At 35.5% G+C, this 72,089-nt stretch overlaps 12 non-coding genes across 12 annotated transcripts; all 12 read left to right on the top strand.

Annotated features, from left to right (window-relative positions):
* Positions 1–30,816: 30,816 nt before the first annotated feature.
* On the top strand, positions 30,817–30,888 carry Trnaw-cca (transfer RNA tryptophan (anticodon CCA)). The gene has a single exon. It is a non-coding gene; the product is annotated as a tRNA-Trp (tRNA).
* A 428-nt stretch (positions 30,889–31,316) lies between these two features.
* Positions 31,317–31,388, top strand: Trnaw-cca (transfer RNA tryptophan (anticodon CCA)). The gene has a single exon. It is a non-coding gene; the product is annotated as a tRNA-Trp (tRNA).
* Positions 31,389–32,286: 898 nt separating this feature from the next.
* On the top strand, positions 32,287–32,358 carry Trnaw-cca (transfer RNA tryptophan (anticodon CCA)). The gene has a single exon. It is a non-coding gene; the product is annotated as a tRNA-Trp (tRNA).
* Positions 32,359–39,053: 6,695 nt separating this feature from the next.
* On the top strand, positions 39,054–39,125 carry Trnaw-cca (transfer RNA tryptophan (anticodon CCA)). The gene has a single exon. It is a non-coding gene; the product is annotated as a tRNA-Trp (tRNA).
* Positions 39,126–40,325: 1,200 nt separating this feature from the next.
* Trnaw-cca (transfer RNA tryptophan (anticodon CCA)) lies at positions 40,326–40,397 on the top strand. Its single transcript has one exon. It is a non-coding gene; the product is annotated as a tRNA-Trp (tRNA).
* A 1,520-nt stretch (positions 40,398–41,917) lies between these two features.
* Positions 41,918–41,989, top strand: Trnaw-cca (transfer RNA tryptophan (anticodon CCA)). Its single transcript has one exon. It is a non-coding gene; the product is annotated as a tRNA-Trp (tRNA).
* Positions 41,990–43,749: 1,760 nt separating this feature from the next.
* Positions 43,750–43,821, top strand: Trnaw-cca (transfer RNA tryptophan (anticodon CCA)). The gene has a single exon. It is a non-coding gene; the product is annotated as a tRNA-Trp (tRNA).
* Positions 43,822–45,310: 1,489 nt separating this feature from the next.
* On the top strand, positions 45,311–45,382 carry Trnaw-cca (transfer RNA tryptophan (anticodon CCA)). Its single transcript has one exon. It is a non-coding gene; the product is annotated as a tRNA-Trp (tRNA).
* Positions 45,383–47,142: 1,760 nt separating this feature from the next.
* Trnaw-cca (transfer RNA tryptophan (anticodon CCA)) lies at positions 47,143–47,214 on the top strand. The gene has a single exon. It is a non-coding gene; the product is annotated as a tRNA-Trp (tRNA).
* Positions 47,215–48,703: 1,489 nt separating this feature from the next.
* On the top strand, positions 48,704–48,775 carry Trnaw-cca (transfer RNA tryptophan (anticodon CCA)). The gene has a single exon. It is a non-coding gene; the product is annotated as a tRNA-Trp (tRNA).
* Positions 48,776–50,537: 1,762 nt separating this feature from the next.
* Trnaw-cca (transfer RNA tryptophan (anticodon CCA)) lies at positions 50,538–50,609 on the top strand. Its single transcript has one exon. It is a non-coding gene; the product is annotated as a tRNA-Trp (tRNA).
* A 1,981-nt stretch (positions 50,610–52,590) lies between these two features.
* Trnaw-cca (transfer RNA tryptophan (anticodon CCA)) lies at positions 52,591–52,662 on the top strand. Its single transcript has one exon. It is a non-coding gene; the product is annotated as a tRNA-Trp (tRNA).
* The last annotated feature ends 19,427 nt before the right edge of the window (positions 52,663–72,089 follow it).

Here is a 72,089-nt window from a genome sequence, read left to right as displayed (position 1 = left end):
ATCGGTATAAATGATCGACAAAAACACTTGATCGGTATAAATGATCGACAATAACACCTGATCGATATAAATTATCGACAATAACACCTGATCGATATAAATGATCGACAACAACACCTGATCAATATAAATTATCGACAAAAACACTTGATCGATATAAATGATCGATAATAACACCTGTTCGATATAAATGATCGATCGTTACATCTTATCTATGTAAGTAATCGATAATAGCACATGACCGGACCATTTAGATAAAACACGCCATCCAGACCCGGTAATGACGGTACACCAATAGGAATGCTTTCAACCCCAATCACAAATCAAATGGGTTAACATGATAATTTATTGAAATTACTTTTCGATTATGCCTGTTACATATGCCTAAACAACATAACACTATTTTTTAAACTCATTATCATTTTGTCTATGTTTCTATTTTTATGTTTTTGATATTATCTGATACATTTAAATCGTCCAATTTGAATTATATGTGTATAAGACAATCACAGTGTTCACAAACGATTTCTATGAGAAACGTAATTGAAATATTTTGATGATAACTATATTGAATGTAAAATGCTTATTTAAATGAAGAAAATTCATTTAAGAAATATTAACTTTGTTATAATTCCATAAAGTAATTACATGCATAAACATTTCAAACATAACATGTTCAGGTTCTAACGATCAAAAGAAAAGACAGCTATTAAATTCTAAAGATGGGACAGAGATGAATAAATATACAGTTTAATGCAAGATGAAAGAATATGGAACAATTAAAGAGTAGGCAGGTGTTAAGTTTGTACATAGGAATAAGATATTCTTATTTTTTTCCCCTTATTTTTGTCATTTACGATAATTTTAACTCCAGGCATGCGTTGTTAACTACGTTTGCGGTGACAGTCGATTCTGACGCGGTAGATGGTCTTTGATAGGTACAAACCCTCAATATGGAAATGGTAGGTTGAACCTTGTTTCACATAAATCCAGCGAGGAAATTGTTCAGTTGCCAACAGACTTCATAAACATTTTTCACTTCTATATTTTCTCGAATTTCATGGGCCACAAACTTATGTCAAATTACCCGTGACTCTAGCCCAGCGATTTGTGTGAGATCTGTAGCGTGACTTTGAAGTACCATTATCCCAATAGTTACATACCTGTTTGTAAACTGCAGATAGTTTTTTGTCAAGATTGTGAAGGCAGATAAGATATGAACCTATGATAATAAAAGATAAAAGGAGACATTTGCATTTTCGCCAATTATGATAATGGTGACCCCTACCCCTTTACCCACAGAACTCCGTGTCTACTGTCAGGTGTGCGCCAAGGTATCGAATAGAGTTCAAATGCACACATAAATTATTCCTTTGGAAAGAAAATATAAATCTCTTTTATAGAGTTGATGCAGATTCCGTAATTTTGAGGTTGAATCTAAACAAACAACACTGGAAACAGATATTGGAACAAAATATAATAAAATTCTGCGACATTATTTTAACTGGCTGTTTTCAAATATATATCTTACGGTTTCAGATGTGAAGTATATCCCGTAATTGTACTGTGTTTGATGAAGAAGATGTGTAAAATTCCTATTTGTGTGTATTGGTGCATGTATATTGAATGAAACTCTAGTACTAACATATCTCTAATGACGAGATGACACCGTGATGGTACCTTGCCGAGAATATCGTCCTGCTCATTACCACGGATTATACATTTCATTAATTGTCAAATGAAAGAGCGTCCATAAATTTATTTAAAAGAAAAAATGACAGGAAGAAAATAAGATGTATTAATATTTCTAACTTATTAACTGCAACATGTCGTGTTAGGCAAGTTCAATGACCTGTTACACACAACTAGGGACATTTCTTTTGTTTATCTAGCTGATTTCGCATATAATTTATATCGACTCGTGTCTATCGATTTCATAATTCGGGAAGTTTTGTGATGAATATGTTTAATATCAAGCTTATTCCTGATAAAACTACGTTTGAGTGTGTTACCTAACTCGATCTGTCTATCGACAATTTATTTAACCACCAATAACACATCACAAATGCATGGTGGTATGCAAATCATAGCATCGCCATGAATTTGTCATTAGTGTATAAATATACTTGATGTCTTTGTTCATCACAAGGTGTCGAGTTTGATGTCTACAACTCTGACTGAATTGTATTTCTTTAATGTGGCATAGGATGACTGATTCATTTTAAGCTGCGAATGTAACATGCAACATCATGTTGAAGTTGCAGACTTATGATGTGTTAAACGATTTAATGGCATACGTAGTATTTGTTTTGTTGGCGAGACCCATAGAATATGAAAAAATATGAGATATATATATATATATAATATACAACATGGAAAAATACCGACAACATAATCTTAATTCAAACTCAAACTCATCGAATCTAAGTGGAATATGAATAAAATAATGACTTACAATGATTAATGAGAATTTGTCAAGGTGTTTCGGAAGGGTTAGCGTTTTGTGCTACATCGACGACATCCGCCATTGATGAAAAAAAGTTAATTGAACATGCCATGATAATAAGTTCCTTCAAAGTCAGACACACACATACTTCTTGTTAAGACAGAAATGTCCTACATGAAGAAGATCTTTATTCTTCATGAAAAACTCATTTATTAAACACGTAGAGCACCCTTATCCAGAACGAAAAACACCTTTATTCTACACGTAGAACACATGTATTCTACATGAAGAGCATCTTTATTCTACACGAAGAACACATTTATTCTACATGAAGAACATCTTTATTCTACGAGAAGAACAAATTTATTCTACATGAAGAACATCTTTATTCTACATGAAGAACACATTTATTCTACAAGTCTCTATCCAGTATATGGTTGACATTTTCACTAAATATTGAACACAAGACTAAGTAACAGTAGAGGCAGACCATGACTTAAACTACGTCATTCTAGAACTCGTCAGTGAGGCTTAGGGCCCATATTTTGAAGCGTAGGAGGTGACTAAGTAAAATTCATAGTGATCTAAAGAAAATTCAAAATCTAGACGGAAAGGTGCATCAGACCCATAATTAAATTCATTCCGTAATTTCCATACATCAGACAATTTTAGAACAGCGTCAAAACATGTGTATATTCTGAGCCATGCCAGTATTGGAATGAATTAAAACGTGGCATGTTCCTATGTCGTCTCTCTTCAATACAGTACATTGTGATCTATCGTGTACAGTGCTCCTAACTTGTCTCTCTACAATACAACAACTGTAGTCTACCATGTACACTGCTGCTAACTCGTCTCTCTACAATACAACAATCTGTAGTCTACCATGCACACTGCTACTAACTCGTCTCTCTACAATACAACAATTTGTAGTCTACCATGCACACTGCTACTAACTCGTCTCTCTACAATACAACAATCTGTAGTCTACCATGTACACTGCTACTAACTCGTCTCTCTACAATACAACAATTGGTAGTCTACCATGTACACTGCTACTAACTCGTCTCTCTACAATACAACAATCTGTAGTCTACCATGTACACTGCTGCTAACTTGTCTCTCTACAATACAACAATTTGTAGTCTACCGTGTACATTGCTGCTAACTCTCGTGTCTCTACAACACAACAATCTGTAGTCTACCATGTACACTGCTACTAACTCGTCTCTCTACAATACAACAATTGGTAGTCTACCATGTACACTGCTACTAACTCGTCTCTCTACAATACAACAATTGGTAGTCTACCATGTACACTGCTACTAACTCGTCTCTCTACAATACAACAATCTGTAGTCTACCATGTACACTGCTACTAACTCGTCTCTCTACAATACAACAATTTGCAGTCTACCATGTACACTGCTACTAACTCGTCTCTCTACAATACAACAATCTGTAGTCTACCATGTACACTGCTGCTAACTTGTCTCTCTACAATACAACAATTTGCAGTCTACCATGTACACTGCTTCTAACTCGTCTCTCTACAATACAACAATCTGTAGTCTACCATGTACATTGCTGCTAACTCTCGTGTCTCTACAACACAACAATCTGTAGTCTACCATGCACACTGCTACTAACTCGTCTCTCTACAATACAACAATCTGTAGTCTACCATGTACACTGCTTCTAACTCGTCTCTCTACAATACAACAATCTGTAGTCTACCATGTACACTGCTGCTAACTCGTCTCTCTACAATACAACAATCTGTAGTCTACCATGTACACTGCTTCTAACTCGTCTCTCTACAATACAACAATCTGTAGTCTACCATGTACACTGCTACTAACTCGTCTCTCTACAATGCAACAATCTGTAGTCTACCATGTACATTGCTGCTAACTCTCGTGTCTCTACAACACAACAATCTGTAGTCTACCATGTACACTGCTACTAACTTGTCTCTCTACAATACAACAATCTGTAGTCTACCATGTACACTGCTACTAACTCGTCTCTCTACAATACAACAATCTGTAGTCTACCATGTACACTGCTACTAACTCTCGTGTCTCTACAATACAACAAACTGTAGTCTACCATGTACACTGCTGCTAACTCGTCTCTCTACAATACAACAATCTGTAGTCTACCATGCACACTGCTACTAACTCGTCTCTCTACAATACAACAATTTGCAGTCTACCATGTACACTGCTTCTAACTCGTCTCTCTACAATACAACAATCTGTAGTCTACCATGTACACTGCTGCTAACTTGTCTCTCTACAATACAACAATCTGTAGTCTACCATGTACACTGCTTCTAACTCGTCTCTCTACAATACAACAATCTGTAGTCTACCATGCACACTGCTACTAACTCGTCTCTCTACAATACAACAATTTGTAGTCTACCATGTACATTGCTGCTAACTCTCGTGTCTCTACAATACAACAATCTGTAGTCTACCATGTACACTGCTACTAACTCGTCTCTCTACAATACAACAATTTGTAGTCTACCATGTACATTGCTGCTAACTCTCGTCTCTCTACAATACAACAATCTGTAGTCTACCATGTACACTGCTTCTAACTCGTCTCTCTACAATACAACAATCTGTAGTCTACCATGTACACTGCTACTAACTCGTCTCTCTACAATACAACAATCTGTAGTCTACCATGTACACTGCTACTAACTCGTCTCTCTACAATACAACAATTTGCAGTCTACCATGTACACTGCTTCTAACTCGTCTCTCTACAATACAACAATTTGCAGTCTACCATGTACACTGCTACTAACTCGTCTCTCTACAATACAACAATCTGTAGTCTACCATGTACACTGCTACTAACTCGTCTCTCTACAATACAACAATTTGTAGTCTACCATGTACACTGCTACTAACTCGTCTCTCTACAATACAACAATCTGTAGTCTACCATGTACACTGCTTCTAACTCGTCTCTCTACAATACAACAATCTGTAGTCTACCATGTACATTGCTGCTAACTCTCGTGTCTCTACAATACAACAATCTGTAGTCTACCATGTACACTGCTACTAACTCGTCTCTCTACAATACAACAATTTGTAGTCTACCATGTACACTGCTTCTAACTCGTCTCTCTACAATACAACAACTGTAGTCTACCATGTACACTGCTACTAACTCATCTCTCTACAATACTTGTGCGGAAGTATGATTATGTTAACACACCTAACAGGTAGAGGTAATTACGAGATAAAAACATCAGCGTGGTTGACAAGGCCTTTGGCTGAAACAGCTAGATATGTGATCTTCTTCCCTAACCACATGTTTGTTGATACGAGGAAACTGAAAGTTAGGGATCTGTCTCTCTTTGTGATATCAATGAGAATTTTCGTTCGTGGTAGTTGACAAACGAAAGTTTTTGTCGCAAGCACGTGTGATATTTCATCCGGCGCGGCGTGTGGAGGGCGGTGCAGATTGTATCAGGGTACAGGGCGGGTATCTAGTGTGAGACGTGTATTCGTAACCAATCAACCGTATCATTTTATTGTCATTCGCCATCCTTTCATCACTAGCTCCTGCAATAACAGCTTAACGTAGATAACACATGTGGAATGATGAAAGGAGTGGTAATATAGGTGTGTGTCGTCCAACGAGTAACAATAGATTACAAATTATCATATTTTTGTCATATTGTCCTATTTTATGCTAAATCTCTTTTATTTGTGTTTTTTTTTGTTTGCGCTTTATTTTCTATGTACACGTTTTTTCCCTCAAAGGATACATATTTGTCACAATGTGTTATCTGTAATTACTTCCTACGTGATATGGTAACATTTATAATCTTTCTGTAATGTTAGTTATTTTCATTTCTCTTCATTAAGTATGTTGATCGTGTTTCATTTGTAGATAGGAATTTAAAGAGCGCATTGGTGAAGACATATTTGGTGTATTGGTGCTGTTTTGCCTAAGCAGTAAAGGAAATGTTTGTATTTAAGGACTTTTTTGTATATAAATCTCGTGTATGTTTGGTGAACGTGTCTAGTTGTGCTGTTTTGTTGGCTGTAGATATTTGGAATTATGTCATAAATATTCATGTTTGTTTAGTATTTACATCCCAGTATTGTTTTCACTGGAGTATTTGTAAATACTTGTGAGTTGGGATTTGGAGTTTTGAAAAGTATACCTATGTTACAGGTATAGTTGTGCATACCTGTGAGCTTAGGTTTGAAGCTCTTTAAGTATATACTTGTGAGATACGGTTCATTCTTTCCACTTTTTTCTGTTTTAGTATACTTGGTGGTTGCAACATTAAGTGCTACTTCAGTGTAGGGGGTATGCAGAACTTTTGAGTTTCGTATTTGGAACGGGGCGCGGGCGTGTGTGCATTATGTTGTGTTTTAACCGCATTGCCTTTATGTTACCTGCTCGATGGATATTAATTTCTTACTTCCGGCAGGTAGTGTTTTGACTTAAATTAGGCGAAATACATATAATAAACCAAAGTGTACCATACAAGGTCAGGAGACACAAAGCGTCACCACACAAGGTCAGGAGACACAAAGCGTCACCACACAAGGTCAGGAGACACAAAGCTTCACCACACAAGGTCAGGAGACACAAAGTGTTACCATACAAGGTCAGGAGACACGAAAGTGTTACCATACAAGGTCAGAAGACACAAAGCGTCACCACACAAGGTCAGGAGACACGAAAGTGTAACCATACAAGGTCAGGAGACACAAAGCGTCACCACACAAGGTCAGGAGACACAAAGTGTTACCATACAAGGTCAGGAGACACAAAGCTTCACCACACAAGGTCAGGAGACACGAAAGTGTAACCATACAAGGTCAGAAGACACAAAGCGTCACCACACGAAGACAAAAGACACGCAAGCTTCACCATTCAAGGACAGAAGACACGAAAGCGTCACCACAGAAGGACAGAAGACACGAAAGCGTCAACACAGAAGGACAGAAGACATGGAAGTGTCACCACACGAAGACAGAAGACACGAAAGCTTCACCACTCAAGGTCAGAAGACACGAAAGCGTCACCACAGAAGGACAGAAGACACGAAAGTGTCACAACACAAGGACAGAAGACGAGAAAGCCTCAACACACAAAGACAGAAGACATGAAAGCGTCACAACACTGTGACAGAAGACACGAAAGTGTCACCACACAGGGACAGAAGACACGAAAGCGTCGCCGCACGAGGACAGAAGACACGAAAGCGTCACCACACAGGGACAGAAGACACGAAAGTGTCACCACACAAGGACAGAAGACACGCAAACTTCACAACACAAGGACAGAAGTCACAAAGCGTCACCACACAAGGACAGAAGACACGAAAGCTTCACCACACAAGGACAGAAGACACGAAAGCTTCACCACACAAGGACAGAAGACACGTAAGTGTCACCACACAAGGATATTAGATAAAAAACGTAACTACAAAAGAACATTTGATAAAAAAGTCTTACCACACAAATGCAACACTACAGAAGGACCTAAAGCGATAGCAATAGTAGATGTCACAGCGGAAACAACAAGCGGATGACGTCATCAACAAAAATGGCAGTGAATCCTGGTTTATCGGTCTTTTATCATATCAAGGGAGAAAGTGAAAAAGTAAATCATAATTATTCCTGTATCCCAGTTTATCGTTTTTGTATCATTTCAAGGGGGAATAGAAAAATCCAATCATAACGGATTAGATTTGATGCCGTGGTGATGAGATTAAACATAAATAGGAAGAGGTCATTTATAATTTTTTTTATTACAATGTTTATATGTTGTTAACTTGGCATTTTAGCCTTAATCCTGTGTAGTTTACATACCTATCTATCTTTGTATGTCACCAATTATACCTGTTTATGTTTTATTCTGAGTTTCAATTGTGTTTTATGTTTCGATCATACTGGGTCATGACAGATAAGGAAATGTGTCATTTTACTAATAAATGCACATGCTCTTTAAGAGACCATTATGATTAAATCACATTGACACCATCCTAACTATACACCTGATTAATATATATATATAATGTACACATATAGCTGTAGATTCATACAAATGCATTGTTAAGATGATGATGAAAGACTTGTCAAGTTGATACCATATAAATATCAATCTACTGCCACACAAACGGACATAAATGATTGATTAATGGCGGTAAATAGTCTCACTCATTGATAAAGTCAGGTGGCTCATAAAACATTAATTTTCACTTCTTTACGAAATGCATATTTACTGTGAATTTGCAGTGTCCGTAACCTGTGTGACAGGCACAAGGTGAAACAATGTATAATGCAGAATTTTAACATGTATAATAAGAAGAATCAAATTTTGCATAATTTTTTTTTTCAAATTTATGTTAAGGTTCCACGTGCACTGTTACATGTATTTATGTACATATTGATGTTTAAGGGAACATCTGATCGAGAATAAGGAATTAATCATACTTCGTGTGAAATCCGGCAGTATAGTTGCCTTTTACTGATCATATCAACAAATCATGTCATAGAGGCAATATCAGAAGAGAGACATAACTTAACAAAGTTAACATTGCAGTATATGTATCATAGCTTGTGTGCTTGTGATTCCTTATCATATCAGTGTAACATTTTCCCTCCTACCTCCATCCAGGCGAGAGTTGGCGCATTATGTAATGTTAACAAGCTCCCCTTCTTCGTCGTGTTTAAATACACTTTTTGTCATGTTATTTTATCTTTACTTCGCCACTCCTAAATTTTGTCATGTATATATAACAAGCCCTTCACAGTGATGTGAATATAACAAGCTCTCCTTCGTTGTCATGTGAATATAACAAGCTCTCCTTCGTTGTCATGTAATTATAACAAGCTCTCCTTCGTTGTCATGTAAATATAACAAGCTCTTCTTTGTTGTCATGTAAATATAACAAGCTCTCCTTCGTTGTCATGTAATTATAACAAGCTCTCCTTCGTTGTCATGTAAATATAACAAGCTCTTCTTTGTTGTCATGTAAATATACCAAGCTCTCTTTCGTTGTCATGTGAATATAACTAGCTCTCCTTCGTTGTCATGTTAATATGACAAGTTTTTTCATTGCTATCATGTTATCATAAAAATGTCCTTTTTGCCATGTAATTAATATAAATTGTCATTCGTTGTCATGTAATTAAGAAAAACTGTCCATTGTTGTCATGTAATTAGAACAAAGTGTCCATTGTTGTCATGTAATTAGAAGAACAAAGTGTCCATTGTTGTCATGTAATTAGAACAAACTGTCCATTGTTGTCATGTAATTAGAGCAAACTGTCCATTGTTGTCATGTAATTAGAACAAACTGTCCATTGTTGTCATGTAATTAGAGCAAACTGTCCATTGTTGTCATGTAATTAGAAGAACAAAGTGTCCATTGTTGTCATGTAATTAGAACAAAGTGTCCATTGTTGTCATGTAATTAGAGCAAACTGTCCATTGTTGTCATGTAATTAGAAGAACAAACTGTCCATTGTTGTCATGTAATAAGAACAAAGTGTCCATTGTTGTCATGTAATTCGAACACACTGTCCATTGTTGTCATGTAATTAGAGCAAACTGTCCATTGTTGTCATGTAATTAAGAAAAAACCTTCCTTTGTTGTCATGTAATTAGAACACATCTTTCTCATTTGTCATGACATTACAACGAGTATCCTTCATTCAACTTTTAACGTTGTTGTCATGTTATCAGAAAAAAACTGTCCATTGTTGTCATGTAATTAGAAAAAAAAGTCCTTTTGTTGTCATGTAATTAGAACAAACTGTCCGTTGTTGTCATGTAATTAAGAAAAACTGTCCATTGTTGTCATGTAATTAGAACAAACTGTCCATTTGTTGCCATGTATTAAGAAAAACATTCCTTTGTTGTCATGTAATTAGAACACATCTTTCTCATTTGTCATGACATTACAACGAGTATCCTTCATTTAACTTCAATTTCCTTGGTGCACTTGTATGCATGTCCTCTTAATAACGAAGAATTCAATGGGAATACTATAATATACCGGAAGCTGTAGGTGGCGCCACTCGGACGTCATTGACTACACCGTGACAATCAACTCGTTCCAAGAGAAAATATTTAAAATATCATAAAAATTGAAAATGTAAGAAAAAGTATATTTGTGTAGATATTGTAATATACGGTCGAAAGGTCATGCCGACACGGAATTCTGACTTATGTTATTTTCTAATTAGCTGATGTCCTTCGACATAATATCAGTACATATTTGTTTTTACCAATCAATATCGCTCCTAGGTTGTTGTCTCCATACATACCCGTCTAGCTTTGTCATGCTGTCTTGTTCTGCTTCGTCATGCCGTGTAGACTTCTTGTTGCAGAATCAAACATTTTTTGAAGTGATCGAAGCTGTATTTTTGACGTAATGACCTATCAGAAAATATTGATTCTTGAAAACAGAACGTTTACGCCACCAAAGACAAATATTTATTTTCCTGATAAAATATTCATTGTTAATGGCGCGCCAATGTGACTTTTAAACTGTTATCGTTGCCTCGCACACTGCTTTTATTCATACATCTGTGTCTATTTGGTGCAGTTGTAAATAAATGATGCTCACAATTTCCATAATTTTTGCACTTTTAAAATATTTCCACCTGTATTTTTTTGTTATTTTTATCTAAATTATCAGTCTGTTATTTATCAAGAGGAACAAAGCAAAACGTTATTCATGTAGATTTTGTGACATTGAGACAGTTCATGTAACAAAACAAAACTGTTGTTTCATTGACTACTGCAACGAGCGCATCATTATACAGGTTAGATATTGGAAAATTGTTGGGAGAAAAGTTCTCAAACTTAAACGATCAAAAGCTTTTATTCCAAAGGATGAGAATGCACCGCATCATCAGGTTGTATTAGTTTACAATTCGCTTGTGTCCACAGTTCACTGTTACACAGCAGTTTGTCTCGGGGCAGATCACATCCAATACACATTCCCGCACCACATTTATATGTAGCCAACCGGACTGTAATTCAGAAACTCGAACTTCTGCCAAGCGTTATCGGGATCGACATCGGGATCCGGTCACGGAGAATGCATATCTATCCTGATCTGTGTCGTTTAAGCTCTTGTAACTTTTCACCCAAGAAAATACAAATTGTTCACCGTTTTAACAGATCGACGCGCTCGCGTGTCAGGGATTGTGGGTAAGACAATCTAGGTATTTTTCCGGGTCAAGTTTCAGGTCAAAACATCAAACGCTATCGGCGTATTTCGATCGAAATGATTACGTGACCCGAGCGTAGTGTTATGTTTATCCATATGGATGAGAAATTCCGAATGTAAACAGCGATCATCTGCGGGCTGATAGCGCGGGAAAGATTATCGGCAGTTTTGATGGACTGGCAGTTAGGCCTTCAACGCTATTGTAGTCACCTTTGTTACATTCATAATAGATCTGCAAATGTGTTCCGCTATACAAATACTAAATACAATCATATAGGTATATCTACAACTGTATAGACAACTCTGAAATCATAACGTTTATCTAAGGAGCCGTTTAGGTTAGCTGGTAAAAAGAAGTTTCAAACCCTGACATTCCTATCGAACGATAGCGCCCATTGAAGTTATTTGCTGACAACATTCGACTGTCAAAAAACACTGAAAAATTGTGGTTGTTTTTTCTGTCTATTCCACGACGGTGGTCAGCTTTTAATCCTCGAGTTCCTCTCTGAGTTATTTCAGTTTGTCCATTGATATTAATTCATTTCCTGTATCAACTAATTGCACTCCCAACCTTGTCACAGAGAAATTATCTTACTAAATTGTATTAATAAAACCCCATGAAATTGGGGAATTACACCTTGTCTTTTTCAGAGAGAAACAATCGGTAATATAACGTTATGGTGACAGAGGGAAATTATTTTAGTATGTAAGATTATGTAGTGGGCAACTTAAAATTATATTGACAGATGAAAATTATTTAACTGGTGGGCAATGTAAGATTATGTTGAGAAATGGAAATTATTTAACAAATAGTCAATGTAACATTATATTGACAGCTGAAAATGATTTAACTGGTGGGCAATGTCACATTATGTTGACAAATGGAAATTATTTAACCAATGGCAATGTCAGATTATGTTGACAAATGGAAATTATTTAACCAATGGGCAATGTAAAATTATGTTGACAAATGGAAATTATTTAACAATAGGCAATGTAACATTATATTGACATACGCAAATTACTTAACCGATGGGCAATGTCACATTATGTTGACAAATGGAAATTATTTAACCAATGGCAATGTAAGATTATGTTGACAAATGGAAATTATTTAACCAATGGCAATGTAAGATTATGTTGACAAATGGACATTATATAAGTAGTTTGCAATGTAAGATTATATGTTTAAATATAAATATTGTTACAGTCATGCGAACAATGACATAAACTTTAAAAATCTATTTACTTTATAACCTAAGCTTATACTTAAGATGTTAAACTGTTTAGTTAAGAACCGAAGAACACATATTTTAAAGCAATATTCATTGGAAACCGCGAATTCCGTTAAGCGATGTATTCCGTCACTGTTGTTCAGGCCAGAGTTAACCGATCGATAGACAGAAGCCCCGCCTCTATATCACCCGTGTAGCTTGGTCTTCGTCGGCAGTGTGATACGGACGGTATCAGAACTGAAACATGACTTTATTCCAGAACCAGATTTAAATCGAGGATATAATTAATTTATATAAAGAATAATTTGTAGAGGTTAATAAATGAATGATTTACAACATGACGTAAGTAAATATATATATATGTATATTTTGTATGCAGGACCGGATCTAGTAGATGTTCTGAAATAAAATGAAATCATATTATATTTTTTATCATAGTGTAATTTTAACAATATTTTGTGTTTCAGTACAATGTATTGATTAGATCACTGTGTGTTACGTGCTAGGTGCCCTACATGACAATCTCTACATCACCTGGAGAGATAACACATTCTTTGTATGTTCCTCTGTTACATTTGTATTACGTTTGTTTGTGATTCTCTTACTGATAAGCCATGGTGCGTTATCTAAACGGTTTATGTATTAATCCGAGCGAGACAGACTATTTATAGACCCGTTAATTAGCACGTGATGAACGCGTTGATGTTTTCGTTGTATACTTCAATATATTCTTTATTAGGTGGTACAATTTAACAATGGTTTTTGCTGACATGCAATATACATTTTATGACAAATATCGCGTATTTGGTGTAATATGAAAACCTGAAAAGTGGGAAACGGGGATTTTATATGGCAATATATATTGTAACACACCAATAACAAGGTAATCACTCCAGGTTTTTTTATTTCCTATACTGCCTGTGAATATTTGATCTGTCAACGTTGAAGTACATGCTACGATTCATAAACACACTTATATCAAACTCTGAAAAATAAACAGAAACGTTTCTTTTTTTTGGGTATAACTTATGTAGGTTATAGCAATTGCGCATGTTGATGTCAACTAAAATCCTTGTCTGAGTGAATAGAAATTTAGAAACAGCTAAATGATGGTCTGAGTGAGTAGATATTTATTTACAACTAATTCATGATTCGAGTGAGTAAATATTTAGTTACAACTAAGTCATGATTTGAGTGAGAACTATTTAGGTACAACTAAGTCATGATGTAAGTGAGTTGAGGCTCAATTTAAATGCTACATTTTTACTATCATTATTTAAGAAAATGTTACTCCGCCATCACATTTTTTTCTGGAAACTTTCTTTTCATTGATGTTGTTATCAAATATCATGATAAAAGATACAGTAGCAATGCTTTACATTGTTACATTTAACTTTTTGTGGTACAAACCGACAGTTTGGCCACATCGAGCTTATACTGGCAGGGACTTTAAATCAGATTCTTTCATCAACATCAGCACAAAACATACAAATGACACCCAAAGTTATTATCAGATTTTAATATAAATTTTGATTTAAATATTGTATGACCAAATAGTGAATCAAATTTCGCCATGCAGCTGTTTCGTTCTAGGACTCGGCTAAGAGCTTAAAGTGTTGAAATACGAGAGGCACGTTAGGACAATCAAAATTAGTCTAAAGAAATTCTTAAATGTAGGTGAAAAGATGTAATAGTTTCATAATTCATTAAACTTGATAATTTCTCTAAATATCTTAGGATTTCCTAAGTGTATATCGTTACGAGAGTCAATTTTATGGATTATTCAGAAATTTAGCGAAACGAGTGAAGCATCATCAGAGAATTTATATTGTACATTTAAAAGGCAGTTGTAAACAGTGAAATGAGGTTGCACGTGTGATGAAGTCTGCGGTTATTATGTGCGTGCGCGTGTAACGTTTACGTAACATCGTCTTTTCTTTCCTAACACGTGTCGGTCGGTGTGACTCTCGTCATTTTTATCGGTACGAGTCCAGAAAGTCAGCCACATTGTTCGCAATTTGAGAACTAACGATACCTGACTTGGACAATATATCTGACTGTAAAGACGTTTGCTACGCGTTAGACAGGGGTTAGATTCATGGGAGGGTTACAACTCCTCCCATATATGCACCCGGCAATTATGCGTACTCCATGGCAAACCGCATGCTACAGTTTGTCACCACTCCATAGGTAGTTCGATGGTTTTCAAGACTCCATCAATGGAGTTTAAATGGTGGAATGGCAAAAAAATGTGTTATATAACACTGTTAAATTACACTCAGATTTACTCTTAGCTAACTTAAGTTGGCTCTTTTAAATGTACACTCATCTCGATTCGGTGTCTGTGTAGCCATTTGTGTAAGCAAGCCGAACCTGAACTCCGTTTGGACTTCAGGTTGTCTGCCCTTCTCCTGTTTTGACGTCAGAATATGATCTGGCGATGAATAGGCTCCCAGAGCGTGATGGAGAAGTTGTAAGGCAAACCACACTGTAGATTTCTGATTTATGACACCAGTTCGCCCAACTGATGCCTCCAATTCAGGACATTAACGCACCCGGAAAATTATGGCTAATATTCCCGACAACCGAGGTTTGCCACGTGAGCATCCTTTAATTACCAAGGTTCAAATACCAGCTTTAAAATCGCACCCGTATCATTTGCTATGCTCTGTGATTGTGACGATGTTCGACTTAAACGATGTACCAGTCAGCCCCAGCCCTCTGGGCTTTTGAAAAGTCACACCGTACCGTTGCCATTGTTACCAAGGCCTCGTTGCACGTGTCGAGAGATGTTAATGACTGGCTAATAGCAGTACATACGATCCGCTACCGTGGCGGAGGACAGTGGTACACAGCCGCAATATAGGGTTGACACTCAATCTACTACACAATGAATGCTACAGTAGCTATCAACATTTTCATATATATTATTGTGATATAAAAGAAAATGTTTGGTTTTCCTAAAGTCTTAAATGTTTGGTAAATGTTTGAAATAGGTTGAAAGAGGTTGAAATATGATTGAAATATTTTCATAAAATTTTCATTCCCCGCGTACTCTTCATCATATATAACTCATCCTGTAACATATGAACATTGATATATGTTATGGAAATTCATAATGAATGGAATAATTCATGTTTATGCCTCTTTTGACAATACTGTCAGATTTCTGATGGTACATGTAGACACTGCTGGTTGTTTGTTGTGTCCCCCAAGTTTACACGCAATATTTTAATTTATTCGAATGTTGGCACGGTTCATGTGCTTCAAGTGCTTTTGAAATCCAGCAAAGAAAATCACGATTTTTTTATTTACACTGTAAGTCCACCTCCCCATCTATGTTTTGACATTTATGTCAATACTTTTCCTTTTGTTCTGCCACCTGCTCGTTTTCATGAAACCTAGAAGGACGAAACAGATGTATGATGCATTTTAATTCATTCTTCTTTCTTTTGTCAAACACTTTAATGTAGTGACAAAATAGTACACAAAACGTGCAATACCGTGTTTATGTATTCAAACATATGTAGAAAATCTAATCTCAGTTGAAACGAAATGGTTAGAAAGAATAATAAAGAAATTCACTACAAAATACTTGTTATATAATATTTAAATTATGAATATTCACTTTTGAAAATGTTAAAAAAAGTTTAAATATAATTCTTTAGTAATAACTCTTTTCCAATAAATATTCATACTTTCAATTTCAGTGTTGGGGTGCCAAACCCGTACCAACAACAACGGTCAGTAATGAGCTTAAGAAAACAGACGAGAGTTTATTTCTTTAAATTCATAACTAATAAAATAATAAAAAGTAACATTTTCATAATCATTTCAGGACATCTATTCTACGAGAGATATTTGATAGATTCTTTTAAAGACATTCTTTTTTCTAAATGAATCTCACGGTGTAGTCTATGTTAATGATGACAGGTGGTGCACCGTCTTCAAACGATGGTATTAAGTTTGAACGTTGATTTTGGGGTAAGTGATCGCATTTTCTGTAAATGTTAGCAATGGTATTTTCGCTCCTAACCTTAAAAATACTTTATCATCCAGTGACATCTAGATAATGTAGGTAGAGATAAATATCGAAAATGTGTTTTATTTATAGTGGGCGTAAACTTTTTATTTGTTGTCAACCTTACATCATATAAGTTTAGTTATAAAGATATACATTGATATTGTTTGTATCGTGTGTTTATCACGTCACACAGAATGTGTACTTAACTTGAATATACAGTAATGCACCCATCCCCATTTCCCTGATGGGAATCAGGCATCCGCCCCGTTATGTGAAATTGAGGACACATTAGTAGATCTCGGGTAACCATGACTTGGCAATGACGCTTCTCTCTCCAGTGACGCCATTTTAGCGTTGACAACATCGCCAATGGAAATTGACGGTTTAAGTGACCTGCTGGTCTCCAGTTATTAGAAAATAAACAAAAGTAGGGTAAAACAAGCAAATAAAATATATTTGCAAATTTGAGGTATGACGCTTTAACATGACGAAGCATCTACTTCAAATACCTAGCTAATGACGACACATAAATGTGCATACGGAGTATAGAATATCCATTCTATAAGTGATGTGTATACCGTGCATATCACTGACAGTATTATAGCTTTGAAATGTACAAGAAAAGACAAAACAAAAAATTAATCCAAAGGTCTGTTATCTTTTTACTAAATAATATATTTACAATTCTTAAGTTTCATTGAATATCGAGATGACATTCTACCATGTCAAGTACGGCCCTATGTCACTAGCTCATCGACTGCATTCATTTTCACTTGAGGTAAGAAGTTAGGTTTTTGGCCATCACTCGTTGTAATGCATATGGCTATGAATAATTAGATAAAACGACACTTACCACTAGAATAGGTTGCTTAAAAAGGTGTACGGGAAAAAACTCGAAAACAAACAAACAAATAAATAAAAAACAAAACAACATCATGTTCCCAGTGTAGTTAAGAGGGAATGCGCGACCCCATGAAAATGCGACTTACGTGTGAGTAATGCGGATTGCATCAATTTTTGAGGATAGGATTTAAATTTTATCTGATCATACTGGATAAGGTTCAGCTGCTTTAAGGTTGGTCCGTGTCTGCGCTTTGTGTCAAAACTGCATTTGAAGCCTGGAAAATCTCCATGTTTGAGTGCATGTTATTTAAGGTAGCAACTTTGACAATCTGTAAAAATAGGAGATATCACATATTCAAGATGTCTTTTTTTAAACCAGAATTTGGAAATGTTTTTAAAATTCTACTGTTGGTCACATTTAATTTTAGTCAGGCGGTAACACACCGTACCTCTTTCAATTTTCAATTAAAATCTTTGGTTTTGTTTACAAAATGTTCTGTGATTTTTCACGAAAGTGATGTACGTTGGTGTGTTTCGCTGTTTTGTGTGTCATTCCGTTGATGTTCGATAGTGTGTGCCGCTGTTTAGTTGTCATTCCGTTTATGTTCGGTAGTGTGTGTCGCTGTTTAGTTGTCATTCCGTTTATGTTCGGTAGTGTGTGCCGCTGTTTAGTTGTCATTCCGTTGATGTTCGGTAGTGTGTGCCGCTGTTTAGTTGTCATTCCGCTGATGTTCGGTAGTGTGTGTCGCTGTTAAGTTGTCATTCCGTTGATGTTCGGTAGTGTGTGCCGCTGTTTGGTTGTCATTCCGTTGATGTTCGGTAGTGTGTGCCGCTGTTTAGTTGTCATTCCGTTGATGTTCGGTAGTGTGTGCCGCTGTTTAGTTGTCATTCCGTTGATGTTCGGTAGTGTGTGCCGCTGTTTAGTTGTCATTCCGTTGATGTTCGGTAGTGTGTGCCGCTGTTTAGTTGTCATTCCGTTGATGTTCGGTAGTGTGTGCCGCTGTTTAGTTGTCATTCCGTTGATGTTCGGTAGTGTGTGCCGCTGTTTAGTTGTCATTCCGTTGATGTTCGGTAGTGTGTGCCGCTGTTTAGTTGTCATTCCGTTGATGTTCGGTAGTGTGTGCCGCTGTTTAGTTGTCATTCCGTTGATGTTCGGTAGTGTGTGCCGCTGTTTAGTTGTCATTCCCTTGATGTTCGGTAGTGTGTGCCGCTGTTTAGTTGTCATTCCGTTGATGTTCGGTAGTGTGTGCCGCTGTTTAGTTGTCATTCCGTTGATGTTCGGTAGTGTGTGCCGCTGTTTAGTTGTCATTCCGATGTTGAGTGTGTGCCGATGTTTAGTTGTCATTCTGTTGATGTTCGGTAGTGTGTGCCGCTGTTTAGTTGTCATTCCGCTGATGTTCGTTAGTGTGTGTCGCTGTTTAGTTGCCATTCCGTTGATGTTCGGTAGTGTGTGCCGCTGTTTAGTTGTCATTCCGTTGATGTTCGGTAGTGTGTGCCGCTGTTTAGTTGTCATTCCCTTGATGTTCGGCAGTGTGTGCCGCTGTTTAGTTGCGTTGATGTTCGGTAGTGTGTGCCGCTGTTTAGCTGTCATTCCGTTGATGTTCGGTAGTGTGTGCCGCTGTTTAGTTGTCATTCCGTTGATGTTCGGTAGTGTGTGCCGCTGTTTAGCTGTCATTCCGTTGATGTTCGGTAGTGTGTGCCGCTGTTTAGTTGTCATTCCGTTGATGTTCAATAGTGTGTGTCGCTGTTTAGTTGTCATTCCGTTGATGTTCGGTAGTGTGTGCCGCTGTTTAGTTGTCATTCCGTTGATGTTCGGTAGTGTGTGCCGCTGTTTAGTTGTCATTCCGTTGATGTTCGGTAGTGTGTGCCGCTGTTTAGTTGTCATTCCGTTGATGTTCGGTAGTGTGTGTCCGCTGTTTAGTGTGTTGATGTTCGCCGCTGTTTAGTTGTCATTCCGTTGATGTTCGGTAGTGTGTGCCGCTGTTTAGCTGTCATTCAGTTGATGTTAGTAATGTGTGCCGCTGTTTAGATGTCATTCCGTTGATGTTCGGTAGTGTGTGTCCGCTGTTTAGTTGTCATGTGTGTCGTTGATGTCATTCCGTTGATGTTCGGTAGTGTGTGCCGCTGTTTAGTTGTCATTCCGTTGATGTTCGGTAGTGTGTGCCGCTGTTTAGTTGTCATTCCGTTGATGTTCGGTAGTGTGTGACGCTGTTTAGTTGTCATTCCGTTGATGTTCGGTAGTGTGTGCCGCTGTTTAGTTGTCATTCCGTTGATGTTCGGTAGTGTGTGCCGCTGTTTAGTTGTCATTCCGTTGATGTTCGGTAGTGTGTGCCGCTGTTTAGTTGTCATTCCGTTGATGTTCGGTAGTGTGTGCCGCTGTTTAATTGTCATTCCCTTGATGTTCGGCAGTGTGTGCCGCTGTTTAGTTGTCATTCCCTTGATGTTCGGTAGTGTGTGCCGCTGTTTAATTGTCATTCCCTTGATGTTCCGCTGTTTAGTTGTCATTCCCTTGATGTTCGGCAGTGTGTGCCGCTGTTTAGTTGTCATTCCGTTGATGTTCGGTAGTGTGTGCCGCTGTTTAGTTGTCATTCCGTTGATGTTCGGTAGTGTGTGCCGCTGTTTAGTTGTCATTCCGTTGATGTTCGGTAGTGTGTTTTAATGTTTAGTTGTCATTCCGTTGATGTTCGGTAGTGTGTGCCGCTGTTTAGTTGTCATTCCGTTGATGTTCGGTAGTGTGTGTCGCTGTTTAGTTGTCATTCTGTTGATGTTCGGTAGTGTGTGCCGCTGTTTAGTTGTCATTCCGTTGATGTTCATTGCCGCTGTTTAGCTGTCATTCCGCTGTTTAGTGTGTGCCGCTGTTTAGCTGTCATCATTTCGGTAGTGTGTGCCGCTGTTTAGCTGTCATTCCGTTGATGTTCGGTAATGTGTGCCGCTGTTTAGTTGTCATTCTGTTGACATTAGTAGTGTGTGTCACTGTTTAGTTGTCATTCCGTTGACATTAGTAGTGTGTTTTGATGTTTAGTTGTCATTCCGTTGATGTTCGATAGTGTGTGCCGCTGTTTAGCTGTCATTCCGTTGATGTTCGGTAGTGTGTGCCGCTGTTTAGTTGTCATTCCGTTGATGTTCGGTAGTGTGTGCCGCTGTTTAGCTGTCATTCCGTTGATGTTCGGTAGTGTGTGCCGCTGTTTAGTTGTCATTCCGTTGATGTTCGGTAGTGTGTGCCGCTGTTTAGTTGTCATTCCGTTGATGTTCGGTAGTGTGTGCCGCTGTTTAGTTGTCATTCCGTTGATGTTCGGTAGTGTGTGCCGCTGTTTAGCTGTCATTCCCTTGATGTTCGGTAGTGTGTGCCGCTGTTTAGCTGTCATTCCCTTGATGTTCGGTAGTGTGTGCCGCTGTTTAGTTGTCATTCCGTTGATGTTCGGTAGTGTGTGCCGCTGTTTAGTTGTCATTCCGTTGATGTTCGTTAGTGTGTGTCGCTGTTTAGTTGTCATTCTGTTGACTTTAGTAGTGTGTGTCACTGTTTAGTTGTCATTCCGTTGATGTTCGGTAGTGTGTGCCGCTGTTAAGCTGTCATTCTGTTGACTTTAGTAGTGTGTGTCACTGTTTAGTTGTCATTCCCTTGATGTTCGGTAGTGTGTGCCGCTGTTTAGTTGTCATTCCGTTGATGTTCGGTAATGTGTGTCGCTGTTAAGTTGTCATTCTGTTGATGTTCGGTAATGTGTGTCGCTGTTAAGTTGTCATTCCGTTGATGTTCGGTAGTGTGTGCCGCTGTTTAGTTGTCATTCCGTTGATGTTCGGCAGTGAGAGCCGCTGATAAGCTGTCATAACCTTGATCTTCGGTAGAGGGGTTTAATGTTTAGTTGTCATTCTGTTGATGTTCGGTAGTGTGTGCCGCTGTTTAGTGTGTCATGTGTGCCGTTGAGCTGTCATTCTGTTGACATTAGTATGTGTGTGTGTGCCCCTTGATGTTCTGTTTAGCTGTCATTCCGTTGATGTTCGGTAATGTGTGCCGCTGTTTAGCTGTCATTCCGTTGATGTTCGGTAGTGTGTGCCGCTGTTTAGCTGTCATTCCGTTGATGTTCGGTAATGTGTGCCGCTGTTTAGCTGTCATTCCGTTGATGTTCGGTAGTGTGTGCCGCTGTTTAGCTGTCATTCTGTTGACATTGATGTGTGTCACTGTTTAGGTCATTCCGTTGACATTAGTAGTGGGTTTTGATGTTTAGTTGTCATTCCGTTGATGTTCGATAGTGTGTGCCGCTGTTTAGTTGTCATTCCGTTGATGTTCGGTAGTGTGTGCCGTTGTTTGGTTGTCATTCCGTTGATGTTCGGTAGTGTGTGCCGCTGTTTAGTTGTCATTCCGTTGATGTTCGGTAGTGTGTGCCGCTGTTTAGTTGTCATTCCGTTGATGTTGCGGTAGTGTGTGCCGCTGTTTAGTTGTCATTCCGTTGTGTTCGGTAGTGTGTGCCGCTGTTTAGTTAGTGTGTGCCGCTGTTTAGTTGTCATTCCGTTGATGTTCGGTAATGTGTGCCGCTGTTTAGCTGTCATTCCCTTGATGTTCGGTAGTGTGTTTTAATGTTTAGTTGTCATTCCGTTGATGTTCGGTAGTGTGTGCCGCTGTTTAGCTGTCATTCCGTTGATGTTCGGTAATGTGTGCCGCTGTTTAGCTGTCATTCTGTTGACTTTAGTAGTGTGTGTCACTGTTTAGTTGTCATTCTGTTGACTTTAGTAGTGTGTGTCACTGTTAAGTTGTCATTCTGTTGACTTTAGTAGTGTGTGTCGCTGTTTAGTTGTCATTCCGTTGATGTTCGGTAGTGTGTGCCGCTGTTTAGTTGTCATTCCGTTGATGTTCGGTAATGTGTGTCGCTGTTAAGTTGTCATTCTGTTGATGTTCGGTAATGTGTGTCGCTGTTAAGTTGTCATTCCGTTGATGTTCGGTAGTGTGTGCCGCTGTTTAGTTGTCATTCCGTTGATGTTCGATAGTGTGTGCCGCTGTTTAGTTGTCATTCCGTTGATGTTCGGTAATGTGTGCCGCTGTTTATCATTCCGCTGTTGTGCCGCTGTTTAGTCATTCCGTTGATGTTCGGTAGTGTGTGCCGCTGTTTAGTTGTCATTCCGTTGATGTTCGGTAGTGTGTGCCGCTGTTTAGTTGTCATTCCGTTGATGTTCGGTAGTGTGTGCCGCTGTTTAGTTGTCATTCCGTTGATGTTCGGTAGTGTGTGCCGCTGTTTAGTTGTCATTCCGTTGATGTTCGTTAGTGTGTTCCGTTGATGTTCGTTAGTGTGTGCCGCTGTTTAGTTGTCATTCCGTTGATGTTCGGTAGTGTGTGCCGCTGTTTAGCTGTCATTCCGTTGATGTTCGGTAATGTGTGCCGCTGTTTAGCTGTCATTCTGTTGACATTAGTAGTGTGTGTCACTGTTTAGTTGTCATTCCGTTGATGTTCGGTAGTGTGTGCCGCTGTTTAGCTGTCATTCCGTTGATGTTCGGTAATGTGTGCCGCTGTTTAGCTGTCATTCTGTTGACATTAGTAGTGTGTGTCACTGTTTAGCTGTCATTCCGTTGATGTTCGGTAGTGTGTGCCGCTGTTTAGCTGTCATTCCGCTGACATTAGTAGTGTGTTTTGATGTTTAGTTGTCATTCCGTTCATGCTCGTCATGTTTCACTGTGAAGAAGCCGTTACATTGTATTCATTGTTTATCGACATCAAACTTCAAAGCAATCGAAATACTTAGAAAATGGCGATCGCAACGAGTGGTTTTGAGAACATCACTTAAATTGTTGTAATTGTAATGTTTTGTGACAAAGATGAGTTTTTAAATAATTTTGCACTGAACTCAAATGTAGTCGCACAGTTTATTGTTTATCGACATCAAACTTCAAAGCAATCGAAATACTTAGAAAATGGCGATCGCAACGAGTGGTTTTTAGAACATCACTTAAATTGTTGTAATTGTAATGTTTTGTGACAAAGATGAGTTTTTACTGTATTCGTTAAGTTTTATAACAATTCTTGCGAAATAAATATTTGAAGAAATTTAATCAAATTTGATTAAAATGTCAATAAAACCACTTAAGAATCAAATCTGCAATATTTGGACAATAACTGCATTCCAAACATAAAAAGTACACGGGACTGGCACGCCAGCATGAACCGTGTCCACCTGAGTGTGGTATGTCTTCCTACCGGGGGAGACAATTCGGGACAGCTAAACAAATAAAAGAGCAATATGTGAAACGATACACACGTTTGTGTCGACAAAGCACAATTACCTTCTAATAATTAGCTGTGAGAAAATCAATAAAAAATTCACTATGTAAAATTTGAAATGTACAAAAATACCTTAGATGTCAACACCTGTTATGAAAGAGAATTAAATTGTGGTGTCAGATTCTTTTGTAGGGTAATTATTGTTTAAAGACCTAGCTTCAGTCAAATTAGAAAACGTGCAAATTTACAATTACTACGAAACTATCAGCTCCTAGCTCCATTTACTCCGTCTTGAATTTCAGTCATGCGTAATGTGTGTGCTTTTGTCTACCAACCAAACACATTAACCATTGACTATCACACAAACACCTGTAGGTTCTACATGGAAAGGAAATGGGCGGGACAGCCAAGTATTTCTTTATCCCGGTGAAATAAGTTCGTTTGTATATATAACACTAGAATGATGGAAAACGCTTATAAAATATATATGACTCATATTCTACCATGCCGACGTTGAGAAACAAACGTCTTATTGACACAGATTTCGTCAAACAAACACACACCTGCTCCGGAGGTCGTAAGTAGTGACAGGAAGGGTCGGAGGGGGCTGACCTCGTCAACGATTCCGGCTGATAGATGGCTGTTTGATACATGCAAATACGGGAAATAGCGGGGGCTCGTGAATGGTAGTGGGATACGATACATGCGCAACACTACGTGTCATCGGAATCAACATTTATCATGGAAACGGGATATATAGGTGTCGAATACATAACAACTTAACATACATAGGTATCGGGTGTCGGAGGACGTCAATATCTAGCGAGAATGTCATAAATATCAAACTCTGATGTATGGGCATACACCATAAGTGACATTTATTATTTTGATTTTACAAAACATAAAGTCAGCCATCTTAATTAAAATGACAAACATTTCATCTATTAATGAAAGTGTCAGTGAGGACATTGAGGTCGAATTCACGTACGCGTTTAGGCGTTCCTTTCCAGTGACTTTTCCATGAATATGCATCATATGACATATGCATAACATATATGCTAAACTGATATGATGCATCATTCTAAACCAACAGGTTCAAATTTCAGTTTACCAAACATTATATATCACGAATTCAACGTAAAAACAGCGCCCCTTTAACCACTCTTAAAGCTACCTACCCACCAATATATTCGTTTCACTATATACATGTGTTGATCCCTCTGCTGTGATATGAACAAAACTATCAACAGATTTTTTAAAGATGGAGGGTGTTCACTTCCTTGGATTATTTTAGTCATAAGATTTGTTTTCATTTCAAGATCTCAAGCAGGATTTTCTGTGTCAAACAATGATGAATTTGTCAGTCAAGTTAACCAAGGGGACGTCGATATATCACAAAGCTCACCAACCAGATGTTGGTGTATCGCATAGTTCACCAATCAGACACTGATATATCACTTATGTCACCAACCAGACACAGATATATCACATAGGTCACCAAACAGACACTGATATATCACATAGGTCACCAATCAGACACTGATGTATCGCATAGTGCACCAATCAGACACTGATGCATCGCATAGGTCACCAACCAGACACTGATATATAACAGGTCACCAAACAGACACTGATATATCACATAGGTCACCAACCAGACACTGATATATAACATAGGTCACCAACCAGACACTGATATATAACATAGGTCATCAACCAGACACTGATATATAACATAGGTCACCAACCAGACACTGATATATAACATATGTCACCAACCAGACACAGATATATCACATATGTCACCAACCAGACACAGATATATAACATAGGTCACCAACCAGAAACTGATATATAACATAGGTCACCAACCAGACACTGATATATAACATAGAGGTCACCAACCAGACACTGATATATAACATAGGTCACCAACCAGACACTGATATATAACATAGGTCACCAACCAGACACTGATATATCACATAGTCCACCAGCCAGACACTGATATATCACATATGTCACCAACCAGACACTGATATATAACATAGGTCACCAACCAGACACTGATATATCACATAGGTCACCAACCAGACACTGATATATCACACAGGTCACCAACCAGACACTGATATATCACATAGTTCACCAACCAGACACTGATATATAACATAGTCCACCAACCAGACACTGATATATAACATATGTCACCAACCAGACACTGATATATCACATAGTCCACCAACCAGACACTGATATATAACATATGTCACCAACCAGACACTGATATATCACATATGTCACCAACCAGACACAGATATATCACATAGTTCACCAACCAGACACAGATATATCACACGTCACCAACCAGACACTGATATATAACATAGGTCACCAACCAGACACAGATATATCACATATGTCACCAACCAGACACAGATATATCACAAAGTCCACCAACCAGACACAGATATATCACATACGTCACCAACCAGACAGATATATAACATAGGTCACCAACCAGACACTGATATATCACATATGTCACCAACCAGACACAGATATATCACATAGTCCACCAACCAGACACAGATATATCACATACGTCACCAACCAGACATGATATATAACATAGGTCACCATTCAGACATGATATGTAACATAGGTCACCAACCAGACACTCATTTGACTCATAGTTCACCAACAAGACAGTCATATATCATATATATAACATGAATTTTTGTAAAATTAAACGAAACATATGGTTCGATCAGTCTCACTCCAAAGTAGTACCATCATATCATTGAATTCCGGATTAATATAACTCCAAATCAGTCACGCTGATTGTTACTGTTAATAAGAAATTCTATAATAAATAGTTGTTAATAAATAATTGGTGATGTTTTCAGTTACAAATTACTTGCTAAAGCTTCACGTGAAGCTATTAGAATTCAGATATGGAATCTGAAAAGTGACCGCTTTAACATTAAATAATTCTACGGAGTTGACGAGTTAAATCCACCAGAGCTGTGATTAAGCATATATTCTTATCATTGTATGTGTGATATCTAATCACTACAGCTGGAATGTCGTCCACTTTGTCAGTCCAGCACTAATTTTGACAGTAGACCAATCTTTTCCACACGTGGTCTTTGGGTCACAGACATGCAAACTGTACAAGCGAACCTTGAACATTTAACAATATTTTGCTGGCGTGACGTGTGTGGGAATGTGTTGTAGACATAGGTATTGTCGTGTTGCAAAAATCACTAACAAGGATCACTGAATTCCCAGTAAATGTTTTATCCTTGGTGATGTTGCTGGTGCGATCACTACTACAAATGACATCCAAATCTGGGTATCCGCTGCTGCCTAATCGGAATTCATTGAAGAGCTTAACAAAACAGGTCACAAAGACCAAGCAAAGTCGTTTAATTTCACTGTCAGATATTGATGATGTCTTGTCTTTAACTAACAAAAAAACGTTTTGTCAATCTGTATACCTACTAGATTTGGAAATTAAGGACACAACAGACGTTTCTACACCAGCTGCTCATTCTGTCTTTTCCTACAACGATACTAACATGAGCCTCTTTCCACCGAGCTGTATGATAAGATTTCAATTTCTCTGTTCGCGATTTTCCATATCTGGATAGCAACGTTCCTGCGTCTTCAGCCTATGGTGTTTACATGTCGCAGTTGATTCGATACTCAGGGGACTGTCCCAATTATCACGATTTTTGAGCAGAAGTCGTCAACTGACGGTCAAACAAGTAATATAGGGTTTCAAAAGATGCAGATACATGAAAAATATTGGTCGTCATAGGGATTTCAATGAGAAATATTTTGTTTCTTTGTACGACACGAAACTTGACGTGTTTGATGTTCATTAGTTCGCCTGTTTGTTCCGTTGTAACATACCTTGTTCTCATTTGTGAACGTGACATTGCTTACTTGGACTGACCAAGATTTACATGACAGGTATCGTGGCTGAAGCAGAAGACGCCGACTCTTCTGGAGCACCCGGTCTTATTATCCTTGTACTGTTACAAGATTATCTATCTTCTGTTCATATTTCGCCATAGTTTTATTAAATTTTGAAATTGGATTATGACTATGTTTAAATATAGGTACTTTCCTTCTTACTTTTTCAAATTAATAGAAGTGTTTTGTCGGCTGCTATCGGCCGTAGTAGACAAGACATATCTAATAACAACAAAGAGACGCATTCTCACCCACCTGTCCTTAGTTCATGTATTAGCCTGAACGTAAGTGTAACGAAGAGAATCATTTCTGATTAATTATAAGCACATCTTTCTCTCCCTGACTTAACGGGGTCTGAAAAACAATAACTCGGTGGTTTCCTTGTGAGAGATTGCTGTTTGTTGTTATTAATTCTTTCTATCCAAGTCTCGATTTTTTACGCATTACATTTGTTTAAACTATCATAGCTGATAAGAAAAGATCGGAAATGCTTGTCACTTATTAAACAGATGTAACTGAGATAAAAGTTAAAAAGGAATGATTCAGGATTGTTACATGACTTTCCAAATATTTCTATAATTCTACCATAACTTAATATTACAAAGATATAGAGGATGTTTATTCTAATGTGTTCATATAATTTAATATACTCTAAATGTTTTGTATTTGGTATTTTCATCTAATACAATTTACGTTTTTACAGGTTAAAGCTAAATGAAATAACGAGTGTACGCATATCACGGTTGGATTTAATAGACAACAGCCTTTTTCATTTATCACCAATAAGTTCATTTTTTCACAATACGGCCTACCATGTCTTAACACCACGGCAGCAAAGTTTGGACAAAAACAGCAAAGAAAATACTGACTCGTCAACAGAACCCGAATTTATACTCGTAATTGATGATACAAAAACAATATAGGCAGTAGAAAGCAATTAACGCAGATACACCATTACAAGGAGTACAATGGTAGTAGGAGTGGGAGAATGGTTAATTTAATGAAATGAAATTACCAGAATTTTCGGAAAGTAAATTAATGTCAGTTTTTGACATCATTGATTTCAGATTTGGTATAAATCGTTTTCACTGTCTATAGCTACAATTTCGATCTCCCCCCCCCCCCAAAAAAAATGGGATTATTAACGGACACCTCACTTTTTTCAGCACTTTTCTTTTTTAAATACAACGTGGAAAAATTTCTGTAGAATTATCAAGAAGATACGTTGTAAGCATTGTAAATACTTACAGATCGATAATTTTGATTTCTATCAGACTGGCTCATCCATAATCGGATATAATGACAACCTCATCCGCTTAGTGTACTTATAGAGAGATATGGTTACACAAACGATTGTTTGTAACACAGTGACCTGAAAATCACAGAAATAACACATCTATAGAGAAGGTTTCTGTGATATCCATTCTGGAAATATATCGCTTGACTCGTAATAATATGATATCTGTAGCGTGTACTGTTTATAAATTCCCTGTGGCATCTAGAAATGTAAGTACCAGTTTGATAGAACTAGGAATTCATCAGATCATACACTATCTTACAGTGCCTAGTAGTGATATTTCAGAATGCCTGACACGTTTTTGCAACAATCGATTATCAATATTTACATTTCCGATTTGTATACTCTATTTCGCCTCGCCAACAAAACTGATGTTTCCACCGCCGTAAACGTGAAGTCTGACAACTTTCCCTTCAAAATGGAATCAGCCATTTTTCTTTTCCATAAGTTGTCGGGCTGTTCCGTCAGAGCGTAAAACGTCGAATGAATAACGATTTTTTTTTAAAATCAGCGCAAATAAAAACAAATTTCAAAATGTAAATGTTTATTTCTTTTTGTTGTTTACTGGTGTGTAAAATGCTTTTTTCACAGATATTTAATTCAATTTTCAATTTTCAAAAATAAAAAGATACTACCTGATAAACGATTAGCATTTAAGTATATGACACCAAGTTAGCATAACTCATTTTTCAATGTTAATCACTGCCTTTTAATACATATTTAATGTGACTTATGCTTGAGTGTAAACCTAAACTGTTAAGTAATACCAGTCACACGTGTTAAGTTTTAAAAGGTTAAGGTAAGTTGAAGCAGGTGCACTTATAATTAGGTAGGATGTACTGAACTGCTCCTGTTCAATAACAGCTGTTTGAAGAAACATACACTGGTATATCCAAAGCTGTCTGTCTTAAGTAATGAATATGTAAAATCAATTATATTCACTCCAGGAAATTTATGAATTCAATGTCAGATTTATGATCAGATGTACCATCAAACGAATCGGAGACCATCATTTTTCATATCTACAACAGTGTTGGACACTTTTTTTGTTTTTCCCGGAACCAATTGATCTAAATTTGCTCCAATCCAAAGGCGATACTTTTCTTGTTTTAACACAAGGAAACGACATGTAGACATTCTTAAACACATTCGAGTTAGAATATTTTTTCATAGATACAACATCCTTCACTGCCTTGTGTTTTTTTTTTACCCAATGTCACAGCCTGCCTCTTGTGTGGTATATATAACGTATACAATTACCACTTATTGATATTCTTTCAAGATGTTTTCTTAACTCTCAAGTGTTTTCAGTGTTCCGGATGCGTCACTCCGTCTTTTGATTTTTCTGTCCTTTTTGCTTATAAAACATAAAAAGGTATGTTAAGTATTTGCTGGGATTATTACTCAATAAATAGCTATATTGCATCATCCTATCGTCCGTGTAAGCGCCTAAGCTCGTGCCGATACCATGCAGTGTGTACACGTTTAGATAAGCATTAAAGTAAATGATAGACGCCTAACTCAATACACATTGGGTAAATGTGGACTCCGTGGCGCAACGGTAGCGCGTCTGACTCCAGATCAGAAGGTTGCGTGTTCAAATCACGTCGGGGTCATATTACTTTTGTTGATTTCATAAATGTATTTTCCTCCTTAACAATATAAATTTACTACCAACTGCATCCCGAACCTCGGAGAGTATAACATGGTGTCAAACACATCCCACCCTGGAATGTTATCAACACTTAGCAATAATCTTTACACAATTTCGTATCTTGTATATTAGCTTAATATGAAGTAGATATTTTGATACAATAATGTCTTCTGATATGATGTAATATTGCATTATATTATTACAATGTATTTGCAATGTTTTTACATTATTTGTAGTTATCTTTATTTTGATAACTGTCTAAAATGTAATGTAATTCAGTTCTATAATTATCATTTCTAAACGATATAAGTTTTTTACAATGGTGTCTTAAAACATTCGTTTTTGTTATTTCAACTCTAAAGATTGTTTCATGATCTATTGGGGTGTGTAGACTCCGTGGCGCAACGGTAGCGCGTCTGACTCCAGATCAGAAGGTTGCGTGTTCAAATCACGTCGGGGTCATTATAATTTTGTTGATTTCATAACTGTATTTTCCTCCTTACCGATATAAATATACTACCTACTGCATCCCGAACCTTGGAATGTATAGCATGGTATCAAACACATTCCACCCTGGAATGTGATCAACACCCTAATTTTTTTTTCTTTTTTCACCCCACAATGACAAATCGTTATATATGTTTCTCAAAAATCATACAGTGATTAACCATTATCAGTAATAATCATCCAAAAAATATTTTTCTTGTGATATATGCATAGTGGGTGTTCAGGTAACGTTTTGTTCGAGAGATATGCTAATTAAATCAAGGGAATAAAAATGGATGAAACATTGGATTACATAACATTGGTTCTACCAAAGGATACATTGGGTCTCATTATGGTATCATGTGATATCACACGGGTACACTTTTGGTTTCATTGTAGTGTTTATTTGAAACCAAATTACCGGCTTTTATGTTAGCGAATTATGTAGATATTATTGTGATACTATTGTCTTTGAACTAATCATGCCAGTTATTGAAAAAAAATGTTATACAAATTTTTGTATTGACAAATATATTCTGATATTATTTACAACAGATATCACTTTGGTAAACCGTTTGTATTTTATGATGTCAAGTACATAAATATACACTAAGCAATTATCTTTACATAACATTGGTAACTTGTATATTATCTTATATGATATTATTTTAATACAATAATGTCTTCTGATATGATGTAATATTATATTATTTGGTTACAATGTTTTTACATTATCTATATCTTTCTTGTGATAACTGTCTCAAATGTAATGTAATTCAGTTCTATAATCATCATTTCTAAACGATATAAATATTTTACAATGGTGTCTTGTCAGAAAGCATTGGTTAAGTTAATTTAAATCTAAACATATGTGGACTCCGTGGCGCAACGGTAGCGCGTCTGACTCCAGATCAGAAGGTTGCGTGTTCAAATCACGTCGGGGTCAGTCATTTTGTGGTCACTGTACGTAGTAGTTTTGGTTACAATGTATTGTTACACTGTATTGTTACAATGTATTGTTACATTGTATTGTTACATCGATATCGCTTTGAAAATTGTTGTGATGTAATTATTTCAGCATTATATTTAAATTTTACTGTTTTGTGAAGTCATCTAATCATATAGATATTTCAATTTATATTTTACATCATTGTTGATTATATTGATGTATATATATCATTTTAATATGATATTGTATTATTTTGATATGATATTGTGATATTTTGATATGTTATTGTACTTTTTAAATATGATAATGTAATATTTTGATATGTTATTGTACTTTTTAAATATGATATTGTAATATTTTGATATGTTATTGTACTTTTTAAATATGATATTGTAATATTTTGATATGTTATTTTATTATTTCTATATTATATTATACTATTTTGATATGATGTTTTACTCTTCTTGTATGATATTGTTTTATGATATCAATTAATTACAAAATCATATCCGTAATACTTTACTTTAGGTTTGTCATTATTAATACAGAATTTAATTTGTTTTCATATTAATGTCTTGCTTCGTATCTATATTTGATATATTGATTTGATACAATGTTGTCTTTATGATGTCATCACTAGCTTCATTTTAACAATATTGTCATTGTGATGTCATCATTATTTCTAACAATATTATCATTGTGCTGCCATCATTAATTTTAACAATATTGTCATTGTGATGTCATCATTAATTTTAACAATATTGTCCTTGTGATGTCATCATTAATTTTAACAATATTGTCCTTGTGATGTCATCATTAATTTTAATAGTATTGCCATTGTGGTGTCATCATTAATTTTAACAGTATTGCCCTTGTGATGTCATCATTAATTTTAACAATATATTGCCCTTGTGATGTCATCATTAATTCTAACAATATTGTCCTTGTGATGTCATCATTAATTTTAACAATATTGCCCTTGTGATGTCATCATTAATTTTAACAAAATTGTCATTGTGATGTCATCATTAATTTTAACAATATTGTCCTTGTGATGTCATCATTAATTTTAACAATATTGCCCTTGTGATGTCATCATTAATTTTAACAAAATTGTCATTGTGATGTCATCATTAATTTTAACAATATTGTCATTGTGGTGTCATCATTTATGTAAGTTTGAATAACAATATATACACATGTCTACCTGATAATTTCTACGTTTCTCCGTCAATCACGTGGAAGTCGGACGACTAGGATAAGAACTAAGCTAAGTGATGACAGCTAAGTGAGGAAACGATATGTAGATATATCCTTCACGTGTACAGAGTTATGTGTATCAATTCTTTAACTATGTATATGGAAATTGATTTTAGCAGAAAAAACCTTTGGTATCTTATTTTCTAGACAACATGTAGTCTCTGTGGCGCGAAGGTAACACGTCTGACTCGAGGTCAACATTTTATTATTTTTATTTCACTTGAACAAAAATAATGGTATGTAACAAGAACACAGACAATATCGCACCAGTAACATATCGTGACAACATCATTTCCTACATGTGGTAAACAAAAATCGTGACAGAAAGTAGATTGCAAGTGGACAGATTCAATAATCATTACATACATGTGGTACACAGTATCATGACAGAGAGAGTAGATTACACGTGGACAGAATCAACATCATTTCATACATGTGGTACACAATATCGTGTCAGAGAGTAGATTACACGTGGACAGATTCAATAATCATTACATACATGTGGTACACAATATCATGACAGAGAGAGTAGATTACACGTGGACAGAATCAACATCATTTCATACATGTGTTATACAATATCGTGACAGAGAGAGTAGATTACACGTGGACAAATTCCACATCATTTCATACATGTGGTACACAATATCGTGACAGAGAGAGTAGATTACACGTGGACAGAGTCAACATCATTTCATACATGTGGTACACAATATCGTGACAGAGAGAGTAGATTACACGTGGACAGAGTCAACATCATTTCATACATGTGGTACACAATATTGTGACAGAGAGAGTAGATTACACGTGGACAGAATCAACATCATTTCATACATGTGGTACACAATATCATGACAGAGAGAGTAGATTACACGTGGACAGAATCAACATCATTTCATACATGTGTTATACAATATCGTGACAGAGAGAGTAGATTACACGTGGACAAAATCAACATCATTTCATACATGTGGTACACAATATCGTGACAGAGAGAGTAGATTACACGTGGACAGATTCAACATCATTTCATACATGTGTTACACAATATCGTGACCGAGAAAGTAGATTACACGTGGACAGAATCAACATCATTTCATACATGTGGTACACAATATCGTGACAGAGAGAGTAGATTACACGTGGACAGATTCAACATCATTTCATACATGTGTTACACAATATCGTGACAGAGAGAGTAGATTACACGTGAACAGAATCAACATCATTTCATACATGTGGTACACAATATCGTGACAGAGAGAGAAGATTATACGTGGACAGATACAACATCATTTCATACATGTGGTACACAATATCGTGACAGAGAGAGTAGATTACACGTGGACAGAGTCAACATCATTTCATACATGTGGTACACAATATTGTGACAGAGAGAGTAGATTACACGTGGACAGATTCAACATCATTTCATACATGTGGTACACAATATCGTGACAGAGAAGGTAGATTACACGTGGACAGAATCAACATCAATTCATACATGTGTTACAAAATATCGTGACAGAGAGAGTAGATTACACGTGGACAAATTCCACATCATTTCATACATGTGGTACACAATATCGTGACAGAGAGAGTAGATTACACGTGGACAGAATCAACATCATTTCATACATGTGGTACACAATATCGTGTCAGAGAGTAGATTACACGTGGACAGATTCAATAATCATTACATACATGTGGTACACAATATCATGACAGAGAGAGTAGATTACACGTGGACAGAATCAACATCATTTCATACATGTGTTATACAATATCGTGACAGAGAGAGTAGATTACACGTGGACAAAATCAACATCATTTCATACATGTGGTACACAATATCGTGACAGAGAGAGTAGATTACACGTGGACAGATTCAACATCATTTCATACATGTGTTACACAATATCGTGACCGAGAAAGTAGATTACACGTGGACAGAATCAACATCATTTCATACATGTGGTACACAATATTGTGACAGAGAGAGTAGATTACACGTGGACAGATTCAACATCATTTCATACATGTGTTACACAATATCGTGACAGAGAGAGTAGATTACACGTGAACAGAATCAACATCATTTCATACATGTGGTACACAATATCGTGACAGAGAGAGAAGATTATACGTGGACAGATACAACATCATTTCATACATGTGGTACACAATATCGTGACAGAGAGAGTAGATTACACGTGAACAGAATCAACATCATTTCATACATGTGGTACACAATATCGTGACAGAGAGAGTAGATTACACGTGGACAGATACAACATCATTTCATACATGTGGTACACAATATCGTGACAGAGAGAGTAGATTACACGTGGACAAATTCCACATCATTTCATACATGTGGTACACAATATCGTGACAGAGAGAGTAGATTACACGTGAACAGAATCAACATCATTTCATACATGTGTTAAACAATATCGTGACAGAGAGAGTAGATTATACGTGGACAGATACAACATCATTTCATACATGTGGTACACAATATCGTGACAGAGAGAGTAGATTACACGTGAACAGAATCAACATCATTTCATACATGTGGTACACAATATCGTGACAGAGAGAGTAGATTACACGTGGACAGATACAACATCATTTCATACATGTGGTACACAATATCGTGACAGAGAGAGTAGATTACACGTGGACAAATTCCACATCATTTCATACATGTGGTACACAATATCGTGACAGAGAGAGTAGATTACACGTGAACAGAATCAACATCATTTCATACATGTGTTAAACAATATCGTGACAGAGAGAGTAGATTATACGTGGACAGATACAACATCATTTCATACATGTGGTACACAATATCGTGACAGAGAGAGTAGATTACACGTGGACAGATTCAACATCATTTCATACATGTGGTACACAATATCGTGACAGAGAGAGTAGATTACACGTGGACAGAATCAACATCATTTCATACATGTGGTACACAATATCGTGACAGAGAGAGTAGATTACACGTGAACAGAATCAACATCATTTCATACATGTGGTACACAATATCGTGACAGAGAGAGAAGATTATACGTGGACAGATACAACATCATTTCATACATGTGGTACACAATATCGTGACAGAGAGAGTAGATTACACGTGGACAGAGTCAACATCATTTCATACATGTGGTACACAATATTGTGACAGAGAGAGTAGATTACACGTGGACAGATTCAACATCATTTCATACATGTGGTACACAATATCGTGACAGAGAGAGTAGATTACACGTGGACAGAATCAACATCATTTCATACATGTGTTACACAATATCGTGACAGAGAGAGTAGATTACACGTGGACAGAATCAACATCATTTCATACATGTGTTACACAATATCGTGACAGAGAGAGTAGATTATACGTGGACAGAATCAACATCATTTCATACATGTGTTACACAATATCGTGACAGAGAGAGTAGATTACACATGGACAGAATCAACATAATTTCATACATGTGTTACACAATATCGTGACAGAGAGAGTAGATTACACGTGGACAAATTAAATAATCATTTCATACATGTGGTACACAATATCGTGACAGAGAGTAGATTACACGTGGACAGAATCAACATCATTTCATACATGTGGTACACAATATCGTGACAGAGAGAGTAGATTACACGTGGACAGAATCAACATCATTTAATACATGTGGTACACAATATCGTGACCGAGACATGGAAAAAATCAACATTATTTCATAAAATGTAATACACAAGATTAATTACAAAACATTTTTGGGTATGTGATGATGGGGACTATGATACATTTAATGTACATAAAATAATAAGTTTCAGTTTACCTTATGGTCAATAGTTTCAGATCTCATGAACAACATTTTTACCAAAAACAATATCACCTATACAGGCATTTTTATTCATATTTGTGACCCTTTTCAATATCTATGTCACCTGTTCGATGATTGATAGCTGTGGTGATAATTTTATTTCTTTACATCATCATTCAATATGATCTGATGCTAAATCAATATAGCATGCTAAATCTGTCAGTTTTCGCTTCGAATCCAAATCTTTATAACAATCTATAACGTCTTGAAATATAAAAATATATATCTAAACATGCTGCACGTTTCTGTAACATTTCCTTGTATCTGAAGGTTGACCTGATTCTAAGAGGCTAACATGGTTGTACAAAAGTGGACTGAAAAATATCAGCATAATTTTACAGGTAACTCTAACACACAGACGATCAAACAAAGGCAAGATAAAAACAGGGGAATTATTCTCTATATTGTTCCGGAAAGGTAAGTGTGCTCTGATTCAACGTCGACAGCCGCCATGTAACTCTAGATCAGCCCAAGTGAAGTCGTGTTCTGAAAATAAAACTTGACTAACGAAGATATGACACAAGATAAGGAGTATTGCACGTGCCAAAGTTTCTACCGAACATGGAAATAGAATTTTTCCCTTATAAAATCCAGACGGCGATTATAAAACGTTTATATTGCCAATCCACTTAAAAATCTCTCAACTGTGACATCTATCAGGGTTACCTTGGTATTGGGTAGTTTGATTGTTGGGAAGTTTTCTTTATTTTAAAGGTACAACTCAGAACCCCATGCAGATGCCCATCCCACCATATTTCCAGTAATTATACGCTTTGTCTTAATGTGATACGTTTTCCAGTTGTATGAAAGAATCAGAATGGCCGATATGGAAATTTTTCAGGCAGGTTCTCTTTCTTTTTAGTGATGACAAAGATATTTTGTAAATCATTAATAATTTTGGGAAACAAAATAATTTGCTTGGATAGATTTACAAGAACCAAAAACTACACAACACTACTTAAACAAACCCTGTAGCATACATTTTGTTCAGAATAACCATGTATGTAGGCCAGCTTAGAAAATTATTGACATAAACAATGTAAGTGACTTATAAACTGATAAATAACAACGGTACCATCATGATACTCCATTGCTTCTGAGTGGAAAAGTCTCTATATAACCACGTTTCCTTCTTCTGTAACCTTAAAAATCAGAAAAAAACAGGGATACCAGTGGCCCTTTATAACGGAAAAAATCATCCTAACTCCATTTGGTTCTCTTTTGCTTCCTTATTGCAGCCAAATTCCCAAACCACACCATTTTCTTTACTCTTTAACGATAGGAAAATTGGGAAACATGATACCAGTATTACATTATGGTATTTACTATGATAATCATAGGAGTTACTCAAGAATAATCAAACGAAAAAAATAGCAGTTTGAAGGAAAAAAAATAGAAGATTTGAACAGGAATCGATATTGTTTAAAAGAAATGCTTTAGATTTTATTAACATGAATGGAAATTTTTGACTGTACTAGATTGAAAAACGGTATTTTCTGAAGGAAGAGTTACATTCATGAGGACTCCGTGGCGCAACGGTAGCGCGTCTGACTCCAGATCAGAAGGTTGCGTGTTCAAATCACGTCGGGGTCATTACACTATATTTCTTTTATTCAAAATATTTTGATCACATTCATAAACTTTACGTTGTCATAAAATTATCAGAGATTTGAAATTTACGAGATTTACTGAATTATGGGCCCAGTGCACTTTCTCTTCTAAATGTTCACTAATTGTTTTCTTCGAATTTTCATCATTCGCTTCCTAGGTATAAAATCTAGACCCTAAGCATTACTACTGAGGCCTAGAAGGACAAAACAGTTGTATGATGAAGTTCACTTCAATGTTTGGCTATATCGTATTTAACTCTGAAGTTGTATTTAAGGGAGCTTTTCAGTTGTGTGTCTTTTGCACAATCTAGTAATATCAGAACGAATCACGATATTCATAATATTGATTTAACTGGTCAATCAAACACTTATAATACCAAAAAATCTCAATAAAAATGTATAATATATATACTATGGCCATAAATGAATTAAACAAAAGCATACATCTGTTAAAAGAGAAGACTCTTAGACTTAATGGCGTGATTTTCTGGGTTTGCTTTAATATAAATATATTTGTATGTTAAACACAGAGCAAAAATCATGTTCGTGAACAAGCACCATACATATAATAGTTAAGCACAGGTAAATTGCATCAGATTTGATCTACAGATGTCACTCACAGTGTCATATTTCTAGTAATTGTCTACGATGTAAAATATGGTGTTAACTAAAATTTGTGATGCCTGGTGACGGACAAATATAATTAATTCATGTGGGGAATTACTATTTTATTGTTTTCGAAAGACGTGAAAATGAATAATTTGTAATATGTATACAGCATCTATGAACAGAAATATTAGAATCAGAATATTTCATAATTGAACTATAACCCTCTTTTTAATTAATTAAAACCACATATTCTCCATATGATAGTAGGTGGGCGCCTAACTCCATATCAGACAGATCCGCAACGTCGGATTCATCACATTGAGATATCTTGTTGAATAATACATGCAAGCTTAAGACTTATTGAGTTTGAAGGATGCAAAAAACTATTTAAATATGATAATGTAAAATTTATCTAAATCCACCCAAATTCATCTACCGCAGTTGCACGATATCATTAACAAGCATAATTATCTGATGTAATGTGATATTATATTTTCTGCTATCGATATAGTATTTTGTTTACTTAGTTTCTGAATGATAAACTTAAACACCCAATACACATATAGATAGTGTGGACTCCGTGGCGCAACGGTGGCGCGTTTGACTCCAGATCAGAAGGTTGCGTGTTCATATCACGTCGGGGTCAATGCATTTTTGGTTAAAAAGAGTAAACACTATATTTGTTTGATATATTTACACAATAACAATGTTACTGCGTTTTACAAACACTCTTCCATAACCATACATGTCTATCACCTATCAACTTAACTGAGAGAAATACGTAAATCAAATAAAAATAAAACGAGCATAAAATAATTAAAGAGATAAGGACGGCTATTTCGTTTTCTTCATTATACCAATTTCCAGTATTTTCTATGTTTGGACATAAATTAAAGCCCATCTTCACGGGGAAAAAATAACGGTCATATAGATCTCCATAGTGTGCTGTATGACCAGACATGAGAATGTACATGTAGGCTCCTTAAAAGACATTGAGATACCTTTGCGTCCAATTGAAATATACATGGGATGTTGGTGTAGGTATATGCTATACATTGACGGACCATTCGTATCAATATGAAAGAAGATCAATATTGTAAGAAAATCACTAGGTATTTGTAATGTTTATCGACAATCATCAGCTAAAAGTAATGAAATATATATAATCAAAAGTTTTATAAATGATACCATATTGAACTGACTAATGAGGCTACCGAATCCATGAGATTCACAACCGAAATATGTAACGAATCCTTCCAAAGCTTAACCAACATTAGGTTACATTGAATTCATTTCACTCCACAACAGTATATAAGCACCATAATATACTCATCTTCTTTAACGTTTCTTCTGTGAGAAAACGTTTCCACTATGTACGTCACTACATTCAATTCTAAACTCTTTAACAAGAGAATGAAGTCTTTTCTTCAGTAAAAAGTGTTATAAAATAGTTTTTGTGCAAGAGGTCGGAACCAAAAATCCTCAAAACACATGGTGTCAAGTGATACAGGTGAAGGAACATTATTGGGTGGTTTACAGTCATCACAAGAATCCCATTAAGAAACATTCTTTCTCTTTCTGTGATTTGAAGCTGGACGTGTTTGATGCTTAATTATATGGTGATTATGTTGTTGTTTACTTTGTCCTCTTTGTGGAACGTGTCATTACTTATTTGCATGGGCCAAAAATTACAGGTTGGGTGTCGCCGATAACGTAGAAGACGCGTACTCGTCTGGAACACCTGGTCTTCTTATCTTTGTATAATTTCTGTATCTTCGGTAATTGTCAACCAGAAATTCATCATTATCATGATTTCGTCCTCCTTACATTTCTTCTTTGTTTTGAACGTTTTTTTATCACGAAATACAGTTTATCAGTTTATCGACTTTTTGAGATTGGAGAATGCTAAAAGCTATTTATATATGATCATGTAAAATTGATCTCAATCCACCCAAATTCATCTACCGCAGTTGCACGATATCATTAACAAACATACTTGTCTGGTGTACTACGATATTATATTTTTCTGCTATCGATATAGTCTTTTGTTAACTTAGTTTCTAAAAGATAAACTTAAACAGACTCTCAAACATTGCATCATTCTCACGCGATATATATGCATACTTTGATAGGAATCGTCAACCCAATACACATATTGATAGTGTGGACTCCGTGGCGCAACGGTAGCGCGTCTGACTCCAGATCAGAAGGTTGCGTGTTCAAATCACGTCGGGGTCATTAAACTTTTGTTCATTACATAACTGTATTTTCCTCCTTACCAATATAAATGTGCTACCTACGGCATCCCGAACCTCGGAAAGTATAACACGTTATCAAACACATTCCACCGTGGAATGTTATCAACACCCTAAATCGTTTTCTTTTTTCACCCCGCAATGACAATGTATTTTTTTGTTAAAAAGAGTGAACACTATATTTGTAGGATATGTATACACTGTAACAATGTTTCTGCGTTTTACAAACACTCTTCCATAACCATACATGTCTATCACTTATCAACTTAACTGAGAGAAATACGTAAATGAAATAAAAATAAAACGAGCATAAAATAATTAAAGAGATAGGGACGGCTATTTTGTTTTGTTCATTATACCTCATTATACCAATTTCCAGTATTTTCTATGTTTGGACATAAATTAAAGCCCATCTTCACGGGGAAAAAATCACGGTCATATAGATCTCCATAGTGTGCTGTATGACCAGACATGAGAATGTACATGTAGGCTCCTTAAAAGACAGTGAGATACCTTTGCGTCCAATTGAAATATACATCGGATATTGGTGAAGGTATATGCTATACATTGACGGACCATTCGTATCAATATGAAAGAAGATCAATATTGTAAGAAAATCACTAGGTATATGTGATGTTTATCGAATCAATCATCAGCTAAAAGTAATAAAATATATATAATCAAAAGTTTTATAAATGATGCCATATTGAACTGACTAATGAGGCTACCGAATCCATACAATGAGTTTCACAACCGAAATATGTTTCGAATCCTTCCAATGTTAACAAACATTCGGTTACATTGAATTCATTTCACTCCACAACAGTATATAAGCACCATAATATACTCATCTTCTTTAACGTTTCTTCTGTGAGAAAATGTTTCCACTATGTACGTCACTATATTCAATTCTAAACTCTTTAACAAGAGAATGAAGTCTTTTCTTCAGTAAAAAGTGTTATAAAAGAGTTTTTGTGCAAGAGGTCGGAAACCAGAAATCCTGAAAACACATGGTTGCTAGAGATGCTGGTGAAGGAGTATTATTGGGTTGTTTACAGTGATCATCACAAAGATCCCATTGAGAAATATTCTTTTTCTTTATGTGATTTGACGTGTTTGATGCTTAATTATAGGGTGATTACGTTGTTGTTTACTTTGTCCTCTTTTTGGAACGTGTCATTATTTATTTGGATCGACCAAGATTTACAGGTCGGGTGTCGCCGATAACGTAGAAGACGCGTACTCGTCTGGAACACCTGGTCTTATTATCTTTGTATAATTTCTGTATCTTCGGTAATTGTCAACCAGAAACTCATCATTATCATGATTTCGTCCTCCTTATATTTCTTCTTTGTTTTGAACGTTTTTTTATCACGAAATACAGTTTATCATAGTTCATTATTTAACTTTGAGTAGTATAATACATTGAGATATCTTGTTGGATAATACAAGCAAGCTTACGACATATTGAATTTGAAGGATGCAAAAAACTATTTATATATGATAATATAAAATTAATCTCAATCCACCCAAATTCATCTACCGCAGTTGCACGATATAATTAACAAACGTACTTATATGATGTACTATGATATTATATTTCCGTCTATCGATATAGTATTTTGTTTACTTAGTTTCTAAAAGATCAACTTAAACAGACTCTCAAACATTGCATCATTCAGACTTGATATCTATGCATACTTTAATAGGAATCGTTAACCCAATGCATATAGTGATAGTGTGGACTCCGTGGCGCAACGGTAGCGCGTCTGACTCCAGATCAGAAGGTTGCGTGTTCAAATCACGACGGGGTCAATGTATTTTTTGTCAAAAAGAGTGAACACTATATTTGCAGGATATGTATACACTGTAACAATGTTTCTGCGTTTTACAATCTTCCATAACCATGCATGTCTATCACCTATCAACTAAACTGAGAGAAATACATAAACCAAATAAAAATAAAACAAGCATAAAATAATTAAAGGGATAAGGATGGCTATTTTGTTTTCTTCATTATACCAATTTCCAATATTTCCTATGTTTGGACATAAATAAAAGCACATTTTCACGGGAAAAAAACGTTCACGGTCATATAGATCTCCATAGTGTGCTGTATGACTAGACATGAGAATGTACATGTAGGCTCCTTAAAAGACATTGAGATACCTTTGCGCCCAATTGAAATATGCATCGGATATTGGTGAAGGTACATTGACGGACCATTCGTATCCGTATGAAAGAAAATCACTAGGTATTTGTGATGTTTATTGATTCAATTATCAGCTAAAAGTAATAATATATATATTATCAAAAGTTTTATAATTGAACTGACTAATGAGGCTACCTGATCCATACAATGAGTTTCACAACCGAAATATGTAACGAATCCTTCCAAAGCTTAACCAACATTAGGTTACATTGAATTCATTTCACTCCACAACAGTATATAAGCACCATAATATACTCATCTTCTTTAACGTTTCTTCTGTGAGAAAACGTTTCCACTATGTACGTCACTACATTCAATTCTAAACTCTTTAACAAGAGAATGAAGTCTTTTCTTCAGTAAAAAGTGTTATAAAATAGTTTTTGTGCAAGAGGTCGGAACCAAAAATCCTCAAAACACATGGTGTCAAGTGATACAGGTGAAGGAACATTATTGGGTGGTTTACAGTCATCACAAGAATCCCATTAAGAAACATTCTTTCTCTTTCTGTGATTTGAAGCTGGACGTGTTTGATGCTTAATTATATGGTGATTATGTTGTTGTTTACTTTGTCCTCTTTGTGGAACGTGTCATTACTTATTTGCATGGGCCAAAATTTACAGGTTGGGTGTCGCCGATAACGTAGAAGACGCGTACTCGTCTGGAACACCTGGTCTTCTTATCTTTGTATAATTTCTGTATCTTCGGTAATTGTCAACCAGAAATTCATCATTATCATGATTTCGTCCTCCTTACATTTCTTCTTTGTTTTGAACGTTTTTTTATCACGAAATACAGTTTATCAGTTTATCGACTTTTTGAGATTGGAGAATGCTAAAAGCTATTTATATATGATCATGTAAAATTGATCTCAATCCACCCAAATTCATCTACCGCAGTTGCACGATATCATTAACAAACATACTTGTCTGGTGTACTACGATATTATATTTTTCTGCTATCGATATAGTCTTTTGTTAACTTAGTTTCTAAAAGATAAACTTAAACAGACTCTCAAACATTGCATCATTCTCACGCGATATATATGCATACTTTGATAGGAATCGTCAACCCAATACACATATTGATAGTGTGGACTCCGTGGCGCAACGGTAGCGCGTCTGACTCCAGATCAGAAGGTTGCGTGTTCAAATCACGTCGGGGTCATTAAACTTTTGTTCATTACATAACTGTATTTTCCTCCTTACCAATATAAATGTGCTACCTACGGCATCCCGAACCTCGGAAAGTATAACACGTTATCAAACACATTCCACCGTGGAATGTTATCAACACCCTAAATCGTTTTCTTTTTTCACCCCGCAATGACAATGTATTTTTTTGTTAAAAAGAGTGAACACTATATTTGTAGGATATGTATACACTGTAACAATGTTTCTGCGTTTTACAAACACTCTTCCATAACCATACATGTCTATCACTTATCAACTTAACTGAGAGAAATACGTAAATGAAATAAAAATAAAACGAGCATAAAATAATTAAAGAGATAGGGACGGCTATTTTGTTTTGTTCATTATACCTCATTATACCAATTTCCAGTATTTTCTATGTTTGGACATAAATTAAAGCCCATCTTCACGGGAAAAAATCACGGTCATATAGATCTCCATAGTGTGCTGTATGACCAGACATGAGAATGTACATGTAGGCTCCTTAAAAGACAGTGAGATACCTTTGCGTCCAATTGAAATATACATCGGATATTGGTGAAGGTATATGCTATACATTGACGGACCATTCGTATCAATATGAAAGAAGATCAATATTGTAAGAAAATCACTAGGTATATGTGATGTTTATCGAATCAATCATCAGCTAAAAGTAATAAAATATATATAATCAAAAGTTTTATAAATGATGCCATATTGAACTGACTAATGAGGCTACCGAATCCATACAATGAGTTTCACAACCGAAATATGTTTCGAATCCTTCCAATGTTAACAAACATTCGGTTACATTGAATTCATTTCACTCCACAACAGTATATAAGCACCATAATATACTCATCTTCTTTAACGTTTCTTCTGTGAGAAAATGTTTCCACTATGTACGTCACTATATTCAATTCTAAACTCTTTAACAAGAGAATGAAGTCTTTTCTTCAGTAAAAAGTGTTATAAAAGAGTTTTTGTGCAAGAGGTCGGAAACCAGAAATCCTGAAAACACATGGTTGCTAGAGATGCTGGTGAAGGAGTATTATTGGGTTGTTTACAGTGATCATCACAAAGATCCCATTGAGAAATATTCTTTTTCTTTATGTGATTTGACGTGTTTGATGCTTAATTATAGGGTGATTACGTTGTTGTTTACTTTGTCCTCTTTTTGGAACGTGTCATTATTTATTTGGATCGACCAAGATTTACAGGTCGGGTGTCGCCGATAACGTAGAAGACGCGTACTCGTCTGGAACACCTGGTCTTATTATCTTTGTATAATTTCTGTATCTTCGGTAATTGTCAACCAGAAACTCATCATTATCATGATTTCGTCCTCCTTATATTTCTTCTTTGTTTTGAACGTTTTTTTTATCACGAAATACAGTTTATCATAGTTCATTATTTAACTTTGAGTAGTATAATACATTGAGATATCTTGTTGGATAATACAAGCAAGCTTACGACATATTGAATTTGAAGGATGCAAAAAACTATTTATATATGATAATATAAAATTAATCTCAATCCACCCAAATTCATCTACCGCAGTTGCACGATATAATTAACAAACGTACTTATATGATGTACTATGATATTATATTTCCGTCTATCGATATAGTATTTTGTTTACTTAGTTTCTAAAAGATCAACTTAAACAGACTCTCAAACATTGCATCATTCAGACTTGATATCTATGCATACTTTAATAGGAATCGTTAACCCAATGCATATAGTGATAGTGTGGACTCCGTGGCGCAACGGTAGCGCGTCTGACTCCAGATCAGAAGGTTGCGTGTTCAAATCACGACGGGGTCAATGTATTTTTTGTCAAAAAGAGTGAACACTATATTTGCAGGATATGTATACACTGTAACAATGTTTCTGCGTTTTACAATCTTCCATAACCATGCATGTCTATCACCTATCAACTAAACTGAGAGAAATACATAAACCAAATAAAAATAAAACAAGCATAAAATAATTAAAGGGATAAGGACGGCTATTTTGTTTTCTTCATTATACCAATTTCCAATATTTCCTATGTTTGGACATAAATAAAAGCACATTTTCACGGGAAAAAAACGTTCACGGTCATATAGATCTCCATAGTGTGCTGTATGACTAGACATGAGAATGTACATGTAGGCTCCTTAAAAGACATTGAGATACCTTTGCGCCCAATTGAAATATGCATCGGATATTGGTGAAGGTACATTGACGGACCATTCGTATCCGTATGAAAGAAAATCACTAGGTATTTGTGATGTTTATTGATTCAATTATCAGCTAAAAGTAATAATATATATATTATCAAAAGTTTTATAATTGAACTGACTAATGAGGCTACCTGATCCATACAATGAGTTTCACAACCGAAATATGTAACGAATCCTTCCAAAGCTTAACCAACATTAGGTTACATTGAATTCATTTCACTCCACAACAGTATATAAGCACCATAATATACTCATCTTCTTTAACGTTTCTTCTGTGAGAAAACGTTTCCACTATGTACGTCACTACATTCAATTCTAAACTCTTTAACAAGAGAATGAAGTCTTTTCTTCAGTAAAAAGTGTTATAAAATAGTTTTTGTGCAAGAGGTCGGAACCAAAAATCCTCAAAACACATGGTGTCAAGTGATACAGGTGAAGGAACATTATTGGGTGGTTTACAGTCATCACAAGAATCCCATTAAGAAACATTCTTTCTCTTTCTGTGATTTGAAGCTGGACGTGTTTGATGCTTAATTATATGGTGATTATGTTGTTGTTTACTTTGTCCTCTTTGTGGAACGTGTCATTACTTATTTGCATGGGCCAAAATTTACAGGTTGGGTGTCGCCGATAACGTAGAAGACGCGTACTCGTCTGGAACACCTGGTCTTCTTATCTTTGTATAATTTCTGTATCTTCGGTAATTGTCAACCAGAAATTCATCATTATCATGATTTCGTCCTCCTTACATTTCTTCTTTGTTTTGAACGTTTTTTTATCACGAAATACAGTTTATCAGTTTATCGACTTTTTGAGATTGGAGAATGCTAAAAGCTATTTATATATGATCATGTAAAATTGATCTCAATCCACCCAAATTCATCTACCGCAGTTGCACGATATCATTAACAAACATACTTGTCTGGTGTACTACGATATTATATTTTTCTGCTATCGATATAGTCTTTTGTTAACTTAGTTTCTAAAAGATAAACTTAAACAGACTCTCAAACATTGCATCATTCTCACGCGATATATATGCATACTTTGATAGGAATCGTCAACCCAACACACATATTGATAGTGTGGACTCCGTGGCGCAACGGTAGCGCGTCTGACTCCAGATCAGAAGGTTGCGTGTTCAAATCACGTCGGGGTCATTAAACTTTTGTTCATTACATAACTGTATTTTCCTCCTTACCAATATAAATGTGCTACCTACGGCATCCCGAACCTCGGAAAGTATAACACGTTATCAAACACATTCCACCGTGGAATGTTATCAACACCCTAAATCGTTTTCTTTTTTCACCCCGCAATGACAATGTATTTTTTTGTTAAAAAGAGTGAACACTATATTTGTAGGATATGTATACACTGTAACAATGTTTCTGCGTTTTACAAACACTCTTCCATAACCATACATGTCTATCACTTATCAACTTAACTGAGAGAAATACGTAAATGAAATAAAAATAAAACGAGCATAAAATAATTAAAGAGATAGGGACGGCTATTTTGTTTTGTTCATTATACCTCATTATACCAATTTCCAGTATTTTCTATGTTTGGACATAAATTAAAGCCCATCTTCACGGGGAAAAAATCACGGTCATATAGATCTCCATAGTGTGCTGTATGACCAGACATGAGAATGTACATGTAGGCTCCTTAAAAGACATTGAGATACCTTTGCGTCCAATTGAAATATACATGGGATGTTGGTGTAGGTATATGCTATACATTGACGGACCATTCGTATCAATATGAAAGAAGATCAATATTGTAAGAAAATCACTAGGTATATGTGATGTTTATTGATTCAATCATCAGCTAAAAGTAATAAAATATATATAATCAAAAGTTTTATAAATGATGCCATATTGAACTGACTAATGAGGCTACCGAATCCATACAATGAGTTTCACAACCGAAATATGTTTCGAATCCTTCCAATGTTAACAAACATTCGGTTACATTGAATTCATTTCACTCCACAACAGTATATAAGCACCATAATATACTCATCTTCTTTAACGTTTCTTCTGTGAGAAAATGTTTCCACTATGTACGTCACTATATTCAATTCTAAACTCTTTAACAAGAGAATGAAGTCTTTTCTTCAGTAAAAAGTGTTATAAAAGAGTTTTTGTGCAAGAGGTCGGAAACCAGAAATCCTGAAAACACATGGTTGCTAGAGATGCTGGTGAAGGAGTATTATTGGGTTGTTTACAGTGATCATCACAAAGATCCCATTGAGAAATATTCTTTTTCTTTATGTGATTTGACGTGTTTGATGCTTAATTATAGGGTGATTACGTTGTTGTTTACTTTGTCCTCTTTTTGGAACGTGTCATTATTTATTTGGATCGACCAAGAATTACAGGTCGGGTGTCGCCGATAACGTAGAAGACGCGTACTCGTCTGGAACACCTGGTCTTATTATCTTTGTATAATTTCTGTATCTTCGGTAATTGTCAACCAGAAACTCATCATTATCATGATTTCGTCCTCCTTATATTTCTTCTTTGTTTTGAACGTTTTTTTTTATCACGAAATACAGTTTATCATAGTTCATTATTTAACTTTGAGTAGTATAATATATTGAGATATCTTGTTGGATAATACAAGCAAGCTTACGACATATTGAATTTGAAGGATGCAAAAAACTATTTATATATGATAATATAAAATTAATCTCAATCCACCCAAATTCATCTACCGCAGTTGCACGATATAATTAACAAACGTACTTATATGATGTACTATGATATTATATTTCCGTCTATCGATATAGTATTTTGTTTACTTAGTTTCTAAAAGATCAACTTAAACAGACTCTCAAACATTGCATCATTCAGACTTGATATCTATGCATACTTTAATAGGAATCGTTAACCCAATGCATATAGTGATAGTGTGGACTCCGTGGCGCAACGGTAGCGCGTCTGACTCCAGATCAGAAGGTTGCGTGTTCAAATCACGACGGGGTCAATGTATTTTTTGTCAAAAAGAGTGAACACTATATTTGCAGGATATGTATACACTGTAACAATGTTTCTGCGTTTTACAATCTTCCATAACCATGCATGTCTATCACCTATCAACTAAACTGAGAGAAATACATAAACCAAATAAAAATAAAACAAGCATAAAATAATTAAAGGGATAAGGACGGCTATTTTGTTTTCTTCATTATACCAATTTCCAATATTTCCTATGTTTGGACATAAATAAAAGCACATTTTCACGGGAAAAAAACGTTCACGGTCATATAGATCTCCATAGTGTGCTGTATGACTAGACATGAGAATGTACATGTAGGCTCCTTAAAAGACATTGAGATACCTTTGCGCCCAATTGAAATATGCATCGGATATTGGTGAAGGTACATTGACGGACCATTCGTATCCGTATGAAAGAAAATCACTAGGTATTTGTGATGTTTATTGATTCAATTATCAGCTAAAAGTAATAATATATATATTATCAAAAGTTTTATAATTGAACTGACTAATGAGGCTACCTGATCCATACAATGAGTTTCACAACCGAAATATGTTACGAATCCTTCCAAAGCTTAACCAACATTCGGTAACATTGAATTCATTTCACTCCACAATAGTATGTAAGCAACATAATATACTCATCTTCTTTATCGTTTCTTCTATGAGAAAATGTTTCCACTATGTACGTCACTCATACTCATCTTCTTTATCGTTTCTTCTGTGAGAAAATATTTCCACTATGTACGTCACTATATTCAATTCTGAACTCTTTAACTCTTTAACAAGAGAATGAAGTCTTTATTTTCCAGTAAAAAGTGTTATAAAAGAGGTTTTGTGTAAGAGGTTGGAAACCAAAAAACTCAAAACACATGGTTTCAAGAGAAATGAACATTATTGGGTGGTTTACAGTGATCATCACAAAGATCCCGTTGAGAAATATTCTTTTTCTTTCTGTGATTTGAAGCTGGACGTGTTTCACGCTTAATTATGGGGTGATTACGTTGTTGCTTACTTTGTCCTCTTTTTGGAACGTGACATTATTTATTTGGATTGAGCAAGATTTACAGGCCGAGTGTCGCCGATAACGTAGAAGACGCCTATTCGTCTGGAACACCTGGTCTTATTCTCTTTGTATAATTTCTGCACTATTCGGTAATTGTCAACAAAAACTCATCATTATTATGATTTCGTCCTCCCTATATTTCGTCTTTGATTTGAACATATTTTTCACGAAATATGGTTCATCATAGTTCATTATAGTATTTTCAAAGCCGATCATCTTCCTTGGAAAAGAAACCTCTTGTAACAGGAGAAAGAAGACGTTCTTTCAGTTAAGAATGGGGTATGGTGGTGTACAAATGTTCTTATAGAAGAAATGTTTTTAGAAGAGGGAGTTGAAAATTGGTAACAAGCTGTTCTGAGTTCTTAACCATCTACATACCATTTATTCTGCTTCTTCAGTAAATAATATGTAGCGTTGTTATTATTTCATCAGAATCAATAAGAAATGTGTAATTTATATTTTTATTAATGGACGGCTTTTCAAAACAGAATTAGAATCCTTCATAAAAAAATCTTTACTTCTTAATCGCCAGTAAATATGAGCCCATTTGTAACTTATTGATAAGGGTGGTAGAACCAGAACAAGCTAACAGAAGGACATTTCTTAGGTTATATACACACATCTGTTGAAGGGTTTGTTTGTAGTTAAAAAGTCTAAAATCAATAGGCTTGGAGTAACTGTTACAGAGGTATTTCTGCCTTAAAAGTTGGATGGGATGTCAGCTGGAGTAACCTGTTTCGTTATTGTTGTATGATAATTAAAGTTAAATTTTGCAATGACTTTGTTGGAATGCTCCTACTTTCCAAAATAAGGAAGTACATCAGATAATATGAAAGTAACATTTGTACTAATGAAGAAATTACCATTCAATCTCCAATAAGATTGTCAAGCGCATTGGTATGTGGACTCCGTGGCGCAACGGTAGCGCGTCTGACTCCAGATCAGAAGGTTGCGTGTTCAAATCACGTCGGGGTCATTTATTTTTTTATTGGCTTGTTGAAATAATAGGAGATGTATTTTTGTTTTATATATTTGCAATATTGATTGTTGACGCAGAATATTTCTAAACCATTGTTTGATTCCTAGTCCACTGAATACCTAATTGGTTGTGTTGATACATAAAATTAAGCTGAAATTTAAAGAAATGAAAAACAATAAAAAATACTGTCAACAAAAACAACAAGAAAATACCAACATGTCAATACAATAATGCAAACTCAAATGCAATAAAACTAGAGCAAACTATGAAAGATTTACACGGAAGCTACTAAAAAATGTAACGGAAGAGTAAGCGTCTTCTGCTTCATCAACGACGACAGGAAATTCTTGGTAAATCCAAGTAAGTCATATTCTCAAATGAAAACAAGGTATACAACATCAGAACTAACAGACTTATTAACGAGCATCAAACACGTCCAGAATAGGAAATGAGTATAGTGTCCTTAGTATGTTCAGTCAGTTTCTGAATTTTTGACAGGGAAAATAAAACATTAAATGCCTCATATATGGCAGCTGTTAATCACTTCAGCATAAAGCTAACTTGAAATAATCCATACACTATAAAACTGTCGTTTGTTATGAAAATTTTGATGATTGATAACGAAATATTTTGTAAGTGTTGTCTGCAGTAGTCAGTTTATTTCCTTACGAAATTGATAATCAATTTCATTCCGTCCTAAATATATCAATAAGAGGACTAAAATTCATGAAGATACGGGAATCGTGGGAAAATTAACTTGGCAAGCAAGAATTACCTGTCATTATTTAAGTATCATAAGAAAACACTGATCGGTTCACGTGTTAGGCTATGAACATAAATGGAGATCACGACTATACATTACATATAACAATGATAGTCTACAACGTGACATGTTATGCCCGTGTTAAAATAGCAAAAGTGACGATGAGTAAGACATTGTTAAGAATGTCGATTTATTTTACAAAAAAGATCGAATGATTGATACTGTGGAATTGATTGTTCCAAAGTGGGATAATCATTCAGGGACAAATATGGGGTTACAGTACACCCTTGATTCAGATGATTTTATTTCAGAAACAAAGTAGCAAAAATGTATGATTTTTTATGAGTAATTGTCGCCCATTTAGTAAGTTATCGTTCCCTTAAATGTCAGCCCTAGTGTTGGCAAGACGATCTAGTCCAGAGAAAGGAATACATAGTTTGACTTGTCTTGTACAGCGCCTGAGCTCTTTAGGAATCCTCTGTAATTTCTTTATTCCTTCTCAGTGAAAACAACATATTTTTACGTAGTGGTTACGTTCGATGTATTTGAAATCATTTAAAGTGTCTTTAATAATGTTTTTGAAATCAAGAGAAACACTATCTTGAATTTGTTCGAGGTTAATATGATTCCAGATTATTGATAATTCTCGTTTATATTGGAAGGTTGGAGATCAACTGGAATGAGGATGTGATGGATGCCACCTAATGTGGATTGACATTGTTCAATACCTTCGGCGCAATAGAACATCATTGAATCGTTTTACGTCATCTGATTGACACCTGCAATGCATTTATTTGAAGGTGTTAAAATCAATTTACTATCATCTTCAAAAGGTGAGGTAATTTAATATATATGTATGAGACTTACACTTGAGACTATGTAAGAATAAATCCCACATTTAAAGTAGATCAATATATGACTTATTTGTTACAATACATGTATATATTAAAACCAGAAATTAAAAGTTGAAAATGATTTGTCTTTGATATAAATTTACTCATAACATGTTACCTTAAATGCCAGTAGAAATATTTGAACATATCGTATGAAAAATGTGGCGTTTTCAAAATACATTAACACAGTACATTGTACTTATCAAAAATATAGTTGTCACTTTAACATAGTGTGGTTGTATTATCTTAATGTGTAGATCGGTAACAACAAATACTTTTCTCCTTATCTCTATATGGATATCACATAGCACAAGTATATACGTGTATTCCTTACTAATTACCTTATTTTGTAACAACTGAGATGATATCTATATGTGTACATTATTAAGCCTACCGCTAATCACAAAAAAACAAAAATACCAATATGTCAACATAATCATAATTCATACTCAAATTGAATTAAACTCGGGCAAAATATGAACAAAAGAAAGATTTACGCGGAGACTCCTGAAAAAGTACAAGGAGAATAGGACCGTGTGTTCTGGAAGAGTAAGCGTCTTCTGCCTCGTAACCTCGGAACCAAAAGTTACACTAATGAGCATCAAATACGTCCAGCTTCCTGCCACACAAAGAAATAGAATATTTCTCAATGAGATCACTATGCCGACCATAAACAATGCCCATAATTTCATCAACCTGCACCTTTTGAATCCTTGTGTTTGTCAGTCAGTTGACGACTTCTTGCACGAAAATCGTGATAAAAATTCAGAAAAGGGAAATTGAATTATAACGTTAATCATACAACGAGATACAAAGCTTTCCATGTTGGATTAGTTGTTAATCGCGATAAGCAGCTGATGTAGAAGAGTCTGTCCTATCTTTGATTTCCAGTTCTGATGGATATATACGATGGTTGTGGTCCATAAATTTCTTGTTATTTAAAGACAAGACGTCATCAATATATCAGAAGATGAAATTAAACGACTTTGTAAGGTATTTGTATTCTGTTTTGATAAGCCTTTCAATATTTCAATATATATATTTTCTATGTAAGTTAATATTAGTAAAATGAAATGAAATGCACATAAACATACCTGTGATGTGGACTCTGCAGCGCAATGTTTGTAATGGGTCTGACGCAAGATCAAAAGGTTGTGAGGTCGAATCATTTTGGGATAGGACCTTTTTTATCGACCGAACAAGGCATTTAATCCAAACAGTTAATCGTGTGAGAAAGCTTATCAGATTCAATGTTTATTAAATTCCTGCTGATGGTGAATCATTACAAAAGACTTTTTCAATCATTAAAATAACCATCATTAAGAAATAATGCACTGGACACATTAATGCCTTATTCAATTAATTATCTTCCATTTTATAAACTATTCAGATCACTTACAATATTTAGACATAGGCAATAGGTTAAATGTTTTCTTCTTTTACAAGAAACCCCTTACCTGTTACATATACAGGGCACAAGAAGTAAGGGACCACTTGTTAAAAGAAGATTTGTATCAAATGGCAGACTGTTGTAATATGAAATACAAGAGTGAAGAAAACATTTGCCCCACTTTGAATTAATTTCATTCAAGCGTATCGTGTATGACTATATATAAATGTATACCCTCTAAAACAAAGTAAAAGTCCCCATGGCGCTAAAAATTCAAATTGCCTAAGTGGGTTCAGCAAAACTATCAACAGTAAGTTTATCCTCCAATGGCCCCAATAACGGCACGAAATCGGCTCGACATGCTGCTGATCAGTCGCCGTATTGCCATTTGTGGAAGTCGTGGCCATTCTTGACAAAGAGCAGCAAAAAGCTCTTGAATTAGTATTGTATTTGTATGACATTTCTAAAACTGTACAATGCAGTATGAATCGACTTTATAATATATACTGGACACAAGAAGTTATAGATCATAAATATATATGATGTTTCTGCTGTTAGGCTAAATCAAGCTTGACTCTCCTTGACCACTGTTTTATCGCCAACGTATGCACAATAACTTTTCGATAACGATTTGCCCGTGCAACGTACATTAAACGTCAAGACATCATGAAATACAGGGTGAAAATCAAACTATCATTTGTGGTTTTATTGAAATTCCGTTTGGACCACTTAACGTCAAATAAATCAACAAAGTTTGTGTTTCTTCCTAATGTACAGTCATTTCGCATCCCGCTTTGTTAGCGTGATACGTATTATGACAGCTGCGGAGGCTGACCGATGCTGCCAGCAGGACAATCACAACGAACTGTCTGTCCACTTCAATGTGTCACAGAGTGTCATCATTTCTCGATTATGGAATCGATTCCAGATGACTGGGAACGTCACCTAGAGACCTTGATAGGGAAGATCACGTCAGTTTCGTTATTTAGGCACTCTTACAACGCGAAATCGGTTCCACTATGTTGAATAAGGGCCCACGTCAACCAACTGGTAGAAGAATTTCTGCACAAACAATGTGGAATTTTGGAGCTTTGGATTGCACGCCCACAGACCCACTGTACACCTCCATCCACCCGCGGTCACCATATAGCTCGGCAGCATTGGACAGCTGACCAAGTGCATTGGCGACTGCGTCAGTGGCAGCCTATTCTTTTTACGGATGAGTCCAGGTTTTGTATTGACTTCCATGATGGCAGGAAGCGTGTTTGGCGTGGGATGGTTAAGAGGTTGCTGACTTCTGCGCCACTGAGCATGACAGTTTCGATAGGGTCAGGGCAATAGTTTGAACGAGGATCAGTTTTGCTGGTTGGACTGACTTGTACGTGATTGAAGGTGGTAGCCTCACAGGTTTATGGTACCAAGATGAAATCCTTCATCCAATCGTAAGACCCTTTCAGAGTGCCGTTGGCCCTGAGTTTGTACTGATGGACTACCGACCACATAGAGCTATCAAGTGAATGAGTACTTTCAAGCAGAAAATATCGAGCGTATGGACTGGCCTTGTCCTTCACCCAACCATAACCTGGTCGAGCATGTATGTCACATATTGCAGCAACTTATTACTGATTGTCGGCGACTATACACGATTGTAAGCACAAAGTAGCAAAATCATCCTGGTTAATTCCTTGTTAAATGGTCCAAATTTTCTCTGTAGACATCCTGACCACAACAAGAAAATACAACACGTCTACCCCACTTTATTCTAACTCGTAATCGATAAAATTGTACCAAAAATACGAACTTTATCGAGGATGTCCTTTTAAAATTACAAGGAGAATAAGTGATATTATATCAAAAACACATTTTAATTCAACTTTGGTATATTAATCTGGTTGAGCAGATATATACATATATATATATAATAAATATACCCTCCTATTAAAATATTTACATAAAGTGTACGTTGTGTCTAATTGATCTTATATTATAATCATCAATTTTCAATAATTTAACAGCATTGTAGTAAAGACCAATGCATTAATTGCATTATATGGACTGTTGGTCTATTCACCATTAACTGTTCCTATAATATGTACACTATAGTAAAATATTATCTTTATTCATATTGTAGATTTAGTAAACACTTGTGTCTCTGTGTAAGGGTGTGAATGAGAGTGTATGTTCGTCTGTTATACATTGTTGATTGTGAACTACCTCTCTGTATTGTATTGTGTTAATATACAGATATTTTTTTCATCGCAGTCAGTGTTGTAACAGTAGCATTTTCTTTAGGATAGAACATATTCTATCATTGTGATATTGAGTATATAGCACATATCATTGACAGTTATAGGTGTTTTACCATTACAGGACTACAAGTACATCAGCAGTGAAAACGATATAAATAAATGCAAACAAATACACAACACGCAGATATAAAGTTAATACAAACTATAAATGACGTTACCCTTACTGTATGAGGCGATGAAATTTACCTAATTTGGTAAAATTCCTAATTCATTCCGTCAATTCTATGGTCAAGATGTTGCAGTTGATTCGGTATTCAAGGGCCTGTTCAAATTTGCACGATCTTCGTGCCAGAAGTCGTCAACTTAAAGACAAAACGTAACACAGGGTTTCAAAAGATGCAATCTGATGAAATTTAAGTGGAAGTTTTATGGTCGTTCTAGGGATTGAGAAGTATTTCATTCCCTTGTATGATATGAACCGGGACGTGTTTGATGCTCGCTAGTTGGTCTCATTGTTGTATTCTTTGTTCTCATTTGAGAAAGTGACATCACTTATTTTGGATTGACCAAGTTTTACATGGTGTATGCCGTCGATGAAGCAGAAGATGCGTACTCTGCCTTCATAGTTTGCCCAAGTTTTACGGAGTTTGAGGTTGGATTATGATTATATTAACATGCAAGTATGTTCTTGATTTTTTTCACAACACTTTACTGTTATTAACAAATTCAGAACAAATTACAGTGCTTTTTTATTACTAAGTTAATGTTTAAAATGCTTTTTATGTTAAAAAAGAATGCAGTATTACGAAAGAGCGTTTTTTTGTTGTTTAGCAGACAGAAGGTGATGTATTTCAAACTCTGAATATATTGTACAATATAGGGTAACTTATCAATTTTCAAGTGTTTTACTCTGAGAACTCCACAGAATTAAATGCCTGACGAAAATTTGATATCGTTTACATTGCTTAAGATGATAATAGAATTAAGCATGTTGTTGATTAATAGGAAAATATATGAAAGTTGTAAATAATTATATGTATAAAACGTTCTGTTATAAAATTCAGAAAAAATGTCAACACCAACAACAAACAAGCCAAGAAGCTAACAAAAAAAAACAAACCTATAAAATAAAGAAAGAAAAGAAAGGAAAACAAAATGAAACAGCTTGACAAAAAAACGTCAAGAAAATACCAACATGTCAACGTATTTATAATTCAAACTCAATAAAACTAGATTAGATTACAATCAGCAGATTATTCTTTGAATGAGGGACCGAATGGACCACTCATAAAGTGAATCCAACGCAGCGTGTTCTTGTTTCACCCATTCTCTACCATTGTTTTCAACAGAACCCATAAGTATCTTGAAATTCGTATTCCAATGCATGGACACGGTTTCACGATATTTAGGATCCTTCATGAAAAGCTCTCGTAGCTTGACATTTCGAATAAAGCTTAAATCACCAGTTAGTATGTGCCCACTTGGATAATAGTTATAAGTAGAGGTAGAATAAGAACAAGCTGACGGAGGACAAGTTCTAAGGTAATCTACATTCAATTGCTGCAGCGTTTCGATGTAATGATCTTGGGGTAACTGTAAATTACAAGGACGTTTCTATATTTAAAGTATGGTGGAATATTAGCTTGAACAGACTTCTGGTGTAAAATATTGCTGGTGTTAATAGCATTCACTCTCTTATTTACAAACTCAACTTTCATAAAGCGGCGAGTTATTTGAGGATGGCGGCCATCTATACGGAAAGGATTAAAGAGCCTGATTTGTGCCACATCATCAATAATTCTATAACATTGCTAAAACAGCGCATCAGAAAACGCTTTTTATTCTGTTCAGCGTACTACCTTATACCTAGTAACTGTTGCTAGATAACTATATTTTATATCGGGTATAAATTGTTATATTGTTTTATCAGTAATATAGTTGAAGTTATCATATATTTTCTGATATACACACGAGATATTAATTTTTCACGGAACAATAATTCTGAGATTTATTGGTAGACATATGAAGCAGATCAAAGATAGATTTGACGATAACTCATTATTTTTCTTTTTGCTCAACTTTAAGCTTAATGTATCCTGCCGATTTTAAACGCTGGAAGTGCTCCTGACATCACATCTTAACATTTATTGTTCAAACTATATCTACACTAGATAGACACCATTTCGGTGTCTTGTTTTGTTGATTACACATATAAACAATACATTAGTACTATCAAATGTGTCCTGCACTTGAACCATCTGAACTGTTTTTACATTTTTGTCCGTAGCTGTGATTATGGAACCATATGTATAATTAGCTTTGACACTTCCCATATTCTTAATAAATAATAATAGCAATAACTTCAGTTTATTCAAGTGTCGGATATTGATGTACTTGAAATACTTTTAAAAGTACACATTAATTGAGATCAATATCAAGCCAAAATATAGATTTACACTAAAAAGCATCAATGTTCATAAAAAGTACTTTAAAATCACCCACAATCACCTCCACTCGTCAGTTTATTTAAGAAGACTATTAATATCCATCATCAATATGATATTGTTAAATTTTTTACTGTTCATAACACGTTATCTATATATCACATACATCCTAATACTATCTTCCATATTCCTGTAAAGGATGGATGCTACCTATGCTAACATAACTTTTTCAGACTTTATAAGTGAATACTCTTTAGAAGGCCGTTCGCGCTAAGAGAAGCTGCAACGACAGTTCATCTTATCAAACGCCTTATCTGTGAACCATATCATACCCATATCAGGATAATGTCATATTCTTTGAATTCATCAACAGAATAATAAGCAGAGAAATAATCATTTGTAAAAAAGTTTCACATGAATAGTCTCTAACTAAATACATTAATAAAACAACCACCAATTAACCGCTTCGTTGCTTAACACACGATAATACTTCCGTGTATCTCCATGACATCAGTAACACACAAGTACAAGAACAAGTTTCTGTAAAATATTGATGATTTATTTCAAATTTTGTGTTGATGTCGACACATGTTTAAAACAATAGTGTTGCAGACTTTTTGACTTGGTAGCATGGTGATTCACTGAACAGGGAACAGCTATTGTGATGAAAGAAATAAAAGTATGGGGTATACTTGTCAAGACTTAATAAGAAATCAATTATGATTTATTGTTACAGGTATGTGAAGTGAGAAACGACGTTAAGTAGCCATTTATAAAAACAGCAAACAGTCATAGAATTTTAAGACGATAAATTTAATTGACTGAAACAGCAAGCAGGAACATAGATCTTCATGTTTTAACATCAAAAAATGAGTGACCTTAAATAAAATGAGTTCAAAGAGACAGATATCATGTTAAGGATGCACTCATTCGACATGAATATAAAATGGGTTTCAACTTATTGTCTTGGACTTCTGTGTTATTATACACATTGTCATATATAATTGTACTAATATACTAAAAAGGTGGATTTTTGTTTTTGGACATTTCAAAGAAATTTCACTTGTGAACTACTTTTTGACAGCGTAATTGACGGTGTGATGTGTTAATTGCGTCAACAATTTCAACATTTTCTAGTTGCTGAGGAAATTCTCTGGAGTCTAACTCTGGAAATCTTGGGTAGATTTCAACTGTATTTTTCAAGAGTTATACCAATAATTCATAGATTTCAAATTCGTGCATCCCTACTTGCTGAACTGCTTTTCCAGATTTTTAGGGCCCGATGGCAAATATTTCATCTTGGATAAACTGACTATTTGGGCAAAAATTACAAAAATTAAAGCAGTGAAATTTCCTCATGTTTAATCATGAAAACTATCATAAAAAATTCTCTATCCAAACTTTTTCAGTCTTAAAAAGTGTAATACTAGACGATGGTCAAATCAAGAATTTGAATAAACCTTGGACATTTTCATTTTTTCGGTTTACGTGCAGTTTAAAGCTTTTGACATAATTTTTTAAACAATTGATATCCAAATATTGTACCCTTACCCTGTGGTGAATGAAGAAAATTTATTTTCAAAATAGTTGCTCGGAAATAAACAGAGAATATCACTTATTCCGGAAAATTAATGAGAAAAATATGTGTTTCAAGTAACATATATTCTGACGACTGTAACAAAAAGGTAGTGTAGAAACACATTGAAATTTTGCTTTAAGGCTACTTTCTAAAAACGAACCTTTCAAAGCATTATCATCAGGAAAAAACCACTTTAATGCTGGATTTTTCACTTCTCAGAAGAGTACATCCTGAAGGCGAATGGAGTTAAAAGTGTACATATTTTAAAAGCAGTGTATCGGTACGAGCGTATATTGTCGGACATATGGTACCACTTTGATAACATGTCATAACAGATCAACTAACCTCTCCTGTTGATGACTGATAAAATGTGTTTACGGATGTGATCTCATGTAAAACATTGACCTTGTAAGAGTCTCCGATAAGAAAAAAAACAAGAAAATACCAACATGTCAGCACAACCACAATCCAAACTCAAATTCAATCAAACTAAGGCAAAATATGTACAAAAGAATTATTTACATGGAAATTCCTGACAAAATGCATAAGGAGAAGTAGACCATATGCTCCAGAAGAGTCGACGTCTGTTGATTAATCGACGACACCCGTCGTGTAAATCTGGGTCTATTCAAGCAGGTAAAACAAAGATAATAAGGTATATGATAATGCAACCATGTCTGTTACCTTTAGAAACTCGCTGATATTAAAAAAATGATCTCTTTAAATTGAGAGAAAATTTAACTTATAGTGATATTTTTACCGACGATATCCAAAATTCTTTTTTACTCGAGTTTGGTAAGAATTAAAATACACTCAACCCCTGTACATTTGTGTTACAACTACTATTCATCATAATCTCCGCCGTTCGTAAGTACTCAGCTTTATCAATTAAATGGTATAAAATGTAGGAATTATCAGATTATGGGTGTCAATTTTACATTTAAAATCCTATAATCTTTTTAATGACTTAGCTCTGAAGAACAGGTCGTCTTCCACATTCATCGCTTGCATACATATGCAAATAAGACAGGTTTATCACGTGATATTACTTCTTCTCTCGTCCTCCATTAAGATGTTTGGTGGATAACAGAGCGGGACATTTACGCCTTACCTGCTATTGTTTTGTTAACGGGTTTAGGCTATAATGACTTTGAAAGATCAAACTAAAATCATTTAAAAAAACGATGATGAATTCATCACGAATGTCAAGTATGTAAGTCGTGTTTACTGCTATTTAAAAATAAGCAATAAAAATAGCATTTGCTATAAAAACTATCTCTAGGGGGCTAGCAATTAACAAGATACATTAACGGTAAAATACGCAGTCCTAATCAGATGGGGTTTAATTCTAAAGAAAAGTACTATCGGCGCAAGCAAGAGTGGTGAATCATGCATGACGAGGCACGATCTGCCAAAACGGAGCTAACACAAAGTTTCCAAAACAGGCCGGACATGCGGATGTCTCTATTGAATATATCGAGATATTTTAAATTCAAAAGAGAATGTTTTATCTTCACTAATTATTTGTCCCTATACCTGGACGTATTTGATGCTTGTTACTTTGCCGGTTGGCTCCGTTGTTGCATACTTTGTTCTCACTCGAGAACGTGACAATTCTTACTTGGATTAACCAAGGTTTACATGGCTGATGTCTTCGATGAAGAAGAAGACACTTACTCTTCCGGAAGATCTTGTTAACCTTTCTTTTGTTTATAGTTTCCCCTAGTTTTTATTTATTTTGTGTTTGGGTTATGATTATGTATATATTTTGATATTTTCTTGATTAAAAAAAAAAATAACGATCGGCTTTATATGGTTACAGTGTTTCATACTGACAGCCATTTGTGTATTTATCAACATAATCCTTTCCTTATCATTCCATGCCCGTTTCCTGTTTCTCTCTCTCTCGTATGTCTCTTACTTTTGGAAAGAAAGCTATAAAACAGTGAAAATGTTTTTAAATTGATATTTTTCCTGTGACTCTGATTTCAGTCTTATTCTGTATAACTTTTGGTGTGGGCTTTACTTATCATAGACCTCTCACAACTCTGAGAATACGAGACAGTTGTAAAGTGGTGAAATTGTATATATTCTCCCGGTGTTCCAAGATGTTGTTTACATATGTAATATGTGCGTGCTTTATTTATATACACCTTCCTAATTCTAAGTGTTTTTATGACATATTATATTCTAAACAGGTGAGTTCTGTAGTTTTTTTGTTCGTTTTAAATTAACAGGTAAATTATATTCGGAACGGCTAAGAAGAAGTTCTAATATTAAGATAGATGCACTTATATAAAATCTTAATCTAGGAAGAACGAAATGGAGATCTGTGAGGCACAGTGGAATGTATAACACTGTATGTCCATATCTGTTGATTGATTTTCGTCACCTTTGACTGAACACAAATTCTCTTGTAAATTAGGTGTTCGCCTAACTATATTGAGATGTATTAAAATGTTATAAATCGTATCATATCACAGTAGCATACATTAAATCGTTTTCGCTAAGAACACATTACAAGATAAAATCTAGGTTGAGAATGGCCGTAGGACACGCTCGTTACCGTTGTAAGAGAGAGACTGATACAGCGGTTACCTAAATAATTCTATAGACAATTAATATAATAGATTATCATACCAAAGGAGGCCATGTACGCATCCCATAAAACCGAACCATTAAGGATTTATCTCAGAATGAAGCGGGTTCTTATGGAACGCTGTTGGTTATTCATCAACCGTAATCGGATGAAATGTGACCAACAGACTTGCTGATTGCATCTTAATCGAATGCTAGAAACGGCTTTATTTTGTTGGACTTTTATGAGTTTTCTAAATGTTTCGTTTGGGATGAGAAATTAGAAAATACTAACATGTCAACAAAATGATAATTCAAACTCAAATACAATAAACTAAGGCAAAACATGAACAAAACATGATTTACATCGAGACTCCTAACATAAGTCAAGGAGAATAAGACCAGGTGTTCCAGAAGAGTAAGTGTCATCTGCTTCATTGAAGACACTCGCATTGGTTTTGACGCATCCGAAGTCTCCAATTGTATCACATATATACACGTATTTTCATATATATATATCCGAAAAGATGAATATCTAAAAAAAGCATGCAATATACTTACTGATATAAGTAATATGATTAACACAAATATACTCTTAGTAGAGATTTTTACTTAAACATATTCTTAATCTTATGTTTATGAGTCATTTCTGTATTTACAATATTCCTCTTACTTTGCCTGTTCTGTCAATTGCAGTAAGGGAAAATTATCAGTAATAAAAAGAAATGCAAAGGCGATTGGATTATTTCCGTGAAGCTTAATTGCCATTACCTTGTGAACAAGTATCGGTGGCCTTTCAAACATATCATATGTTTTTTTATGGAAATAAATGACCGGAAATACATGTTATATGCAGCCTGCTATGATAAGATTTCATAACATTATTTCTTTACTTCTGGTAAGGAAAATCAAACTTATGTTCTCTCACAGGTCGGAGTAATCTCACCGTAACGAGGAGGACGGTATTGTGACAGTGCGGTCTATAGGTAAGTGTATGACAAGCAAGTGAATAAGACCTTGATTTGGAATTCAGCAAACGATATTGAAAATTTGTAATTAAGATTGAAACAACACGGTACAACTAAACTGTTATACATGTAGCACTAGCTCATACCTTTTGATGAGACAGATAACATCTGATTGCACACAATTTTTGGAGTTACTATTCTCTCGATGTCGATAACAGCGTACTAATGATACCGTTATAATTAATTCACTGTGTCAACTGCCAGCCTTTTATTAAAATAAATACACAACTATATAATTAATCGTATCGAATACTGTTGTTGCTTTCGTGCCGTAAAGATAATGTCTTCAATATATACCATTAATATTTCATCGAGATATATAGACATTGTGTCCGTATCATTATAATCTAAATTCACCAAATTGACGCAAGGTTCGGCAACGTTCAGCCATACGCATCCGCCCGTGTTTGGTGCAGGTGCCTGGTCTCTACGCACATCTATAATACATGTCCATATCCAAGTATCATTTTTAATGAAATTTACAATTTGACTTTACGGCTATCGAGGGAAGCCATATTGTTTTATGGTTATGAATTAACAATACAAACGCATCTCTACCCCGATTTGTTATTCTGAGGCATGCTCATTTTGGCGCCATAATAGTGTAACCTTTGTTGTATACACCAAAACAAAGTAAAATGTATTTCAACTGATCTTAAATCAGACCCGGTTTGAAGATGGACTTAAAATAGCATAGTAATGATATATACACAATAAATGTATCTATTTTTTTCAATTAAGAAATAATTATTGGTGTATATCTGATAAACACGTGTACATTACAAAAATGTAAATGTTCAACAGCATGAGACTTATTTATCATGATACTTACCTGTTCTGATGTATCAGTTTCTCTCTATTCTAATAATTTTTACATACTGTAGGTGATTCATACGATGTGCGTCATGTATTTACTTTAATCTCGTGCATTGATTGTAATGATAACGCGTTAATTTCCATGTACGGTTTCCCGGTGATAACACGCTGTACCCCATTTACACGTGCTTTTTACCTCCTCCCACTTCCATTTATTCTCTAATACATCAGAATGTGCCTGTCCAAATATCTGATCACACTATAAATGATTATAACACCACTGTCATTATGTGAAGAAGGCGAGAAGAGAATAACTATACTAAGTAAGACGTTAAAATCACAGGTATTAATTTTATTTGACTTTTAAATTTTCCTTTTTAAAAAGCGGGTATAAAACGCTGTGTATTTGCCATGAAAGGCAACAACACTGGTGAATATGTCCGTATCCTGTACAATGATGTCATGAATAAGTGATAATTTCCAATAACGTATGCTGTTGTATTGTACCACATTACCTTAAGAGCCTGAAATAAACACGTCAGTTACGGAAATGTTGTGACAAATTGGCAAGTAGCACCCTGCCAGGATTAACGCCACTTAAACATTTACTAGCTGTTAGATGACATGTAGAGTCATTAAAATGTCAAAGAGACATCATAGCACGACGACGGCTTTATAATCTCCCTCCCTACCACAACAACCCCCTCCCTAACACAACAATTCCCCTCCCTACCACAACAACCTCCTCCCTACCACAACAACCCCCTCCCTAACACAACAATTCCCCTCCCTACCACAACAACCCCCTCCCTACCACAACAACCCCCTCCCTAACACAACAATTCACCTCCCTATCACAACAGTCCTCTCCCTAACACAACAATTCACCTCCCTACCACAACGACCCCCTCCCTAACACAACAATACCCCTCCCTAACACAACGACCCCTCCCTAACACAACAACCCCCTCCCTACCACAACTACCCCCTCCCTACCACAACTACCCCCTCCCTAACACAACTACCCCCTCCCTAACACAATAATCCCCCTCCCTACCACAACAACCCCCTCCCTAACACAACAACCCCCTCCCTAACACAACAATTCCCCTCCCTAACACAACAATACCCCTCCCTAACACAACTACCCCCTCCCTAACACAACAACCCCTCCCTTACACAACAAGTCCCCTCCCTTACACAAAAATTCACCTCCCTACCACAACGACCCCCTCCCTAACACAACCATACCCCTCCCTAACACAACTACCCCCTTCCTAATACAACAACCCCCTCCCTAACACAACAACCCCCTCCCTAACACAACCCCCTCCCTAACACAACAATCCCCTCCCTACCACAACAACCCCTTTCTTAACACAACAATACCCATCCCTAACACAACAATACCCCTCCCTAACACAACTACCCTCTCCCTAACACAACAACCCCTCCCTTACACAACAAGTCCCCTCCCTTACACAAAAATTCACCTTCCTACCACAACGACCCCCTCCCTAACACAACCATACACCTCCCTAACACAACTACCCCCTTCCTAATACAACAACCCCCTCCCTAACACAACCCCCTCCCTAACACAACAATCCCCTCCCTACCACAACAACCCCTTTCCTAACACAACAATACCCATCCCTAACACACCAATCCCCCTCCCTAACACGCCAACCCCCCTCCCTAACACAACAATGCCCCTCCCTAACACAACAACACCCTCCCTTACACAATATCCTCTCCCTTACACAACAACCCCTCCCTTACACAACAAGTCCCCTCCCTTACACATAAATTCCCCTCCTTTACACAATAACCCCTCCCTAACACAATAACCCCTCCCTAACACAAAAACCCTAAGACAACAACCCCCATCACTAACACAATATCCCGCCTAGTCAACTCAAGAACTCACTTCCTCACTGACACAATAGTTCCCCTCACTAAGATAATATCCCCTCCCAAACACCATAATCCCCTATTTTTATTTTCAGAAATAAAACTACATAAACAGTATGGCAGTCAGATATGAGTGGATTACGGACGGAAGGTATATAAAATTATATATATAGTTATTCACGTTCTGGAACTTTAATCTTGTACTAAAACGGAATTATTTACTACAACGTGTTAAAAAATCTAATCAGACAAAAAATCTGAAATAAATGTGATAACATTTCTTTGTTATATTAAAGAAAACAATAAAATAAAGATTTCTCTGTATATGTCTGGACATGTGTTATACGTGTTGTCGATGTGTGATGTCGATCAGTCAGGTGAATAATAACATATTCAAACAATATCTTTTCTTGTATACTCTACACGCACAAGAGAACAAATTTTATCATTCTACAATGACCGTCAAGAATTTCTGGTAAAAAGTGTGTGATTGTTGGTTTTTTGTTATCGAAAAATACTTAGAATGAAAATAATAATATAAATAAAAAAATATCATTTAGGATGTAAAACGGTAACAGTCAGATATAAACAAGGGTAGATAATAAGAGATGAAAACAAAGGAACTCCTATGAAAAAATATATTAGAACTTATCTATTTTTCCAACTTGGCAACTCAGAAATAACTTCTTTAATATACTATTTCCGTTAACCTTGATAATTCTGTCATGCGTTTTTGGGTACTTTCAGAACAACAGATAGTTTCTCCTGCCCATAGAATATCTATTTACGTGTATTCTTGACCCAGACTTTAGGAGTTCGTTATTCGCTACGAATTTTCTGTATATCCTCAATATAACAGGTGTAACCGGAATCGTGTTGTTTTGATTTTACCATTGCATTAAAAACACTGGTTGTCATTTATATCAAAAGTCCCCTAGTACTACATAATGTTACCGTTTGAGATAGAGCGATCCCCAGCTAGATGTACTTAAGCAATATGTTATTGAAATTTAATCTTTGTAACATAGGGAATCTAAAAATGCTTTTGAAGTTATTTAAATTCAAAATGTACAGAAGTGAATGTCCTCTAAATATAGTTATGTTATATAAATGTTTGTTATAGTTTTATTGATCAAAATCTAGGAAATTTACAATATCTATAAATCAGATGTTGTCTGATTATGTATTGAAATCCATTTGTTCCGTGAATCCAGCTCTATATTTACATACTGGCAGAACTACGGTTGCGCATTTGATCTGATACCACACATATTTCAGATGTAGATAACAAACTTGTTGGATTAGCCCATAACAAGATATCATGTTATCTACATGTGCTGTGCCACTATTCAAATGGATAAGCGTAGCATGTAAGGTCGGATGCTTTTGAATAAAATTGTAAATTTCTCTTAGATGGGGATTCATATCACTACGCATTGTTTATTATTGAAGTTTATGCGTTCCTGCATACGCTTTTTCAAATTTTCTCAAAAGATTTCTAAAGCGCCATTATTTTTCCCCCCAATAAAACCGGTTATTAGTAAAGTTCAAACATTCAAACAGAGAAAGACATTGTTGTGACAACTTCTGTATACCTTTATATGGTAAAAACCTTGACATAGGGAAACCTGTTTGTGGACAAATAGGGTTGATAAAGTAACACAACATTTCGTGAACTCTGATATTCAAATCGAATTTTCGTTTACGTATGCATACATGGCCTCTTTTATAGGTGATAAACATAATTTACGTTATTATCAGTTTACAACACAATTCCTATGGAGAATTTACAACCGGCTTTGATCTTCAAGTCGACTTTTTTTTTACGAAACATCGACCATACCTATTGATGCTTTCCGATCAGTTTCAACTACAAAATGAAGTTGAAATAGATGGCAGACTACAATATTCCTCCAATTACCATTTATGTTAGGGGAAGTGGAATGTTTTAAGTAATATGTTGATCTCGAAAACGGAATATTTTATATGAATTCAGATATCGACCAGACAGTAAAAACATCGTGCTATCAAATTATTTCGCCATATCGTTTTACTTTTTTTTCCGTTCATGGTAACCTTCCAACTAAGATCTCGACGTCCATTTATTTTTTTGCTGCAATCTGTTAAACGTTTCCATAGCACATTAAAAGACTAGAAACATTTCACAGTATACTACTAAGTTCCACAAAAAAGTAATTTGAATGTAAAACAAGATAAAATGACGTCATATCAATTCTTTGTTTGCATTGATACCGGATGTATCGCAGTCTCTCTGATGACATTCGAAGATTAAAAAAAAATGAAGAATTCAAGTGACTTTCATCCCGAGGTTGATCCTCTATACCTTATTGAAACAGGTAAGTAATTAAAAGTTAAAATTGCATGAATACGCCTACATGTTACAAATGTCTTCACACTGTTCTATTTTTGTTTATGGCGAAAGTGTCAATTTCTGGATTCAATTATATTTTCTTTATTTCAATAAGTATTGAGCTGATATATATCAAACGTAATGAAGGTATCGTCTCTATCACCTTACATAGCCGACGATATCCAATCACACGATTTCTCGGTTACTTTTTAATCATGAAAACAGTATAGCACATATCTTCACCTATTGGCAATTAATGTGTGACAAACGAATAGTTATCGGTAATTAACAACCTGTCTCTAATGCTTTCAACCATGTATTTAGATATTGGCTGGTTGTGTCGATGTCGCATTGTTTTCTAGTTTTCTCGAAATGTTTTCATTTTGGCACTGTTTATTAATATTGTATCATTAATGTTTTGTGATATGAAGCTGGACGTGTTTGATGCTTGTTGGTTTGCCTGTTGGTTCCGTTGTTGTACACCTTGTTCTTATTTTGATACTTCGATTAACTGAAGTTTACATGGCGGATGTCTTCAATGCAGCAAAAAACGCTTAACCATTCGGAACACATGGTCTTATTCTTCTTGTACTTTTCCACGAATCTTCGTGAAAATATTTCTTTTGTTAATATTTTCTGCCAGTTATATTGAGTTTGGATTATGATAATGTTGACATATTGGTATTTTTTGTTAGTCGTTGTTTGATCTTATTTGTGTGTTTTCTTCTGTGTCTGTCACTATTTGCGTACTGTTTTTCCGTATAAGGAGAAGTCGCTGTATATGTAGGGAAACACTGGCTGATCAAGCATCGCAGTTGAAATACAATACATGTATTCTTCTCAAAATATATCATGATGACAAATTCAGAGTTGTTGGATTGTTAGCATAATCTACGATGAAAAAATTGAAATATCATTAATCTCGAAATGTCTTACAGATACATTTCAGAAATTAACATATTGAAATGTAACTTTTCGTCCAATTTATTTTATTAATCTCATAGTATATCTTTGCTAAACATATATGTAGACTTTTCCTAATACAGTTAATTTCGTTTTTATTCCTACAATTGAAATATTAATTATTAGAAATGGTATAATATTGTTCAAAATACAATTAATTTAAATGTATATCATTGTTAAAAATTTGATTTAAATGATTTTTTAGTATTAATCGTGACTGGTTAAATGATGAATTATTAATACTTTCTTGTATCTCCTTCCACTTACATTATCGTTTTCCAGGCAGTGGGTCTCTGCAAAGAAAGACAACTCAAATAACAATGAAATTCAGATATCCATTTACAGTAACGGAGTGAGCTTTGTAGAAACATACGTTGAAATTCATAATTTTAAAACATATCATACGTGGTTTTTTTCCTAATTTATTCAAGAATATT

The sequence above is a fragment of the Ylistrum balloti genome, unplaced genomic scaffold (genome assembly GCF_031769215.1).
Source record: "Ylistrum balloti isolate Yb309-2 unplaced genomic scaffold, AGI_CSIRO_Ybal_v1 Utg369882, whole genome shotgun sequence".
Classification (NCBI taxonomy): Eukaryota; Metazoa; Mollusca; class Bivalvia; order Pectinida; family Pectinidae; genus Ylistrum; species Ylistrum balloti.
This window is presented reverse-complemented; position numbering and strand designations above follow the sequence as displayed.